General features: G+C 37.7%; 3 protein-coding genes across 3 annotated transcripts; 1 reads left to right on the forward strand and 2 right to left on the reverse strand.

Moving 5' to 3' along the window:
- The first annotated feature begins 17,759 nt into the window (after positions 1–17,759).
- Positions 17,760–38,098, forward strand: LOC306872527 (patatin-like phospholipase domain-containing protein 4). Its single transcript, XM_079421132.1, has 7 exons — positions 17,760–17,840; positions 18,115–18,296; positions 18,763–18,857; positions 21,581–21,716; positions 22,846–22,911; positions 24,332–24,484; positions 37,240–38,098. The coding sequence occupies exons 2-7, from the start codon at positions 18,117–18,119 to the stop codon at positions 37,369–37,371; spliced, it is 762 nt and encodes a 253-aa protein (XP_079277258.1). The 5' UTR covers positions 17,760–17,840; positions 18,115–18,116; the 3' UTR covers positions 37,372–38,098.
- On the reverse strand, positions 26,831–31,321 carry LOC306872528 (uncharacterized protein). The gene is made up of 4 exons (XM_079421133.1): positions 30,688–31,321; positions 30,081–30,222; positions 29,794–29,918; positions 26,831–28,451 (listed from the first exon to the last, which is right to left on the reverse strand). Exons 1-4 carry the CDS (start codon positions 30,850–30,852, stop codon positions 28,122–28,124), a joined length of 762 nt encoding a protein of 253 aa, XP_079277259.1. The 5' UTR covers positions 30,853–31,321; the 3' UTR covers positions 26,831–28,121.
- A 9,778-nt stretch (positions 38,099–47,876) lies between the features above and the next one.
- LOC306872393 (steryl-sulfatase-like) lies at positions 47,877–60,550 on the reverse strand. Its single transcript, XM_079420921.1, has 10 exons — positions 60,095–60,550; positions 59,321–59,480; positions 58,607–58,728; positions 58,118–58,240; positions 53,376–53,790; positions 51,830–51,966; positions 50,318–50,455; positions 50,007–50,166; positions 49,597–49,718; positions 47,877–49,358 (listed from the first exon to the last, which is right to left on the reverse strand). The coding sequence occupies exons 2-10, from the start codon at positions 59,470–59,472 to the stop codon at positions 48,970–48,972; spliced, it is 1,758 nt and encodes a 585-aa protein (XP_079277047.1). The 5' UTR covers positions 59,473–59,480; positions 60,095–60,550; the 3' UTR covers positions 47,877–48,969.
- Positions 60,551–60,948: the final 398 nt, after the last annotated feature.

Below are 60,948 nucleotides of genomic sequence, written 5' to 3' on the forward strand. Positions count from 1 at the left end.
CGACATCACTTATTTCCACAAAAAAATATAGCCTAATGGTTTTTTTGTTTTTGTTTTTTCTTGTAACATAGCACATAGGGCCAGATTTACTAACAGTTTCGCCAGTGCAAACCATCTTTTGGCTGTTTAGTAGGCTGATTTACTAAAGATGCGCAGTGAAGAATTAGCACTGAAAAGGTGTGGACAGCTATTTTTTGCACCTGACCTTATTGAATATGCAACGTTTGCGACCGTCAAATTACTGGTATTTGCACCATTATAATTATTTATTTATTTGTGACTATGCTAGTTTGCACTACGCTTTGTAGTGCATTTGTCAATGTGTAAATGAGATGTTGCGTCTGTGTTCTTTAATTTGCACATTGTCAATAAATCACCTGCAGAAATTCCCACACACAACGGCGCTGTTTTGGAATATTGCGTTCTTGCTCTAATTTGCCATGTTTAGTAGACCTAAATGTCACCCATAAGCTTCTGATATATTATAGGTAATGAAAGATAAATCTATGTTTAATAAAAAGGACATCTTAATAGATTTTATGTAAACACCACAATGAGCCATGCCATGAGGCCCTCTTTCCTATACAGTCTGAAAACAGAAAATTTTCAAGACTGTAGACTGAAACAATGTGTTCCAAATGGCACAAATTAAGCACAGCACTTAAGATGAGGAAGCAGCTATGATGAAGTGTTAAAGTCACCACAGGAGTCTTTCTTAAGGACGTATCCTTAAAATCTCTATCCTCCACTGGGCCCTATTCAACCTTATTCTTTGGACATGTCCATCCATGTCCAAAGATCCAATACATTTTATTATGTACAAATTATGCAGGTTTAAATTATTAATTTAGATAGCATTATGAAAAATAAATAAATGTAATTAAAAGGCAACAGCTACATATACTAGAAAACAATCATTGAAAAAAAATGCAGGCTACTGCTAAGCCACCCATGTTTCATACAAGCAAACTCTACTGCTCTTCATAAATCTGCATATGGTTTGCCAAGGCAAACAAATGAACTGCTACTGCAAACACACTCTGGCTCTGTAAACAGAAATTGTGAAAACCCTTCATCTATGGTTTTATAAAAGCTTTGTTCATTATTATGAAATTATAAAAACCTTCATAAATGCCTGGCTTCTTGCTGTTTTTGTAACTTTTACAGATGTATATTTTATTATTATTGTTGTTGTAAATCCGTTTGATCTTTTATTCCAAGGAGAAAACACTGTACTAAAGAATTATATATTTTATTTATTTAAGTGAAGTGAAGTGAAGTGACATTCAGCCAAGTATGGTGACCCATACTCGGAATTCGTGCTCTGCATTTAACCCATCCAACGTGCACACACACAGCAGTGAACACACACACACCGTGAACACACACCCGGAGCAGTGGGCAGCCATTTATGCTGCCCGGGGAGCAGTTGGGGGTTCGGTGCCTTGCTCAAGGGCACCTCAGTCATGGTATCGAGGGTGGAGAGAGCGCTGGACATTCACTCCCCCCACCTACAATTCCTGCCGGCCGGAGACTCGAACCCGCAACCTTTGGATCACGAGTCCAACTCTCTAACCATTAGGCCACGACTTCCCCACATAATAATATACATTAAACCTCTTTTGTAACTTCCTCATTTTGATTAACTAAACTAATATTAGCATAATAAATGAATAATTAATACATTATTATTCAAAAATAAAATTTAAAAGGTGAAAAAATTGAGCATTCAAAAATTATCATAAAGTTAGACATATGTATGTGTAATGGTTGTGGTTATAGATTATCGCACGGAGACAAAAGTAGACATAAAGGAGTATACACTATACCATTATAAACATTAAACCAAGACAAAGAAAAGGGGAGAACTGAGGACTTAAAAAGGGACTGGAACAAAGTAACAAACAAGATGATTAATATAAAACAGGTGAATGGAATAAACAATGATTAACTAATGACAGGAAACCGACCAAATAAGGACAAACAGGAACTAAACTGAAACCAACACGTGACAGATATTGTCCCCCTCCCGGAAGGGGGGCGGGCGCCCTGGAGGCTGGAGCAGGGCCAGGACAGGGAGGAGATAAGGGAAGCCTCCAGGGTGGATCAGGGGATTCCGGGAGCCATGGCGGATCAGGAGACTCGTGAGGCCATGGCCCCTGGCCCAGCCACACAGGCAGTGACTATATGCCCCCCAAAAAATTATTGGGGAAGTTCCCCTCTGGGAGCAGTTCAGGAGAAGAAGTCTTTCGTGGGCGCTGTGGAGGTGCGGACTCTTGGAGGCTCTCTGGAAGCGTGGACTCTTGGGGGCGCTCTAGAAGCATGGAGCTGGACGGAACCAGTGGAGACGACGGAGAGCTGGATGGGACCAGTGGAGACGTAGAAGACGATGGAGGGCTGGACGGCACCAGCGGAGACGTAGGAGACAAAGGAGGGCTGGACGGGACCAGCGGAGACGTAGGAGACAAAGGAGGGCTGGACAGGACCAGCGGAGATGAAGGAGGCGATGGAGGGCTGGACGGACTCAGCGGAGAGGAAGGAGGGCTGGACGGGACCAGCGGAGACGAAAGAGGGCTGGACGGGACCAGCGGATTCATAGGAGGGTTCATGCGAGGAGCAGGCACTGGAGGGCACTTGCGAGGAGTGGGGCCGACTTGGGGAACTCAGGAGACGAAGGGCTGGATGGAACCAGCAGAGGCGAAGGAGACAGAGAAAGGCTGGGCGAAACCAACGGAGAGGAAGGAGGGCTGGACGGGACCAGCGGAGACGAAAGAGGGCTGGACGGGACCAGCGGATTCATAGGAGGGTTCATGCGAGGAGCAGGCACTGGAGGGTACTTGCGAGGAGTGGGGCCGACTTGGGGAACTCAGGAGACGAAGGGCTGGATGGAACCAGCAGAGGCGAAGGAGACAGAGAAAGGCTGGGCTTGGGTTCGGCGTCTGGCTTGCGTGGGCCGTGAACGGCGGTGGATTTGGGAGAGCTGCGGACGGCGGCGGACTTGACTTCTGAGCCGCAGATGGCAGCGGATGAGGAAGAGTCGCGGACGGCGGGCTGGAGCAAGCTGTGGTCGGCAAGTTGGTTCTGGATCGGGGCAGGACACTCTCCAGACACCGGAGGATCCCTTCCCTCCAGCTGAGTCCGGTGGTGTCTGGGAGGTCCACGGGGCGATGGTAATTAGCCCCGATCCAGAACAAAGTTCAGCATGCCGTCGTCCAGCCCCGTCCAGGCGGCGATCCTGCTGAACTCTTTCGCAAATTCTGGCAATGGGAGATCTCGGCGGGCCAGGACGGCAAAGCGCTCTGCGATCTCCATCTTCGGTTTGGTCTTGGTTTCTGTAACGGTTGTGGTTGTAGATTATCGCACGGAAACAGGAGTAGACGTAAAGGAGTATTTAATAGGCTTCAACACACTATACCATTATAAACATTAAACCTATAGACAAAGATAAGGGGAGAACAGGGACTGGAACAAAGGAACAAACGAGATGATTAATATAAAACAGGTGAATGGAATAAACAATGATTGACTAATGACAGGAAACTGACCAAATAAGGACAAACATGAACTAAACTGAAACCAACACGTGGCAGTATGTTCCGAAAAAAAAAAAAACACTTTTCAGAGACATGCACCCTTCAAATGATTAGGACACAAGCATGATCGCTGCTGAATGTATCACACAGCCAGAGTTAGTCTAAGCAATTATATCTTCACATGGCACAGCAGAGAAGATGAGGTCAGAGGGTGAAAAAAAAAATAATGCACAGCTGCAAGCAATAAATGTCCATTTACCGTTCAGCCCCATGGTTGAGAATGCTGCCCTGTCTCTTGACCTGACCTGAAAACAGAGTTGGAAGAATGCGGACCTTTACTGAATAAATAATAAAAGAAAAGGTGGAACAATAACACATAGTTGTTTTGTGTGGCCTTGTGGCCGACCTTGTGATCGTGCTGCACATGTGAGACATGTAATTTCAAAAATAGCTGCTCAATTGCAGCACTGAAAGTGAAAGGATGCATGGGGAGTATAACCTTTTTTTGCTTTTATTGTGCATTAGGAATAGATTTCCAGCTGTTCTGTTCCAACATCATGTTCATTTGCATTTCCAGAAAGCCTGGCTGAATCGTCACTGATAAACTGAATGAATGAGTAATTCAAACAGCGCCACAGATGAATGTCATCATTTGTGTCCAGTGTTATATCTCTCGATGCATGGTACATAAAACAATTGTCAGACTCATTAATTTCTGGCTTTTGCAATGGACCTTTACTGATAACAAATCAGGAGCTTTTGTTTAAAAGACACTTTCAATGTGATCCTAATTTTTGTATGCACTATTTAAAGTATTGTAGCTGGATATCTACAGTATGACTCATATTTATGTCAGCTGTTTAACAAGCTTAAGGTATCTGTTTATGGACAATTGCAATTCACAGTGTAAAATCCATCTCAGATTCAAACATCAGATTTCCATAAAAGGGCCACTGCACAAAATATGGAAACACATGCACTAGTTTCTAAGTCACAACTTCTGATTTGCATTTCTTTTTCTGGCTCCACCAGACTTTATGGATCCTTTTCGCATTTCCAGGTTCTCAGAAGTGCAAGTCATCATAGTTGGGTAAACAGAAATTACAATAAATATCATATTTTTGGTGTTCTCGTTTGCCCTAATAGCAAAAGAAACAAAAAAAAAGACTTCCCAAATGAGAGGTGTGTGTGGGGGTGGGGTCATCTTTCTCTCTTCTGACAGTAAAATTTCCCATCACACCCTTAACTGAATTAGAAACACTCATGCAGTAGCATTAACTAGTTTTCAGGAATTTAATGAAAAGGTCATACAAATCAAAGTATAGTGTTATATGAGAAATATTACATGAGCAGAAGTGCATCGTGGCTGTATATCAGCATGGCTGTGATTCGATCATCTTTAAAAACTCTTTTTTGTGCAAACTGCTTTCTGCAAGCTTCCATTACTAATTCGAAAACATGACTTTAGAACTAGTACCGAAGGAACATTGAGTTGCTTAATTTAGGCCCGGTTTCACAGACGAGGCTTAGACTAAACCAGGATTAAGGACATAGTTCAATTAGGACAGTTAAGTAATTTTTTATAAACATGCTTAGAAAAAAACATTACTGGTGTGCATCTTGAGACAAAACAAAGGCACTGATATATTTTAAGATCAGTCAGTGCAAGTTTATTTCAGCTGAAACAGCTAAGACTTACATTTTAGTCTAGGACTAGGCTTAAGCCTTGTCTGTGAAACCAGGGGTTAATGTTTATTGTATTAAAAGCTCACTGTATTATGTACAATATTATGAGAGAGATTGACTTAGCAAGTGTGATTACCTGCATCTGATTAATTCTTCAGCTCAATCTCATATTCACAATAAATTTTGAATATCCACTGAGGAAAGCAATATCTTTGTCATATTATCTTTTCTTCTGGATATGTTCAATGACAGCGCTGCTCAGTGCATTTGCTGGCTGCTTCTTACAAGGTGTTGTTGAAAATAAAAATAACTTCCTTGTTTACTGTCACGTTACGTCGGAGGAAGGGAACGAGGAGACAAGGAGTTCTTCACAAAAGTTATCCTTTAATGACCAACTTCATGAAACGTGGCGCACAGGCAAGACAAACACTGAATGACAATTAGACCAGACACAGAGGCAGAGAAACACAGGGCTTATAAAGGACAGACAAAACTAGATAATTAACAACACACCTGGAACTAATGAACTGATAAATACATGGAACGAGGACAGGAACAGGAAGACCAAATATGGGCACGAGAGGAAGGGAAACACTGGACACAGAGACAAAGTCTGACATTTACAACCCTGTTTCAGTCTATTTCAATATAAAAGTCTTTACTGCTGACTCATTCACAAAAATAGTCTCTTGTCGCAATCTAATGGCAGAACAATGTAACTAAAATCATCATCACAAACGCACATGCATTTAGTATGTAGTATTGTTTCCCAATACTACATACTAATATTAAATACGGTTATTATTTATATAAAATATAATTTAATAATAATATTTAATAAACAACAAAAACTGTATTCAGAAAATTTGCTCGGCAATTCAGTCAAAAGTACAAAGGTAGCGCTCTGATATACAGCAATAAAGTTATAACATGATGAGATTTTGGCCTCAGCCAAAACTAGCCTATTTGCTCTGGAACAAATAATAGATTAATGAGACCAAAGACTGCCTGTTAGATTTACCCAAATGTGTAAAGAAATTTTCAGTGAGAAGGCAGTGAGAATTTATAAATATAAATGTGAATGTGTGATAGATAAGTGCCCAGTACTGCTCTAAATTGGCTACATTGCTTGTATATTCTTGGTTACATGGCTTAAATGTTCCTGTTTGATGTCAGATAAATGTTTCTCCTTAAATCTTTGTATATAAATTTGTTTTTGAAAGCCAACCCTCCTCTATCCCTGCTGTTCAGACTCGAAGAAAGCAGAACCATTTTTTCTTTGGTTTATCCCTTGCCAGACAAAGATTGAGTTTAGCCTTGACCCAGGCTTAAATTTGATACTGATTTCTCCACACGATCCACAGCATCCGCTATGAGACTCACAATTACGGTCTCTCCCTTCCTCTTTTTTTCTTTCCCACTTCTCGGAGATATCCAATTTTCCTCCCCTTAATGGTCCTTCCTCACTTTATCTTTTGTGACACACAGTGATCTCACAGATTGTTGGAGGCCTGCGGTACCTCTATGGCTGATGTCTGTGCAAGTAGATGCTTGAGATGACACATTGAACAATACCTTGCTTGTGTAATCTCACTAGGATGATGCCATTATATTCTACATTTCCTGGTTTTTGGTGGGATACTATCTGTAAGAAATGTTACTCTTTTTTTTCTTTCTTTCAATTTCTAATGTACAGGATATATGATCATGTAGCTCAAATGGTAGAGAAAGGAGTTCTGTTAGGGTTCTGTTAGCCATGATTGTGTGAAATTTAAAACTGGAATTTAAATTGGAAGCTGGCGGTTATTAAGCCTCTTATTAAGAAACCACAACTAGATTCTAATGAACTGGCAAATTACAGACCCATTTCAAATTTTTCGTTTATGTCTAAAATTTTAGAAAAAATTGTGTCTGCTCAATTGTGCTCCTTCTTGCAAAAAAATGATCTCTATGAAGAATTTCAGTCAGGTTTCAGGCCTCACCATAGTACAGAAACTGCACTTGTTAAAATTACAAATGACTTGCTTCTTGCTTCAGACCAAGGCTGCATCTCATTGCTAGTATTACTTGATCTTAGTGCTGCGTTCGACACTATATACCATGATATACGCATAGATCGATTACAAAAATATACTGGTATTCAAGGGCAGGCTTTAAGATGGTTTAGATCCTACCTGTCTGATCGCTACCACTTTGTTCATTTAAATGGAGAGTCATCACAATTATCAACAGTAAAGTATGGAGTACCACAAGGATCTGTCCTAGGTCCTCTGCTCTTTTCAATATACATGTTGCTTCTTGGTAATATTATTAGAAAATACGGGATTAGTTTTCATTGTTATGCTGATGATACTCAACTATATATCTCAACAAGACCAGATGAAACTTCTCAACTATCTAAGCTAATAGATTGTGTAAAAAATGTAAAAGATTGGATGACCAATAATTTCCTCCTATTAAATTCAGACAAGACAGATATATTACTTGATATGACCAAAAAACAGTACACATCATCTCTTGGATTACAATTTGCAACTAGACGGATGTACTGTTACGTCCTCTAAAGTCAAAAATCTGGGTGTTATATTAGACAGCAACTTGTCCTTTGAAAATCATATTTCCCATGTTACAAAAACAGCATTCTTCCATCTTAGAAACATTGCCAAGCTTCGAAACATGCTACCTGTTTCTGATGCAGAAAAGCTAGTTCATGTATTCATGACCTCTAGACTGGAATATTGTAATGCACTGCAAGGTGGTTGCCCTGCATCTTCAATAAACAAGCTACAGATAGTCCAAAATGCAGTGGCTAGAGTTCTTACCAGGTCAAGAAAATATGATCATATTACCCCAATTTTACAGTCTCTGCACTGGCTACCTATTAAGTTCTGTATAATTTACAAAATATTATTACTTGCCTATAAGGCCCTAAATGGTTTAGCTCCTGCTTACCTAACTTGTCGTCTACCACGCTACAATCCAACCCACTCCTTAAGGTTGCAAAACTCTGGACTTTTGGTAGTACCTAGGATATCAAAGTCCACTAAAGGAGGTAGAGCTTTTTCACATTTGGCTCCCAAACTCTGGAATAGCCTTCCTGATAACGTTCGGGGTTCAGACACACTCTCTCTGTTTAAATCTAGATTAAAGACACATCTCTTTAGCCAAGCATTCACATAATGCATTTTATAATCTTGTACTGCAGTTATATCTGATCAAATGTACATTATTATTATTCTTTAGCTTGGGTTGAACAAATACTTTTTGCTTAGATGGAACAGCAGCTACGCTAATTATGTCTCTATTTGTTTCTCTGTTTCTGCCACGGGCAGAAACCCTTAAATGATCTGAGATGACCGAACACCTGAGAAAAGATAATGCCAACCCCTCAGAGGACCTCAGAGGATGCCAATGCTTAGACAACATACAGAATTACCAAATTTTGCCATAAGTTAAATATATTAAGGTTCTGCAATATATAAATATATTGTGGAAACTTAATTTCCTGTAGAGCTGCTTTGCAACAATTTGTATCGTAAAAAGCACTATACAAATAAACTTGAATTGAATTGAATTTATTTCATTGTAATCCAAAATTATTATGAAGATGCTTGCTTTTAATAAATATGATAATATACACTGAATATGCTATTATTGCATACTGAATGTACTACAAAACACACACACATACAGAGAGAGGCCGCACTACAGTTAATTTATTAAATATGATGAAATATGTAAACTAATTAAAATATTCTATATGTGTAATTTTCAAGCATATCTACCCATCTATCCATCCATCCTTTCCTCTGTCTCCTAGGTTTTCAAATGTCTGATTCAATGTATTTTTTAAAACTGTTAAAAAGGGCTTTTTCAAGCAAACCATTCTCATAAAAAATGCACTTATGAGTTTGTTTGAATTAAAATTAAAATTAAAATGGATTCATGAGAAGTATACTTCCTTAGTATCCTCTTAGGATTTGAAATTCCGCATCCTGTTAGCTACCTCAATTGAAATTAATTCCAAATTTAACAAGTACACTTTAATTTAAAAGTCATTTCTCAGGGGAATGAATGAAAATACAAATTTTCGTTTTTGGCAAAAGCTCATAACAAATGCATACAAGTGTAATGTAAATGTATAGACGTACGTTCTATTTAAAAAAAAACATACCAAGGTTGTTATTGTCAAAAGGTGTGTTTTGTGAAAAGTAGAAATACAATTGTGCTACAAAACCTTTGAATCTGCTTAAGAATGTCAGAACAATCTATTAAGTGCAGCACTGCTTATTCCAAAATGTGTCAAAATGCATGAAATTAAAAAGGGACTTGTCTGCTGCTCACTGTGAACAAATCAGTGTATATCAGCCCTGGTCATACACTTTTGAAATATTACACGCTATGCATCACCTTCTCATCATCTTGTTCCTGTCACACACTATCGTCTCTTCTTTTTTCTTCTCTGCGGAGGCCCTTCACTCTTCTATTGGGTCCTCTCTCTCTCTCTCTCTCTATTCCCACTCCTCCATATTTCCTTTCATCCTCGCTGCCCCTTGAGTAGGTTTTCGGCTCTATCTAAAGGGGCCATTTGATCTTAGGGGCAGATTTTCACTATCTACAGTATGTGACCTTGCCCTGACTTTGTCAGTGACTGTGTGAAAACAAGCACCTTAAAACCCAGTTTATCCATCTGCTGGATGAGAATTAATCCCCCTATGATAGGTTTTAGCTAGGAAAGTTTAATTAGCTGTGATTAAGCATGACACGGAGTATTAAAAAAGTATCATTTTTATTGAGGCACAGGCAGAGACAGCTTATTTTCTGCAGACATATATCTCTGAGAAGCTTTTCATGATTAAGAATTTGTCCTTATTAACTTGATGCTGCCAAAAATGTATATTGCCTCTTGAGGAAGATACGGGACGATCGCAGAAGAGAAACTTTTACTTTAGGGACTCTGTTCATTCAAATCACCTCAAAGCAAAATCTACTGTCATATATATCAGTCTTATATTCTTGAATTACTTAAGAAAGATATTTAAAGAACCCCTGTTTTGAACAGCTGACAGTAATGACAGCTATGCAGATATTCAGACCAACATGCACAAATGTGAGTGTGATATTGTTTTTAGGTAACAGTGCAATAAATATATTACAATATTACAATTTTTTTCTATTTTTGTTTGCAAATGAAAATAGTTTTAAACAAAGCCACAGCAGAATTAACTTGTGTACCACATAACAACGCGCAATAATAATGATTTTTGAATAAAAGTTGGATTAGTCCATATCTGACCCAAAGTTGGATTGAAACAACCCAGCTTTTTTAATGGACACATTACCTTCCAGAGAAAAGATGAACTTACTTCCTTTGGACACAGCCATTCAATTGTTTCATTCTTGAATGAATCAGTGTTTTGAACAGATCAGCTGAGTAAGTGATTCAGTTGGTGTTTCTCAATCTGAAAATCTGCATCAGTCTTTCTACTGATTCTAAGCTAGAGTCCTCAACATTAAATGCTAGAATGAGATGGTCCAGGTCTAGGAAATCGACATGACAACGACGGTGTTTCTGCACCCTTGGACATGGCACAAAAACAATATTCAAAATTAATTTGTTAAATTAAAATTAATGTAATATGGTGAATAACAACCATCTGTGCTCTCCCAGTGGAGCACATTACAGATGGTTTAATGTTATGTGATTAATTTACAACAAATTAAAATATACCTTTTATACCATTAAATATACCATTTTGTATTGCATTTCATAATAAAATTGGACAAACTCAGTGCCGACTCATTTTCCGTCAGACTTTTCTTTTTTTGTCTTTTTTTTCTGTGAATTGAAATGTGTGCCAAGGATGGGTGATTGGAGGATGCAAAGGAGACACTAGATGCGTTCTTTAAAATACTCCAAATTAAGAATCCAAAATGAAGGCTGCCTTCCTGGGATCCTTCAGACTGAGTCTGCCTTCAATTGAACTTGGAGACCTGTCAGACAAGGTATGCAGCCTTAAGCAGGGCTCCAAACTGCGACTAAAATGGTCGCATTTGCGACCAAAAATATTAATTTGCGAGTAAAGATTTGCTGAGGTCGCCACTGGCGACTATATATAATTTGCATGAAAGGACTTTTTTCCCGATTGTTTTGCGCTCACATCTTTTGTTATGTTCACGTATTAAACTTACATAAGACGATGCGCATCAAAGTTTTACTGGAAAAGAGTTTCAAACAGTTCTCGTCTCTGCCGCACACAGTCTGCTGAACGCAGTGAGAGAGACCTGAAAGGGCCTGTTTACACCTGGTTACTTCATGCATTTTCTCTGATCGGATATCTATATGATTTGTTAAAACGTTTCCCCATTTACACTTGGCCACATAAATGTGTCTTCGCAAAACGGATATAAATCCGTTCTTCAATTCCCGCTTCATATGCAAATATAACGGAGTTCACGTCAATGAAAGCAATGGATAATTTTATTAATTATCAGCTAATTTCAATATCACAGACCGCGATAAGAGAGCGCGCGGCATCAGCACTGGAAAGATAGGCTAGTCTCGCTACTTTTAATGAAGAAGATTGTGTGTTGAGCGTCTGCGACTTACTTTCAGGTTCATTCAGTTTGCGCGTCGCTTGCTGAAGAAATACTCCGCTACTCATCCGCGGTGATGCTTGCGCTGTCATATCTGACTATAACATGCCATATAGCCTATAAAACGCTCTCACACGTCTATTATTTTAATATTATGGGAGGAGTAAAATTACCATATGTGGTTTCAACAACCAGATGCATTTACACTTGTCCGGTTTCGCCCAGACCACCTCCTGAAGTGGTTCGAGCGATTGGATTTATATCCGTCTCGAATGCGTTTCGGACAGCATTTACACCTGGTCTTTTCAGGATCAGATAGCTATCCGATCAGGAAAAAATGCATGAAGTGACCAGGTGTAAACAGCACCAAAAAAAAAACTGCACAAAGTGCAAGTGCAGAAAAGCCGTGTCTATTTCGTGCACAACTTGAACAAACTTCAACAGGTAAAGCTGTCAGCTCTGTGGATACTGGCAATATCGTCAACAATTCTCATTTATAATCATTACAAATATGGCTTCTTCTTATCGAGATCTTAGTCTATATGCTGTGTTCTGTTAATGCATGGATTTCCTATTATTTGAAGCGCACTTGCCATCCAGTAATCGCAAAAAGCTTTGTGCTGTTTTACTTTTTAATAAACAAAGTATCAGCTTTAAAATGCTACAAAATTCAAATTATGCGGTTTGGGTGCTCTTTAATGCGGACCACAAGCGCACACTTTCGGTAATATAAACACCAGTACCCCGCCTCCACACGGTCCGTGTATGCGTCGGGATCGCGCGAGCGGAGAGTATCGCACTTAATGCTCAGGCGCGATCTCTTTAGCACCTCAGTTAAAGCAGCAAGTGAACCCATTATATATTTCGATTTACTACTATAGTATGAAATGAACATGATCAAATGGTAGGCAATAAGAAAGCCTATAGTACAACTTACTGAAATGTTTTATGTAAAAGCTCATTCAGTGTTTCAAACTGAGGAAATGTATAAAGCTTGTAAACATTGCATTGTAATACATTTACCTCAGAATAACCACTCAGTGTCCATAAACTCATCAGTCAGCTAGAAAAATAACTATAAAGAGGAGCGTTTTGCTATATTTATGCGCTGTTGCATATTAATATTTTTACTTATTCTGTTGTACATGATTCAACTCCTCCTATAAAATTGCATTTTACTAATGAAGAAAAACAGACTGAATGTGTGAAAGACGTGACCACATTTATAGGATGCACTGCACTCAGTTGCCAAGTGATGCTTATAGTCCATGATATTGGTACAGATTCTGTGCAACGAACAATTCTTTGTGACTGTATATTTCAAGTTGTAAAAGACATTTAATTCACACTTTAAGTGAACCTTAGTCCCCCGGTCGACCTGATCATCTACAAGATGGATTAAAATGCTGATAAAGCCTAGAAAAGATAAGACAAACACATGACAAAATGATTGAAATGTTAAAATAGGGGGGAAAAATAAAATGATAATAAAATAAACCACTTTTATTCTGTGGCACCTAAAAAAATAATTTGGCGCCTAAGTTTTTCTTTTATAGGAGCCAATGGCTCCTTACTCGATTTTTTTGTCTGGAGCCCTGTTAAGGCCGGGACACACCCTGCTGACTTCAAAAAACTAGAAGTGACAAAAGCCGACGGTGTTGTCGCCTTGCGTCAGCAGTGTCTGAACCAAAAAACTATGATTGAACACACCACACAGACTAAGGCGGACTGCAAACTAACACTAGCATTCTGCGCCTGCGTAAAAGAAATTAGCTGTCTATATCAGCAGCTATCAGTAGTATATATTCATCATTTAAAAAGGGAAGCCGAAACAAGGATGTACAAGATATGCGCATATATATGAAATGTAAACAAAGCAGCGCTTGCGTGCCATTTTGAGTATCAAAAGTATTGGCAACTTGAGCACTGAATATTGAGTAATTGACAACATTCTTTATTTTAATCTGCTCACATTATAATGGAAATATTTACATATTGGGTAAAATCATACACATTAGAACAGCCTTCTGTCTGTGCTGCCTGCATTTACTTACTAGTTTTCATCACTTTCGCTTTAATTCTCAAGCACTGACTCATTCAGTAAACTTAACATCCAATCAGAGTTGGGGGAGTCACGTGACATGCTCATGAACCTAATCGCACTTGAGTACATACGTTTGGCCCCTTTTTGCACGTTTTCTTTCTTCATTTTATTTTAAGTTTTATTCATTAATAATATCGAGCCAACATGAGCTCGACGACGTGTAGAACATACCAAGCTCGACGACGAGTAGAACATACCAAACAAACTAGCCCCACAGACGCTCACTGACAGTTGACCGTCAGCTCAGTGTGTCCCGGGCTTTAGTAAGAGGCATCCTTTTTGTCGCCACCTACTGGTGTAACGATGCAAGAGTAGGTACACAAATGGACAGCCTATGAGCCTATGTAGAACAAAAACAAAACAAGAAGAGTGATACAACAGTGTAAACTCCCATTGCTGTTGGACTGTATATCAGTATTCTTCATACACAGCTCAACCAGTCAGATGAAAGGAATAGAATGTATTGTTTGAATTAAATGCAGTCTTACACATACTATTGTTACTATGAACAGAATTTCAAACACATGCAGTTCAGATTTCAAAGACCTTGAAATGTGATTGTCATTTAAATGAAAACATCAAGAAGTATTTTCTGTCCCTTTCTGTGACTACTCACACATTCATGCTCATCTGTGTTCTAAATCTGGAAAACACACATGAAGATATGCTAACAGGCACACATACTTGCCAGTTTTATTATTCTCTCCTGAGCCATAATTTGTCTTCAGCACATTATATGTAACCGTAAACTGAAGTAAAATTTGTGCTGACACCTCAAGAAACAGCCACAGCGATAGCAGAATGAGCATTGTTTTGGGTCTGTGAGAAATAGTGCTGACTTAAGAATGTACTGGAGGAATTACACTCCAGGGACTCAATATAAAAGACAAAAAGCAATATGACTACATATGGGGGAATGCCCACAAGCATTTAAAGTTTGAAAGACATTGTTACGGACAGATTTATGATACAGATCTGGTAATAGCTTATAGTAGTGTCTATATTTAGCAAACCATTTTAATTGTAACAGTAACCTCTAAACAGTTCCCCAGTGGTGTGTTGAAACTCAGATTGCTAAAAATTAAAACTATTGCAATGGCTGGATCTTCCTCAGAGTCTGCACAGTTAGGAATTAATTAAAAATTACAATGCTGTGGCTTAACTACATTTTTCAGAGGGGATAACGTCATCGGGTGTTGCCCAACTGCGCTGTCTAGGCTCCGCCTTGCCCGCATTCTCCACCAGTGTGCTGGGAGGAGCAAACGACAGACACAGTAGGTGTGGCGTCAGGCCTCGGAGAGGCTTTTATTAAACAAATAATAAAATAAAGTGTCCAAAAGGGGTTAAAGTGTCCAAAATAAACTGGGGATCTGGTGTCCTCGTCGAGCTGCGGGGTTTGTGAAGGAGGGCAGTGTTCTGAAAGGACGGGTCCAGGTAAGGGGCGGAGTCCGGCAGCTACACGCGTTTACCTCTCGGGTCCGTGGCACGAGGGGCGGCAGCTTCGTCCTCCTTTGGCCTGCGGCGGTGTGTAGTGTGTAGTCACACTACACACACAAACTCTAGCACCTTAAATTTGTGTAGTGGTTTTGAAAAATGAAGAGGTGATCTAGACAGGGCAGGAATAATTAAACCACAAAGGCCCACTCAATCTTAACCAAGGTTATGCTTCTTAATGAGATGTCTTTATCTCAGGGGCTTCACTACATAATACACTACATCTGTTTATTGCAAGGCTGCTGTAGTCATTTGAAATCATGAAGTGATGCTCAGTACATTTAGTCACTCAGTCTAAATGTACTGTGCTCTAATGTTGGTGAAGGCTGTTTAGATCTCACTTTTGTCAACATGGCATTTTATCCATTATGTGTGATATGCAATGAGCAGTGTTGGGGAAAGTTACTTTTAAAAGTAATGCATTACAATATTGCGTTACTCCCTAAAAAAGTAACTAATTACGTTACTTAGTTACTTTTTATGGAAAGTAATGCGTTACGTTACTTTTGCATTACTTTTGCATTACTTTTGCGTTACTTTTTAAATATGAGCAGGGCTTGATTGTTTTTAATACAAGAAATTACATTAATACAAATGTAAAAGCCCTGTATCTTGTGAAGGAAAAGTAAATTCACGTCTGTAAAGTAAAACTCAGGATAAGAAGGTTTAACACTCTTCGGCAATAAAAAAACAATGAAGCACAATGGTTAGTTTATCTAAAGTCATTTTTGCTTATTAGTATGGTTGAACTGGATCATCAAAGGTCAGCAGCAAAGACATTGGTTAATAAAATGGGATTAGATACATTTGTCTTGTTTAACATATTTAATTATTGCAGTTTGCGTCATATTCTGAGTTTGCACTGATTCACTGATTCTAGATTCACTGTTTTAATTCATTTTGATGAATACTAAATCTGTTTTTTTGCGAGTGGGATGAATTAATGCACATTCACATTTAGTCTAGAACTACAGTAACATGTTCACAGCGCACTGTCAGTCAATAAATTAGGAAAAAGTAACTGGCGTTACTTTTTTGAAAAAGTAACTCAGATATTTTCTTGTAAATGAAAAAGTAATGCGTTACTTTACTAGTTACTTGAAAAAAGTAATATTATTACGTAACTCGCGTTACTTGTAATGCGTTACCCCCAACACTGGTAATGAGATTGTCTTTAGGTTGACATGTAAGATCATGTTAGCCCACCTGGTTCCGTACATGTCAACCTAAAGGACGATCATATGGCATATCACACAGAATGGATAAAATGTCATACAAATATTCAATATTTTCAAATAGCTGTTAACTGACACATAATAAAAAGTAGATTTTTTAAATAAATAAATAAATAATTTTATATAAATGCAATTCTTTTACATTTTTTAATCATCAAAGAATTATATAAACAATAACAGTTTTCACCAAAATATGTAGCACTACAACTCGTTTCAAAATAATTGTAGATAAAGTTGTACTTATTTAAATAGACAATTTATTACAGATAATTAAGTAGCTACTAAGCCCCTCTGTGAAACTTCCTAATATAAGTAGCTACAACCTTAACGGCCGGTGCACTCCGCACAAAACGACCTGCTGACTATGGCTGTGTCCAAATTCAGGGTCTGCATCCTTCGGAGTACTCATTTGAAGGATGTTACGTCACAGTGCCGCGACGAAGGCTGTCCAAATTCGTAGGATCCTTCAAATGCGGCCCACAAATACGTCCTCCTTTTCCCCGAATTGGAAGGATGGGTGTGGTGGATCCTTTCCCGTCCTACCTATCCCATAATTCTTTTCGGCAGAGCGTAATGGCGGACGAAGCGAGCGGTAGCGGAGTGGGAGAGGAGTTTCTCTGACAAAACAAGCTAAAGTTTATGCTTCGGCTCAATGAATTTGTAGGAGAAATTAGTAGAATACTTAAAAACAAATAAAAATAGGCTATAATGGCTTACCTGGATGTGACTGTCTTGTAGTCTGATATAAAAAACTCTCCGACAACGAGCAAAGAAAGTATTTAATTTATTTAATTGCTTTATTTCTTCCAAAAGAATTAAAATGAGGAGAATAACTCTTTGTTTGTCCATTTTCCCGCTTCTTGCTTGGCGCTGTCACGGTTGCTAGGCGACAGGATATGAGCAACGGGTAAGGGAGGGAACTGAAAGAAGGGTAGGCTGTCCAAATTCACAAACACCGACTTCCGGGTTTTGCGGACGTCGGAGGATCCCTCCTCCTTCAACCGGGTAGGAAGGATCCTAAGGAGGATGCAGACCCTGAATTTGGACACAGCCTATACATTATACTGTACTTAACAAATGACTTTTATTTTGAAACGTCTAAAAACGGATGTTGGTGCACATGTGCTTTCCTGTGTTGTCAAACAAAACTCGTGCCCTGAAAGCACAAACTAATGATGCCTCTTATGTGAAGTAAGTAACGTTAAACGATTTAAGGGGGAAGATAAATTATTACATACATACTTTGATACATTACGAAACAGCTTTATTTCACGAAATCTAACACTTAATGAATTATTTTAAACCGCAGGCGTACACTATTTGGTCGCACAAACAAACAATATCAAGGGCACACACGTAATAATGGACAGAACTGCGTGTGCCTCAAGATCTCTCCAAGACAAATAATTTAAATAATTTTTTAATCTTTAAACATGAAGTTAAAATATCTATCATCTGTTCACAGGTATGACGGTGGTGAATTTATCGTTTGCTGCGGCTGGGTTTTTAGGAGCATATCATCTGGGAGTAACAGAGGCGTTACTGAGACATGGAGATAAGCTGCTGTCCTCTTTAAAAGCCTGTGCTGGAGCTTCAGCTGGTGCTTTAGTGGCCACTGTGATTATCACTGCTCCTGATAAACTACAGGTAAAGCCATTCAGTTTGACCCCAGAACATGTGAAGAACTATACTTAAACGATATAGCCTAGGATCATATGTATATAGAGAGAGAGAGAGGAACATTTTCTTTTAATTAACTAACCTTGGCAGAATTTTACAAATACGTATTTGCATTTTTATTAAAATCATTGATATTTATTTAAATGTGGTATGTAAAACAGTACTTCCTTAAAAAAAAAAAAAATATATATATATATATATATATATATATATATATATATATATATATATATATATATTTTTTTAGAGCTTAAAAATTACTGCATAACAGCATGGCCCCTCATAGTGATTTAGAAAGAGACTGACCTGTTTAGACTCAAAATGAGATTGATTGATGTGTCAAGCCTACAGATTTCTCACAGTTACATCACCAAGGATCATGCCCATAAACTGACTGAGCTCCTTACCTGTATGGTTTTGTGTTTTCACGCAGGATTGTAAGGAATTCATCTACAGGTTTGCCAGTAATGTAAGGAGTCAGACGTTTGGAGCTGTGACACCAGGATATGACTTCATGCTTGAACTGAGGTAAACGCAGCTCTCAGACATCATTTTTGATCGAATGAAAAACAATTCAGTAGGTTGTTTAAATTAACCCCAGAGGGCTTTTTGAAACCCTTTTTTCTGTCATGCAGAGTTTTAATCAGTAAGGCTGTCTAGATAAGATATCCTACTCAGCTGTTTCTTTCACATAACTTTTATTCACCTCATTTCAAATCAAATTCAGTTTCAAAATGGTGTTAGAATATTGCAATAGATAGCACTGAGGCTGGATCAAAATTATCCTGCACTGAAACTCCTTATCACACACTTTAAGAAATTTCTGGGGGTTTTCTTGCTGTTTTTCATGCTTTTATACTTTTTTTCCCCTTTTGCCAGTGCAGTGAGTTTTAAATAAAATGCATTTGTAAAATAATTAAAGCTCACTGTGGGTGTCCAGTTTCTTTAGATTAACATCATGGAGGCTTTTTTAATTGCCATGGAAAATCAGTCTTAATTCATCATATTGTTTTTACAGTGGAAGAAGATTAAGTCAAGGGTTTTTATTTCTGAAGAGAGTGGGTGTTTTTTTCTGTCCTTTTTATTTTTATAGGAATTGATTTAATCTCACATTTATTATATAAACAAACCATATAAGCTAAGAAAGAAGGCAGAAATGAAAAAGGAAAACTACAATTTATTACAGATTCATTAACCAATTGTTTGCTTGAGTCTGTCCCTTCCAGTGAATCTGTTTATTTGGAACACAAAATCAGCCTAAATGATCCATTCACAAATCACACTTATTTGGTTTTTAAATGTCATCTTATTGACTGATTGAACTGATTGATTGTTCACTGAATTAAATAATCATATTTTTTTCATAGACAAAGCTATCAAAGGCTTGGATAACAGACCTGAAGTCATTTTATGATAGACTTTTATAGTACTTTTACATTTCCGCAACCTATTTGAAGCTTGAAAGCTCCAAGCTTTGTTCTGATCAGGGTCCCTACATAGTGTTCACTGCTCCCTGAGCACTGTTAAAGTTCGCTTGACAAAAAGTGTTTATTTGGAACAACCTACACCGTCATCAAACGTATAGTAGACACCTCTTGAGTTGTGCTTATTAGAGGAGTTTGAGATATGATAATGTGATACATATGTGAATAAATATAAATTATCTTTCATTTAATATACATATGTAATGCGAATGTATTTATAAAATATATATGAATTCTAAATTCATTTGTCAAATTTGAAGTTCTAAACTGAGTGATGCTTATATCCTTTGCAATATTTAAAATGAAAATAAATGTAATCGTAATAATGAACTGCATGTGTCATGCATTTATATCTATAAACAACAGCACATCTGTGGCTAATTAAATAAAAACACTGGAGCCTCAACATAAGTTCACTTTGGATCAATTTCACTTACCATTTCCTGTAATGTAACGATACCCTATGCCGTTTGCAGTGCCCTTCAAGCTGAATGTACTCCTTTTGGACTGGATTCTTGCTTGAGATCGCAGAATACCCTGTAAAGTTCACTTCCCAGGGCTCTTTCGGCAGAATGGAACACAACTCCTTTCTCCCATTATTTGTAATTGCATAGGGGAAAAAAACAGCAAATAATTTAAAATTTCTTATTTTCTGTTCCACAGAAAAAAATGTCAAGAGTTTGGAACAATTTAAGGTTGAGTAAATACTTCCTTGCCTAACTATTTCTTTAAAGATGCACTGATCTAGGTCTTGTGTCATTTGAAAGCTTCCAGTATGTTCACATTGGAATTCACTGTGTGACATCCTGCAAATGGCATCCAGTGTTGATTTAGAGTGAAAAGAGGAATTACCGTACCATTTAAAAGGTGCAGTCATGAATAGGGTACAACAAGACCATTTTAATCAGGTCATTAAATTAAAACTGCCATCCAGAAAACTGAGATGAAAGGATGGTGCCATAAAAATATTACACGGCCAAAGTGGGAACAAAATCTCTTTATAATAAATCAGTGCAGTGAAGCACAAACTCCATTGATAATTTCCTTCTTTATTGCAGTCGTTTTTGTAATAGAGTTGATTAGACAATGATGCGTTCTTGTTTAATTGGCCTCTGTGAGTATTAAGCACTCTTTCCGATATTAACTTGAAAATGTTTTTTAAAGAGAGGACGTGTGTATGGAGGTGTAAATTGATGTAAGACACCAACAGAGCTGAAGAAACACCTTGACCGTGAAGTAACTGCATGCATGCTTTCCAAAAGTCATTCGTTTCACACGTATATGAAATCATTTTTTCTTCATATTCAGCTGTGCACAGCTGCGGAGATCTATAATAAAGAACTGGCTCCAGTAGAATGAGGTTTGAATGGTCTGAAGATAGTGCCATTCTGATGCTATAATGTGTCACCTCCTCAGTGCTACTTGTGAAACCGCAGATACTGCTGGCATGATATGAAACGGTAGATGTTTTTTTTCTCTCTCTGTTGAAGGAAATAATATCTGTGATGTGCACAAACCTCTGAGGGCTTCTGATAATCTTGACACACCGCTTTGAGCGAATAGCAGACTTCATCCATTTTGATGAAATATCCTTGGAATGGAACGTTGAGTGGATTTTCCTTTTTTGTATTTTTCCTGCGTTACCTCAGTGGTTCGGCCAACAGATTGTGTAATTACGATATGATGTTGAGGGAAAAATGCTTTTCACTGAGGTTGTTAATTATGCAAACACAACAAATGAGCATCTGTCCTTTGGTTTTCCTCTAGGGAGGGTATCGAACAGATTCTCCCGCCCAATGCCCACCAGTTAGCCAATGAACGCCTCCATGTTTCAATGACACACTCAGAGACGCACAAGAACAGCATGGTTTTCAGCTTCACCTCAAGGGAAGATCTCATTAAGGTATTCAAGCCTGAGGTCAATGGACAATGATTTATCTCTCAACTAGCATAGTAATGCCCACAACCCAAAGGGAACTTGCCTATTCAATTAGACACATCGTAAGTGCCGTCACTGGACCGAGTTACTGCTGTGGAAAATTGCTGCTAAGTTCATTAATTCATTCCCATCTGAAATAAAGAACAAATTGCACTGGTGTTCAGTAGTCCATCTAACGAAATGATACAAACGGTCTTCTTTTTCTTTTTGTTTCCGTGTAAATTATCTTTTTTATTAAAAAATACATTAAAATGCAATTCATACAATTACTTGAATATACCTCTTGTATTGCAGTTTCCTTTTTAATTTTGTTTTTAAAAGTAAAAATCATTTTTAATGTCTGGGTGACATATTAAAGCATAGCCTTGTATTGATATTATTATCCATTAGAGAAAAATAAATGAACAAAACCGTTTTACTGCCAATTCATATTTGAAAAAGCTTTTGTTGTCAAATTAAAATTAAGTGATCCAAGTGTATCCAAGAAAATCATGTGTGACCATCATGTAGAAAAAAGGGGGAAAAATATAACAATAAATAATGTCAGGTCAATACATTTTAAAATATTAAATACTTTGACCCTTTATTTGCATGCATTTTGAAAAATTATTAAATAATACATTTGTGTTAATCAAAGAATTCTGAGAAAAACGAAATCCACAAAAATATTAATTATTTTTGAAGAACCATGTGACACTGAAGACTGGAGTAATGGTGCTGAAAATTCAGCTTTAACATCACAGGAATAACGTATATTTTAAATTTTAAATATTAATAAATTTAGTTAGTTTGTTTTTTTACTTTATTTTTAAATCAGTGAGCATAAGAGACATAAAAACTATTTAAAAAACTTACCTTCCTCATGTTTTTGAACAGTAGGATATATAAAACCTTTCTGGCAGTAAACACACTTGTGTATGGAAAATAGGTGTAAGAAAAATGTTCATTTTTACAGCAAAGTTTCCACATGAATTTCTTTTTCCTTTATCTGAAAAAAATATACAGACACTCTAATAAACCATGTACCCTTATAACCTACTAGTCCTCTGTCTGTCCATTCTCCTGATGTATTATGACTGTATTGTTTTTAAAGGTGCTCTTGGCCAGCTGCTTCGTGCCTGTCTATGCTGGATTGAAGCCAGTGGAGTTCCAAGGGCAGGTAATGATGTCTTGCGACCGACTCTCTTGGCTCCAGTACTTTATGTGGCTCTGCTGAGAGCTGCTGTTTAGTTTTGGACTGTTTGGATTTATTTAGATGAATGAGCAGACCAGCTCTTTGGTTCTGCTTGTCCTCTCCACTGACAGAGGCCCGATAAAACTACATTAGCAGCCAAATGCTGTGGTATTTTCAGCCAAAGCAATTTGTTGAAGTTCAAGCGTGTAGTCGTGGGAAAACATCAAGTTGTTCTATTCTCTTCATCAAATGATGAAGACTATTAGACTCGACAGAATTGATATTTTGCTCACACACTTAAATTAAAGGTTAAAAAAATTGATGTTTTGTAATGTTCTCTTTTAATTTAGTAAAAATTAAACACTGCTTTAAAATGTGTTTTAAACACATTTAACTCTCTGTTGCATGCATGGCAATTTGTATATAAGAAGAGAATATGCTCTTACCTACAACAATTGTTATGAACATATTAAATAAAAATACTAACATTAAGTATGGATTATTCCCAAGTGGACAGTCTTACAGATTGTATTAGAGTTAACAGGATCAGTGTGGTGCTCTAGAGAGAAAAGCTACATGTGCATATTAGGCAGCCTTTCTATTATCACAAACACAAGTGCACATCCTTGTCTGTCTCTAATGGACATACTTATCCTTCCTTTTTGCTTTATATCTACAAAATATATAGTGTGCTTTTTGACTGGATTTTAAGTTTATCTCCGTCAGACTGGCAGCTTCATTGTAAAACAGTTCGCTGAGGCTTGAAGACCAATTAAACAATATATTGACTATAAAGCTACTGTTTGCAATGTCTACCCAATTTCTCAAATGACAAAAATGTAATGTCTTAAAATTTAAAACTGAATTTTAGGGCTTTTCTCAGCAAATGTTGATATACAGTGTGTTATTAGCATGTGCAATTTGATTAAAATGTTTAATGAAATTCATAATGTTTTGACAAATAAGCTACTATTCAAAGGTTTGGCGTCAGTAAGATATATTTATTTATTAATTTTTTAAGAAATTACTACTTTTACTCCGCAAGAACACATAAAACAGATAAAGTGATGGTAAAAACATTTAGAATGTTACAAATAAATTATATTTATCAAATATATGAAGCAAATCAGTTGTTATTGGATCAATTATTATTATTATTATTGGAGTAATGGTTGTTGAAAATTCAGCTTTACCATTACAGCAATAAATAACATTTTACAATGCATAAAAATAGAATTCAGTAAATTGAAATATTTTTCAGTATTACTGTTTTAATGTATTTTTATCAAATAAATGCAGTCTTCGTGAGCATAAGATATATTCAAAAATTCTAAAAATCTTACTAACACCAAACTTTTTTTTAAATGGCAGTGTATATGCAATTAAAAAATTTTACTTTCCTCAGAAATGGATAGATGGGGGATTCACAGACAGTCTTCCTATTCTTCCTGTGGGACGCACAATCACAGTGTCACCATTTAGCGGCCCTCAGGATATTTCCCCGACTCATAAAGGCATTAGTAAGCTTCATCTCAGACTGGCCAACATGAGCATTATGGTAAGGTTTTAGCATAAAACCACCTTTATTTATTTCTAATATCTAAACAATTCAAACATTTTAAATAAACTGCTCAACACAATTAAAGGAACACTTTGAAAACACATCAGATCGCAATGGGGAAAAAACTGATGCAGCAGTCTGGTCCATTTTGCTGAAATGTCATTGCAGCAACTCAAATTGTTACTCAGTAGTTTGTATGGGCCCCACATGCCTGTATGCATGCTCCTAATGAGACGATGGATGGTGTCCTTGGGTATTTCCAGGGTTGCCAGGTTTTCACAATAAAACCTACCCAATTGCTACTCAAAACTAGCCCAAACGTGTTTCGAGGGGGGTCCCCCAGTAAAAACTGTGCTCCGGAGGGGTAAAATACGGGTTTCCCCTGGTAAAATTAGCTTTTCAGGGGCTAAATATGACATTTTTGGAGTCGCTTCAACCCGTAGACATGAAAACAACCCCGGTAACAGTGTTAAAGTAGCTCAATTCCACGGGAAAACCACAGACTTGGCAACACTGGGTATTTCCTCCCAGATCTGGATCAAGGCATCACTGAGCTCCTGGACAGTCTGAGGTGCAACCTGGCTGGCGGCGTTGGATGGATCGAAACATAATGTCCCAGAGGTGTTCTATTGGATTTAAATCAGGCGAGCATGGGGGCCATTTAATGGTATCAGTTCCTTCATTCTCCAGGAACTGTCTGCTTACTCTTGCCACATAAGGTCGGGCATTGTCGTGTACCAGGAGGAACCCTAACCCACTGCACCAGCATAGGGTCTAACAATGAGTCCAAGGATTTCATCCCGATACCTAATGGCAGTCAGGATTGTCATTGTCTAGCCTGTAGAGGGCTGTGCGTCCCTCCGTGGATATGCCTCCCCAGAACATCACTGACCCACCACCAAACCAGTCATGCTGAACGAATGTTACAGGCAGCATGTTCTCCACGGCTTCTCCAGACCGTTTCACGTCTGTCACATGTGCTCAGGGTGAATCTGCTCTCATCTGCAAAAGCACAGGGTGCCAGTGGTGGACCTGACAATTCTGGTGTTCGATGGCAAATGCTAATCGAGCTCCACGGTGCTGGAAAGTGAGCACAGTGCCCACTAGAGAGACATTTACACCAGTGGCCTGCTGGAGGTCATTTCGAAGGGCTCTGGTAGTGCTCATCCTATTCCTCCTTGCACAAAGGAGCAGATACCGGTTCTGCTGATGGGTTAAGGACCTTCTACGGCCCTGTGCAGATCTCCTATAGTAACTGCCTGTCTCCTGGAATCTCCTCCACGCTCTTGAGACTGTGCTGGGTAGTGATGCGTGGATGGCGGTTATATCCGCGGACACTGTGGATAGTCTGCGGGTGGGTGGGTCGGATAATAAAAAATTGCATTCTGATTATTTACGGTGGATACGATAAATCATTAATGATGCAAATATTAACATTAACATTTTCTGATATTTCAATATGAATGTGTTTTAAATAGGCTACAGAAATGGAATAAACTGTAAATTATCATTAAAGTTATTAAACAAAACTTTATTTAGTCAAGAGCAGTGAGGTATTTTTCTCTGCCTCTGTCTTTTGTTGTTTGATTAACATTAATGACAGGCGGCACAGCTTTATTAGGCTGCTGTCACAAGACCTGCTTATGAGGATACTCGCCAGGACAACCATTTTGACAGAATTTTGTGTGTATTTGGCCACTTAATTGCAACAAGCTTTGCTTGTTTGGTACTAAATTCAATTTGGTACTCGCAGCGCGCGCTTTGGATGTAACTGTGAGTGCACAGAAAAGCGTCTCTGGAGCATGCGAAAAGGCTTAAAAGGACGTGTTAATAATACAACAATGACCGATTAGGCAGTTGACAATTCTATCAACTGTATCGAAACGCAAGCTAAAGTATCGCAGCGTGCAGCTGCACTAGATGCGCCAATGTGAAGAGAAATTCGAAGAGAGAAGACGCAGTACAGCTGAATCACGCTGTTTTCAAATTACTGATTTGATCTGATGGTTTGTGTGAATTTATTTACTCATCTAACCTACACACTATATTGAATAAATGTTTTGCAGGAATTTCCCTCATTTTAAAGTTGAAAGATGTGCACTCTTAAAACAGATGTGTTAAAAACAACACAACCTGTGTTATATCTTAACACACCCGTGTGTCTAGTTAAGGACAACACATTTTGTGTTACTTTTAACTCAACCAGTGTGTTATTCTTCTTTACACATTCAGTGTGTTAAAATATTTAACACACTAATGTGTCATTGATAACACAATTTGTGTCATATGTGCTATTTTTTACCAGTTACAATGAATGCAATACAAAAAACAACTTTTTTCTTTCAAATATATACATATTTATTAAAACTTCACTTCTGAATTTTCACAAAGGCAATATTCACATGTCATTTGAATTTCATAAAGATTTTTAAACAATTTTATATCTTGGATTTACAAACAGGTTTTCTTTGTTAGAAATCATGTGAAGTGGTTTTACATCAGCAGCATTGCTTAAATTAATGACTTTATATTCATTTGTTCTTTGGACAGCATATGCATACAAGTGTGGGTGAAAATACAGTTGAGATAGAACTAAGAAAAACTACAACCCTTTCTTTTTCACATTGTGGAACTGTGTAAAACGTCACCAAAGAGACGCTCTTCTCTTAAGTCACGGTTTAAAGCAATTACACAACCAGTTTGAAAAGTCTGACCGAACGCATTAACAGAGTGAGAAACGAGAACAGTGCTACATGTGTCAAGTTCATAGCCAAAGCTTGAGGATATCTGCTGTACAATTTGTGATTTCTAAAATGTGAGCCATCACAGTAATCACGCAATTTGTCGTCACTTTCGGTTGAATCCACAAAGAGCTTTTGCATTTGTTCATTGTCAAAAAGAAACTTCAGAGTATCAATAATAGATATGTACTGACATGTATCTGCTATTAACACTTGAGTTAATGTACCTTGCTTTCTTGCAGTATCACCTCTGTTTCCAAGGAAGATTTCTATTGGCTTGATGAAAGAGTGGTTTGCTGCAAAATATTTGGTCATTTTGTAGGGGGTATCAACTTCCTCAAACATATGTCGTCCTCTTTCAAATTCATCCATCAAAGTCTGCAATTCATCACTGGGTATAGAGTAACGATTAAGCAGAGATGTGGTTTTCTCTTGCAAACAGTCCAGGGTTTCGCAGAGCAGTTCTTTTGTGCATGTGATGCTTCTTTGCACATCAGTCAGAGTACAATTTGAAGAGGAGTACATTTTTGCAACAAATGCTGCTGCACAGCTTTGGTAGTCAGAGGTGCTGCAAGTACTGGAGCCATCAAAATTATTTTCTGGAATATCAACAGCAGCAGAGCAAGATGGAGCTGGAAAGTCCTCACTCGTGCTGGTGTCACGGTCTTGTTCTAAATGTAATGGGTTTGCAACCTGAGCATGCTCTCTATTGAGATGTTTAGTATAAGAATTGAAGTTATGGTATGTTCGTTGGCAATTGTTTTGACTACAAACAATTGTATAATCCTGTCCATCAGAAAGTGCATGGACATGCCTAAGATGAATTATGAGTTTCCGGACGTCTTTTGAAGTTGATTTTTTACACCTTGGACATATGTACATGGTGGTACAATTTAGGATAGTGCTTGAAGCTTCGAAATAAGCTCCACAACTTTGGATCTCTTCCCACCAGAGAAAGGAATGTCATATACATTTTCAAGGAAATTAAAGACCGATGTAAGTTGGACAGGATATTGTACATTGCAAACCCAATACGTTTTGAACAGCTTGTCAATGGCACACGTCAGACTGTTATCGTTGAGTGGAATGGTGACTTTGTCATTCTCGGCCACAATGATGTATTGCGCTGTAGAACTGCGGGCTCCTAAACAGACAATGTGGGGTTGATGGTTTTCCACCATTGTCTGGGAATGATCCAGGAGGCTGGAGATGCTGGTTCCAGCCTGTAAACATAAAAGTACATTTTTTAAAAGCTATTATTAAAACAATTCAAGTGACTGAAGGTTTTCTTAAAGGGATAGTTCACCCAAAAATTTGAATTCTGTCAGTAATTACTCACCCTCATGTCGTTCCAAAACCGTAAGACCTTCTATTATCTTCGGAACACAAATTAAGATATTTTTGATGAAATCTGAGAACTGTCTGACTCTTCATAAACAGCAACAGAAACAAAACTGACACAAAACTGAAATGTTCCCAAATGCAGAAACGTAGAAAGGACATCAGTAAAATTGTCTGTGACATCAGTGATTCATCTGTAATTTGACAAATTCAACAACTTTTTCCTCCTCATTCCATCTGCTGCCTGTATGCCGCCATTGTGAAGAGAGTATCATGACGCATGTACTTGCTTCCGCTTGATGTAAACAAGGCATGCATTTGCTGTCCTCTGCTCATAAACAAAACACGACGAGTGCTTTGTTTACATGGACAGGAAAGCCTGTGCATACGTCGTGATACTCTCTCCAAAACTGCAGCACACCACGGCAGATGATAAAGAGAAGAGTTGTTGAATAAACCTGTTATTTTTGTTTTCTTTGAGCACAAATGTATCATAGCTTCATATCAGCACAACTGAACCCCTGATGTCACATGGACTCTTTTACCTATATCCTACATTTCTGTGCTTGGGAACATTTCAGGTGTGTTGCTGTTTATGGAGGGTCCGAAAGCTTTTGAATTTCATCAAAAATATCTTAATTTGTGTTTGCAAAGTTGAATGAAGGTGTTACGGGTTTGGAACGACATGAGGGTGAATAATTACTGACTAAGTAATAAAACTTTTTTGGATGAACCATCTCTTTAATTCATTTGCATTCATTGAACTGAAGGCCAGGGATATTTTCTTATTTATGTTCAAAAGAAAATAGGAATGCACAATATTATCACTTCACTGTTTTGTATCACTGCATTTCATTTGAGAATGCACATACAGAATGATGTGTTTAGTGTGATAGCGTGCAGTGACAACAGCAGCAACAGCCTCCCTTTGGTACTAATGTTCATTCGGTAAGGCGTTTTTTTTGTTTGTTTAGTGGCCGCTGTTGGTCTATTTATAACAAAATAAAAAGTAAAATGCACAAATAACCTTAAGATACTTAGCCAAAGTGAGCTAAAAAATACTGACAAAAACCTAATATTGTGCATCCCTAAAAGAAAACAAAATGAAAACAGTATAGTTTTATGTAAATTAGAGAGTCATGTAATTAAGTAACATCACAAAGTGCTTGCACAGAAAACTAACAAACTAAAACATAAACATATTAGGGCAATCAAGCTGCTTACCGGCTTAATGTCCAAGAGGTAAGAAAGGGCTGACTTTGTACTGCATTTGGCCCAACCTTTGCTCCTTCCGGACGCAGTGGGGGGCAGCAGTGTAGTAAGAATTTGAAGAGCTCTGTAACATGACTCTGTAGTATAATAAAAAAAAACACAAAATATAATGGCATTTTTCAAATGGCTGAAATAATGGCAGACTTTGATCTCCAACTTTGCCTTCAGAGAACTAGTAAAACTAATGGTGTCCACTGAAAGAAAAACAACGGTTTGACAGAACAAGCAAAGTAGCCTACCTTCACTCTCATTATCAGTTTGCATGACCAGAGGATCTTTCACTGTGGACATCTTTTGCAACTTCGGAACAATATTTCCTTCCCATTTTCGAAGAAAGAGGTCAGCCTTCCCAGGAAACATTTTTCCAAACTCAGTGTCAAGCTACAACATAGGATACAATACACAATTACAACACTACCGTGTTTTCTCAGTATGTTCACAAATGATCAAATCTAAGTTTATGCAATCATAACAGTAAAAAAAAAACTACTATACTTCAGTTTTATGATTTGAATTAAACTGATTGAAGTAAAATAAATGGTGGAGCTTGATTTCAGTGCACCTTACAATCTCTAGCTTGCAGCAGACTGATGGTTGGAGGGGAGTGGTTAAAGGATGTTTAAAGGACTTTATTTTATACTTTATTTTAATTAAATTGCATAGAATTTTTCATCACAAGATTAGTAATGTGCACTAACAAAGTATATAAAAAAAACATTTTGAATTCATTTGGACTTTAAATGTTAATATTTAGCAGCCTTGTCCCTGTACTGACAAGTCTATTTATACCTAGCTAGAAGGAAAAAAAACACAAAACACAAGATGCAAAACACAAGATGTTCTTACCAAGTATGGCATGTCTACAAATCGAGGATATTGTTCAAAAATCTCTTGCACTGTTGGGGACGTGTTTGCAATCCATAACCTGCGATTACTGTATGTTTTCTCCATGCCCAATTTGATGGTATTGAGGTTTTCTGGAGATGGTTTCATCCTTTTGATCACAGTCATCCACTCCTGAGTGGAGTCCTCCTCCCCTTCAGCATATGTTATATCCAAAGTAAAAAAGGCAAAGAAAAACACCAATCTGTTATATACATATACTGATTACACATACATTCATAATGTAAAATGTAGTTAACAAACAGTGTTATAATGAATATTTATTACAAAAACAGCTAACAAAAGCTAGATAAACCTTCAAGATATAAACCTAAACACATCCTTTTTGAGATAAAGACATGCGAATGTCGAAGTCAATCAAATGTTAAACGTTACAGTAATACATCATAGTATTATTTAAAGACATTTAACAAGACATCAATACATTATGTTGTTTAATGAAAGAAAGGCGACGGATAGCAGTGAAAGTGATAAGAGTTAGCTGCTAGCTGCTACCGCTTTGTCAAACTCATTAACGACAATCCTGCCATGGCCGCAGCGTTTTATCGGACGTCATATAATTGGCAACAAATCAAGCAAAGAAAAACATAAAACTCGTTAAAAATAAGTTCTCTCCAGAAAGCGAGGAACAAACGTACCAAAATGTAAAGAAATAAAAATGTGTGAAGCATTAACTATCTGACGCCGTTTTCGCCCTGTTCAACACTGCCTCTCGTGACTACCGAAAATACCCGTATGAATGACTAGAGGCTGCTAACTAAACGCACATTTGACCGTCTAAAAAATTCACATTAAACATATATATGACAGTTTCTAATAATTAAAAATAATAAATCCAAATACCTGACATGTGCATCCAAGTCACCCATGGATGGAGATAGAGGCGCGAAATTGCTTAACGGCTTGCGGAGTGACGTAGCAGCAATGTGATTGGATGATAGTTAACACATGCTGTGTTGGACACACTGTGTTGTTTCTCTCTTTCTCTCTCTCTCTCTCTTTTACACATGATCAACTTAAAATTACACAAAATGTGTTAAAATAGCCATAACACAAAAAATGTGTTATTAATTAACACATCCTTTTTGAGAGTGTGGGAATGAGTAGCCTAATGTGATATATGCGCAATCCTGCACCAAAATTCAGGACCTGATTAAACATAATTCTATTGTACAGAGAACTTTGAAACATGAATTTTCCAAAACTTTCTGGGTTTATTTATTTTTCCAAAAGTTTCCAGGCCTGGAAATTGCGGTTTTAAAATTCCATGACTTTTTGAGGTTTTTCATGACCGTATGAACCCTGAATGTGACGATCGGGTGTGGGTCGGATGCGGTTATCTAAATCGGACAAAAATATAGGCAGTTTGCAGGTGGATAATTTATTTGAAGCTGCGGATTCAGGTGACGTTTTAGCTCATCCACGCATCACTAGTGCTGGGAGACACAGCAAACATCTTCTGGCAATGGCATCTATTGATGTGCCATCCTGGAGGAGTTGGACTGCCTGTGCAACCTCTGTAGGGACCGGGTATCGCCTCATGCTTCCTGTAGTGACTAAAACTAATAAAAAAAACAGTCAGAAAAGATGAGTAGGGAAAAAAATGTGAGTGGCCTCCACCTGTAAAACCATTCCTGTTTTGGGGGTCATCTCATTGTTGCCCATCTAGTGCACCTGTTGTTAATTTCATTAACACTAAAGCAGGTGAAACTGATTAACAACCCTTAACTTAACTGACCTGGGCCCGTATTCTCAAAGATTCTAAGAATCCTCTCAGAGAGCTCCTAATTTAGCTTAAAAGCTTCTAAGCTTCTTAGCTTAAAGTGATTCTACTTTGAAGCCATGCTGTTGTAATAGCTACAGTATGTGGTTTTGCATTGTCCTGCTGAAATACACATAGAGCATAAGTTGCTCTAAAACCTTTACATACCTTTCAACTTTCATAGTCCAAAACATGCAAGTTGCCCATACCATATGCTCTTATGCACCCCATACCATCAAAGATGCTAGCTTTTGAACTGAATGCTGATAACACGCTGGTAGGTCTCCCTCCTCTTTAGCCCGGAGGACACTGCGTCCATGATTTCCAACAAGAAAGTCAAATTTGGACTCGTCTGACCATAGAACACTTTTCCACTTTGAAACAGTCCATTTTAAATGAGCTTTGGCCCACAGGACACAACGGCACTTCTGGACCATTTTCACATATGGCTTCCTTTTTGCATGATAGAGCTTTATTTGGCATCTGCAGATGGCACAGCAGATTGTGTACCAACAGTGGTTTCTGGAAGTATTCCTGGGCCCATTTAGTAATGTCAATGACCGAATCATGCCGATGAGTGATGCACTGTCGTCTGAGGCCCGAAGACCACAGGCATCCAACAAAGGTCTTCGGCCTTGTCCCTTACGCACAGAGATTTCTCCAGTTTCTCTGAATATTTTGATGATTTTATGCACTGTAGATGATGAGATTTGCAAAGCCTTTGCAATTTGACATTGAGGAACGTTGTTTTTAAAGTATTGCACAATCTGCCCATCTGTAATTTTGAGAGACTTTGCCTCTCTAAGACATTCCTTTTATAGCTAATAGGGGTGTGGGATATACAGGTCCTTTTCAAAAAATTAGCATATTGTGATAAAGTTCATTATTTTCTGTAATGTACTGATAAACATTAGACTTTCATATATTTTAGATTCATTACAACACAACTGAAGTAGTTCAAGCCTTTTATTGTTTTAATATTGATGATTTTGGCATACAGCTCATGAAAACCCAAAATTCCTATCTCAAAAAATTAGCATATCATGAAAAGGTTCTCTAAACGAGCTATTAACCTAATCATCTGAATCAACTAATTAACTCTAAACACCTGCAAAAGATTCCTGAGGCTTTTAAAAACTCCCAGCCTGGTTCATTACTCAAAACCGCAATCATGGGTAAGACTGCCGACCTGACTGCTGTCCAGAAGGCCATCATTGACACCCTCAAGCAAGAGGGTAAGACACCGAAAGAAATTTCTGAACGAATAGGCTGTTCCCAGAGTGCTGTATCAAGGCACCTCAGTGGGAAGTCTGTGGGAAGGAAAAAGTGTGGCAGAAAACGCAGCACAACGAGAAGAGGTGACCGGACCCTGAGGAAGATTGTGGAGAAGGACCGATTCCAGACCTTGGGGGACCTGCGGAAGCAGTGGACTGAGTCTGGAGTAGAAACATCCAGAGCCACCGTGTACAGGCGTGTGCAGGAAATGGGCTACAGGTGCCGCATTCCCCAGGTCAAGCCTACAGAGAAGCAGCACTGGACTGTTGCTCAGTGGTCCAAAGTACTTTTTTCGGATGAAAGCAAATTTTGCATGTCATTCGGAAATCTAGGTGCCAGAGCCTGGAGGAAGACTGGGGAGAGGGAAATGCCAAAATGCCTGAAGTCCAGTGTCAAGTACCCACAGTCAGTGATGGTCTGGGGTGCCATGTCAGCTGCTGGTGTTGGTCCACTGTGTTTTATCAAGGGCAGGGTCAATGCAGCTAGCTATCAGGAGATTTTGGAGCACTTCATGCTTCCATCTGCTGAAAAGCTTTATGGAGATGATTTCATTTTTCAGCACGACCTGACACCTGCTCACAGTGCCAAAACCACTGGTAAATGGTTTACTGACCATGGTATTACTGTGCTCAATTGGCCTGCCAACTCTCCTGACCTGAACCCCATAGAGAATCTGTGGGATATTGTGAAGAGAAAGTTGAGAGACGCAAGACCCAACACTCTGGATGAGCTTAAGGCCGCTATCGAAGCATCCTGGGCCTCCATAACACCTCAGCAGTGCCACAGGCTGATTGCCTCCATGCCACGCCGCATTGAAGCAGTCATTTCTGCAAAAGGATTCCCGACCAAGTATTGAGTGCATAACTGAACATAATTATTTGAAGGTTGACTTTTTTTGTATTAAAAACACTTTTCTTTTATTGGTCGGATGAAATATGCTAATTTTTTTAGAGGTTTTCATGAGCTGTATGCCAAAATCATCCATATTAAAACAATAAAAGGCTTGAACTACTTCAGTTGTGTTGTAATGAATCTAAAATATATAAAAGTCTAATGTTTATCAGTACATTACAGAAAATAATGAACTTTATCACAATATGCTATTTTTTTGAAAAGGACCTGTATATATCGTCTGCGATAATATCGTAATTGTTGTTTTAACGTGCAATTTGACAATACAGAGTATTTTGCAAACACCAAACAAAACACCTACGAAGTGCACGCATACATTAGCCTACGTGGTGATTAAGCGGTTTAAACAGTGCGTGCGCACATTTAGAATATGTTCTTTCACTGCATGAGTCTATTAAAATGCATTAAGAATGATCACAAAATTTAAGATATGGGGGCAGAAAATATTTACGTTTCATATAGTTAAAATCACACGACGAGTGCCGTTTTTTCTTCAAAAATAAGCATGATTACTAATGTGATGTACAACAGTTCAATAAACAATAAGTTAATATTAACAGACTTACGTTTTAGACACCATATTGCCTGTTGTTGAATCAACCATTAAATTATTCAGTTCAGTTGCAATGACTCACTTATTACCAGTGACTCTCTGCCACCTACTGGCGGTTTTCATTTCATATTTAAAGTCTATTTTCATTTTTAAAATAATTTTAAATATCAGTATTCAATGTTTTATGTTTAAAATTATGTATTTGTAACTGGTTAAAGCACTCCATGTCCCTCTGAGCTGCATTAAATAGTGTGTAAATACATCTAAATACCACTTCAGATGCAACTTCTGCAAAGATTAATTTTGATGATACTGGTTTCATTTCTTTGGTAACAGCCTAAATGTGTATTATCTTAATTGACTGATTAAATGTAACAATTTGACTCAAAATATGTACACTTTTAGAAAAAAAAAAATGCTTTATTAAAGGTAAAAATCAATTTGAGCTTAAATGAAAAGATTAATTAATCACTGATGTGAACTGACCACACAGAATATGAAGAATATCAAAAACTGCAGCTGTCCACGGTAATCAGATATCGGCACAATAACACATTCTGCAAAATATCGTAATTATCGTTATCGACAAAATCCAAAAAAATATTGAGATTATATTTATTTTCAATATCACACACCCCTAATAGCTAATCATGTTACAGACCTGATGTCAATTAACTTCATTAGTTGCTAGATGTTCTCCCAGCTGAATCTTTTCATAACTTCTTGCTTTTTCAGCCCTTTGTTGCCCCCCGTCAGTCCTGTGTTACTGCCTCTTGTATCCATATTTGGTTTGTTTCCTGTCCTTGTTAAGTGTGATTATTAGTTAATTCTCGTCCAGCTGTGTTTGTCTAATTATCTGGAATTATATGTTGTATTTAAGTCCTGTTTGTTCAGTTAGTGTTCGTCTGGTCTACTCGTTACTCCTGGTGTTCCTGTTTGTCTGCCCTGCCTTGTCTTGCCTTGTCTTGTTTATATTAAAGACTGTTATTTGAGTTTATCCTCGTCTCCGTGTTCCTCGTTCCTCCCCGCTGTGTTCACGGTGACACCCCCGTGCCAACTTTTTTGTGACCTTGTAGTAGGCATCAAATTTGAAATGAGCTCATATAGTAGATAAAACTGTAAAATTTCTCCATTTATGTTCTCTGTTCTATTGTGAATAAAATATTGGCTCATGTGATTTTAAATTCTTTGAGTTTTCATTTAATTCAAATTTAAAAAATGTCCCAATATTTCCGGAATTCAGATTGTATATTCTTTTCTTTTTTACCATGCTGTCATACTTAACATATTTTATAGGAAATGAACAATGACACAATAAGGTTCTGAAAGTGCTTTAATTGTTTGTGTGATCACTTTGCTTATAGAAGGTTGTGACAGACCCAAAACATCACTGCAGCGTAATTGCAGTTTTCCAGTTGCCAAATATGTTAATGCAATTAATGTAGTGATTACTTCCATTTCTGGTGCTATGGTACTTCTGCGCGGTGTCGGAGGTTTGCGTGTCTCTAAGATCAGTCACAAAAATGATCCCTGCATGATCTAATGTGTAGCGTCTTATTAACTCACTGTCATGCATTGTGTGCAACACATTTCTTCTCTGTCTTCATGTTTCGGCCATTTTTTCCATTGCTAAAGAAACTCTTAATCCTCTTAAAAGCCCTCGTCTGTACTCCTAAAAATTTTGGACCTTAAGACCTGTTTTAATGCATTCTGAATTACTTTTTTCTTTACTAGGATTTTTTCTTTAATTTTAAAAGGAAACACCCACATTTCTAAAAAATATTCTTAGAATTTTGTTATTAGGAGCAACTCTTAGCACTAAGATTTTTCATGAATACGGGCCCAGATCAATATCCCAGGAGTTTAATTTACTTGATGCTGTACTCTGATTAAAAAGTGTTCCTTGAATTTTTTTGAGCAGTGTATATCTCTTTCCAAACTGCTATGTCATAACCTGACATGTTTTGAAATTTCAACTGTTTTCCACCCTCAGTTCTCAAAAGACAACATCATAAGGCTGAACCAGGCTCTGTTTCCTCCCTCATTACCCAGACTCAAAGCACTGGAACAGGAGGGATACCAGGATGCTGTTAACTTTTTAAAGAAAGAAAGATGGATACAGTAACTGATTTTGTCATTTTTAGCTCTTTCAACACCTTGAATGTCTAAAATGTGGCATATTGACACCACTTTCCTCATAGAAGTTCCTCTGTGGCGAACAATATTTGCTGTGTTTAGTGTAATAATCATACTTTGATTCGGTGTCTAGTTTTGTTCTCCAGATAAAAAAGCACAGTAAAATGCATCATGTATTTTGGGAGACTGAATGATCAGTGTCATAAAGTCATTTTATATTGCTCAGCTTTAAAATAGCTCCTGTTCTCAGGGTGTTAACAATACACCGTGTTCCTTACGAATGACTAAATCAAGCGTTTAAATATTTCTGAAACTCCTTTTGTTGGAATCTGTTTATAATGGCATTTAAACCTCAGTCAATCCCAAGAACAACAACTCACCTTTTGCTAACACTTGCTGCACATATCAATGCAACATTTCTGTAGGTCCTTGAGGACAACCATGGAGAACAAGCCTTTGAAGTAAAGCCACAGGAGAGATCGTTTGAACTCCATGAGTCTCCTCACCTCACAGAACAATCGCTTTACCTGCACTTGATTCCGCAAGAGAGTTATAATTTTTCTGTCTGTGAGAATAACGTCTCCCTGGGGAAGGTTTGAGGATTAGCAAAGGCTTGTGATTATTTGTGATGTGGAGGCGTAGAGAGAAACAGCTTACACACACTCCCAACTGCGAGTTATCCACTCATATGGAATAAATTGTAAATTTTTTCAATCAAGTAGCAATTGTATTGATTTGGAGCAGTTCGAGTTGTCAAAAGATAAAAAGATGATGAGAATTGCTTGAGTGAAAATACATCAATTGTATTTGGTCTTCATTTGAAGGAAGAGGAATGCTATAAACTGAGCACCATTAGCTTGATAAAAATGGATTGTTTAGCAAATCGCTCAGCAGCAGCATGGGACATTTACATTAGTTTATGTATGATGCACACATTCATATGTGCTGGGTTGATCTATGAACAGCAGGCACATCTAATGGAAGTTATCACAGAGACAGACTTCTCATACCTCATATGCGTGATGTCATGTTCAATGTACATTTTCAGATAGGCTGCATAGTTTTTGTGCAGTGCAGCAATGTGCATAGAAGCTTTTTTGTCTTTTCTCTGTTTAAATGGATATACAGTAAGGATATACACTGGCCAAAATTATAAACGCAACACTTTTGTTTTTGCCCCCATTTTTCATGAGCTGAACTCAAAGATCTAAGACTTTTTGTCTTATGTACACAAAAGGCCTATTTCGCTCAAATATTGTTCACAAATCTGTCTAAATCTGTGTTAGTGAGCACTTCTCCTTTGCCAAGATAATCCATCCACCTCACAGGTGTGGCATATCAAGATGCTGATTAGACAGAATGATTATTGCCTTAGGCTGGCCACAATAAAAGGCCACTCTAAAATGTGCAGTTTAACTGTATTGTGGGGGTCCGAAAACCAGTCAGTATCTGGTGTGACCACCATTTGCCTCACGCAGTGCAACACATCTCCTTCGCATAGAGTTGATCAGGTTGTTGCTTGTGACCTGTGTTGCTGGATATTGGCAGGAACTGGAACACGCTGTCGTATACGCTGATCCAGAGCATCCCAAACATGCTCAAGGTGTGACGTCCAGTGAGTATGCTGGCCATGTAAGAACTGGGATGTTTTCAACTTCCAGGAATTGTGTACAGATCCTTGCAAAATGGGCCGTGCATTATCATGCTGTAACATGAGGTGATGGTCGTGGATGAATGGCACAACAATGGGCCTCAGGATCTCGTCACGGTATCTCTGTGCATTCAAAATGCCATCAATAAAATGCACCTGTATTCGTTGTCCATAACATATGCCTGCCCATACCATAACCCCACCGCTACCATGGGCCACTCAATCCACAAAGTTGACATCAGCAAACCGCTCACCCACAACGCCATACACGCTGTCTGCCATCTGCCCTGTACAGTGAAAACCGTGATTCATCCATGAAGAGAACACCTCTCCAAAGTGCCAGACGCCATCGAATGTGAGCATTTGCTCTCTCAAGTCGGTTACGTCGACGAACTGCAGTCAGGTCGAGACCCCGATGAGACCCCCAATTGAATGCTCCCTCAAAACTTGCGACATCTGTGACATTGCGCTGTGTGATAAAACTGCACATTTTAGAGTGGCCTTTTATTGTGGCCAGCCTAAGGCACACCTGTGCAATAATCATGCTGTCTAATCAGCATCTTGATATGCCACACCTGTGAGGTGGATGGATTATCTCGGCAAAGGAGAAGTGCTCACTAACACAGATTTAGACAGATTTGTGAACAATATTTGAGAGAAATAGGCCTTTTGTGTACATAGAAAAAGTCTTAGATCTTAGAGTTCAGCTCATGAAAAATGGGGGCAAAAACAAAAGTGTTGCGTTTATCATTTTGTATATGTATAATTATTATAACATGTATAATAAGAATATGTATAATATATTGTATAATTCTGTGTGTGTGTGTGTATAATAAATATATATATATATATATATATATGTATGTATGTGTATGTATATATATATATATATATATATATATATATATATATAATGTGCTGTCAAATCGCGTTCAAAAGTTTTTGTTTACATAATATATATTATATATATATATATATATATATATATATATATATATATAACCACAGAACCGATTTTCTGACACAGAATGAGATCTTATTAAATCACGAACATGATTATTTATTTTTGCTAATTATTATTTTTAGTTAGTGTTTCAGTTACTGTTGTTAGTTTTTAGTTTTAAATTTTAGAAATTTCAATTTTATTTCAGTTTACGAAAATGTTTTTTGACCAATAGTTTTAGTCTTAGTTTCAGTTTTCGTTTACAAAAATAACCTTGCTGTGTAGCATCTGTAATTCTATTTGTGTAGAGCTATAATTGACTTCCTCTTTTCTTTTAGCATCCAAATTGCTTGCTTTTCTGTCAAAGTCAGCTCCTTCATCTTCATCCTGGTTTTGTGTGTCATCATCGAATGCAGGATTCAGAATGCAGAAGTAATGGATATAACTGATACAACACATTCCCTGCTGATCTTCTTAGCTGGTGAAACATCTATGTGTTGAATCACCCAATAATAAAATGTGACATTCTGTAGTTTTGTCTCCTATTCATCTTTTAATCATATTTGTAAATGTCTTGACTCCACAGCCAACAGAGCAATTTTGTTTTTACTGTTCCAATACGTTTGGAGGGCACTGTATATACATATAGAATGCTGAACCAAACAAATTCATAAGGGGAAAATGTAAACAATAAACCAACTCCAATAGCGGACTCTTAACTGATCAAGGGCTTCGGACATTCCAGTTCAGCCCATTCCAAGGATTTCGCTGTAGTGGGGACTGCGTTCCAGTCCATGTTCTTATGCCCTTCACACGCAAACTTCCCTTCGTCTCATTTACTTGGATGTACGTCATTGATTACGTTGCATGAGTGCCCACTACGGCGGGACCCTTGGAAAGGGGCTGAACTGGAATGTCTTAAGATATATTATAGAGGTGTGAGGGGTGGTGATAAATTAAACGCCGTGATAAAAGACGTCATAACCGTGGTCTATGGAGCGACCTGAAGTGTGTCCCTCTGTCAAAATCGAGGGGTTGAGGGTCTGTTCATATAACTACCCTCTTCCACTTCATGAAGTGCACTGTAAAAAAAATTCCGTAAAATTTACGGTAAAAAAACTGGCAGCTGTGGTTACCAGAATTCTACCGTTAAAAATACGGTAGCAATGTTTTAGGTTTTAACTTAAATTTACAGTTAAATACCGTAATTTCTTTAACTGTTATAATCTTAATATACCAACCTATTAAAGTACTGAAATCTGTTTTGTTCCTTTGAAATACACTGATGACCACCAAATGCAGGTGATGATGAGAAAGTCACATGATGAACCAAAGCCCATCACAAGCAACTTTTGAACAATAGCATATACAGAAGGTGCACAGTGTCATTCACACAAGCACTAAACACCATCATGGTGAGACTCATTCAACTGAAATATGCTATAAACATTAATTTAACAACATTAGATGTAACATACAACCCTAATAAACATAACTGATAAGACAAAACTAAGAAGAAACATAGTTATTTCAAAGAAAAAACGTCAAATTCAAACAGAATTTGAAATGGTACGCAGAGAATTCTGGGAACGTCAGTTTACGGTTTTTCCCTGTACATTTTACAGGAACTTTCCGTTAACCATGTAACAGGTTTTTACCGTAGCATTTTCACAGTTTTTTACCGTTAAAATCACGATCATTTTTTACATTGTGGAACGCACTTCAAAATGGCAACGAGTGGAACGCAGCCCTTGTGATTGTTCAGGTGTGTTTGATTAGGGTTGGAACTAAACTCTGCAGGAAAGTGGTCCTCAAGGGACAGAGCTCAGAACCCCAGTTCTAGTGCAATGGGGTGGGGTTTGATTTGTTAATTGGGAATTGGATGGTTAGATTGTTGTTGTTAACTGCTGCAATTTGATGTTAGTGACAGGTTACTGGAGGGAAGGGAATTTTGCCAATCCCCTGCACAGATGCTTGCGACCCCATGAAAGAACAAACCGGGGAGTGAGGGCAAAGGAAAATAAGAGTTCTATATATATAAGATAACAAAGACATAGATGTATTGAAATAATTTATAATAAATAATAAAATATTGTAAACAATTGCAAATACAGCCAGTTTCATGGTGCCTTTAAATACTTCTCTGTCTTGATCTATTGTGCAAATTCAACAACTATATTTTGTTTATTGGATAAATCAGACATGACATGACTGCACTGGAAAACAAACAACAAGAATAATTTCGGTATTTTAAACATAGGTTAATTGCACTGGCACAACATGCAGCCGCAGGTAAAACAAATCTGCAATCAAACAAACTAGCAGAACAACCCTTAATTGTTAATTACGAAGAAAAACAAAATAACTGTGACTGTCAAAATAAGCCATTTTGAAATACAGCTTTCATTCAACAGTTATAAAAAGAGGAAATATGAAAAACTCCAATCTCAATTCATTTATGGAAGGAGATGGTTTCAGTGCGGAAACAGACAGTGCTTTATGGATGCAAAAGAGAATATGTTCTTAAATGGGAAATGAGATCAAAGTTTGTGCTCAAATATGCTATCACATCTGCCAGAGGAAATTATCAGAGTAAATCAGACAGCTGGACAACTTAACTGCCAACTGCCATAAGATTCTATTGTTAAAACGAGCTTGGAGTCCATTCCAGACACCCTATTATAATCTCTGCAATAATACATATTTACTTAATTTATGGACTCGATTTCAAATTCATAATTTTTTTATGTGCTACACAGAATGTCAAACCAAGTCTGTTTTATATGTCACCTTGCTATAAGCATAGTTTTGCCTGTTTCTCCTCATTCATATTCCTCTAATATGTTAATATCATTGGTCCCGTGTGACAACAACATACCTAGAATGAGCAGTAAAGGTTGTATGGTGCCAGACACGATGAATAAGGCGACTCTTTATGGTCCACGTGGGCATTGGCCTTATCAGACAGCATGGCGTTAATGATCATTTTGGGCTAAACTGCCAGAGACTGAAAGTGGTTACAGGAAAAACACATAAAAACAAAGGAGCCTCGCCAAAGCCTGACTCAAATTAACAGCAGTTAACGTCAAAGCAGAGGACAAAGCTGACTATATCTGCTTCACCGCTCACATAAACAGTGAATCTGAGTCTGAGTAATACACATTGGCAGTGTATAGCTGAAACACGTCAATGAGGATTCAAAGGTCAAAAACTAGAGGTGCTTCTTTACCCTTGTGAAAAACAAGTGTATTAAAAGCAGTGTTGAGAAGGTTTATTTGGAAATGTAATGGGTTACAGATTACAAGTTACGCTATTTAAAAATGTAATAATTAGTGTAATTATTTCAAGTGGGCTACTTTATTAATGTAACTGATTACTTTTTGAGTACTTTTCTAAATTTCTAATGAATGTTTTCAACTGTTAATCATTTTCAAACATTTAAACCAGGCAGTACCTTACAGTAGCACTGATACTGACTTTTAAAATCTTTCATCACTTTAATTAAGATTATAATACTTTAATTTTAAAGCACAGCAGCACAAAATCAGACTTTAGCACCTATTTTACTTTGAGATCATTCTGAGGTTAAAGGTGCAGTAGGAGATCTTGGAAAGTGCTAACTTTAGCTTGATAGTTCTGAAAGTGAACGTAACTCACCCTCACTGCAAATTGCCGTCCAGTGCCATGCCCCCTGAAGGCATGAACACGAATATATCAGACGACCAGAGACAACGTTACTAAATACATCATGTGTCATTCACTGGTGAGAAAACGTTATAGTACAGTAAGTAAAAGTACTACAATACCAGGAAGGAAGGTTGGGTTGTTGATGTTTGTGTGCCATTTTTGCTGTCTACTCTGCATATAGTTTAATATAATTTTTTTTTTTTTAACTGTCACCCGTCCCCTCAGCGGGACACCTAAATTTATTTCACTATTTTACAATTAAATCCTAATCTAATCAAACTATACAAACGATATATCATTGGAAAGGTCTAAGACTCCTAAATAGATATTTTTCCACCTTTTTTGTTAAAAAATTATGTAGGAAACTAATAGATTAATTTATGACAAGAGTGCACCTGAAAAATCTACATCATAACAGGAGTTCTGACATTTTTCCTAGTTGCCTTTTTCCCTATCACGCTTTAGAAATCATAAGAAATGATATAGTTGAAAACTTAAAATCTCAAAATTCATTCTTTGAAACCCATTTTAAAATCAGACATTGCATTACCATGGAAATGGTACATAAAAATCATGTTACAAAATGTTTTCGTTCATGAATTATAAACATTTAAGTTTGAATAGTGCTCTATAATCTCTATGTTCAAAACTGTGAGTGACAGTTAAGGGGTTAAATAAAATAAAAACACTGGCATACCAATGCCTTTGGAGGGAAATAAAATCGTAAAAAATAAACCCAAATAAGAAATAAAACAGTTGTCAAATAAGCATGTGCCCTAAACTACTGAAACATTGGTTGCTCATGTTTTAGAGCAGTCAATGCAGTTTGGTAAATAAATCAATTAAATCTATGTTAAAATATTCAGATGTAACTCCCTTTGTAATTGTAATTTAATTACACTTTTTTTCAATAACTGTAACAGATTAAGTTACATTTATTTTGTAATTAAATTATGCAATTGTTACATGTAACTAGTTACTCCAAAGTGCACTAGTAATGAAATTCAAATCTTAAAAGTATATTTAACAACAACAAAAAAACGCTTTCAGTAAGTTTATAGTACTTTACATTCAAGACAGACACCAATCTTCCCAGGAGTGGACGTCCCAAAAGTATGGCATTTCTGAAAGGGTTGCCAGAAGAAAGCCTCTTCTATCTAAAAAGAACATGGAAGGATAGCTTAGGTTTGCAAAGTTGCATCTGGGGACACTATACTGTAAAAAGCATCGTCCTTCAGATGAGACGTTAAACCGAGCTCTGTGGCCATTAAAAATCCCAATTTAAAAAAAAAAAAATGCCCATTGGCCTCTGACCATCATGGCCTCCTAATCATCCCCATACACTGATTGGCTTCATCACTCTGTCTCTTCTCCACCAGTAAGCTGGTGTGTGGTGGGCGTTCTGGCGCAATATGGCTGGCGTCGCATCATCCAGGTGGATGCTTCACATTGGTGGTGGTTGAGGAGACCTCAACTCTATGTAAAGCGCTTTGAGTACCCAGAAAAGCACTATATAAATGTATCACATTATTATTAATTATTAATATTATTATCTGAACAAACCATAAGACTTCTAAAACAATGTCCTTTGAACAGACGAGACCGAAGTGATGTTTGGCTTTACTGCACAGTGCCGTGTTTAGTAAAAGCACCATACCAAACGTCAGGCATGCTGGTGGAGGGGTGATGTTTTTTGGCTTGTTTTGTAGCCACAGGACCTGGGCACCTCACAGAAGTATTCTAGAGTCAAATGTGAGGCCATCCGTCCAAAATTGGGTCATGGAACAGGACAAAGATCCCAAGCACACAACAAATCTACAACAGAACAACTGAAAAGTAAATAAATAAGGTGTTGTGTTAGTGAGATAAGATTGTTGTGTTGTGATAGCCCAGTCCAAGTCCAGAGATCATCCTGACTGAAATGTTGTGATGAGAGCAGTGCATAAACAAATGGCCACAAACCTCAATAAACTGGAGCAACGCTGTAAAGAAGAGTGGGTCAAAATTCCACCAGAATGACGTGGGAGACTGATGAAGTCATACAGAATATGATTATTCAGGTTATTGCTGCTAAAAGTGGATCTACAGGCAGTTGAATCATGTGGCGCTTTTCCACTGCGTTGAACGACTCGGCGCTGTACGGTTCAGAATGGCACAGCACGGCATGGCTCAGTTCGGCTCGGTTTGCGTTTCCACTGCAGTTTAGTCCCGCTTTAGAGTGGGCGGGATTATTCACTTGTCGTTATAGTTACGCCGCCTCTACTGCCGTGACTCCTGAAAAACGCTTTAATTCCGTGTCGCTCCATCACGCTTTCGCTGGATCCACTCCTCGGCTATCAACGAGAGGACAGTCTACTTCTTCAACAGACAACGAAACATTTTTTGGTTGTTAAAAGAAAGGTGCGCTCATTCAAAACAGTTGCGTTCAATCCTTCTCTGGCTGTGCTGATTTAAATCTAGCGGGTCTGTTGTGTCTCGTGCCGCAAGTTCAATGAGGAGCGTCTCGCTGCAGAACACAAGATCCAGGGGGCGTGGTTGGATCCAGATCCAACTCCTCCCTCCTTACATATACCTAAACATACCCATTTCCACCCCCTGATCCCTAAACCCACCCATCTCCACCCCTAAACCTACCAATCTCCACCCCCAAGATGTGGATCCAACCACGCCCCTGGATCTTGTGGGCTGCAGCGAGCCCTATTTGAGATGACGCAGGCAGTGACGATTTTCTCTGGCCAATCGGTGATCAGTTTACATGAGTTGTAAACTGATCAGTTGATGAGTTTACACGTCACATTTTGGTAACAGTATGGCTCACTCGGAACCTCGACCGAGGTGGTACTAAAAAAAAGTACCAGGTACTGTACCCAGTGGAAAACCCCACAAAAGTGAGCTGTACTGAACCGTACCGTGCTGTGCCGTGCCGTACCATGCAGTGGAAAAGCACCAATAGGGTGTCCTGGGGAAGTCGTGGCCTAATGGTTAGAGAGTCAGACAATCCAAAGGTTGCGGGTTCGAGTCCCCGGCCGGCAGGAATTGTAGGTGGGGGGAGTGAATGTCCAGCGCTCTCTCCACCCTCAATACCACGACTGAGGTGCCCTTGAGCAAGGCACCGAACCCCCAACTGCTCCCCGGGCGCTGCAGCATAAAATGGCTGCCCACTGCTCCGGGTGTGTGTTCACGGTGTGTGTGTGTTCACTGCTGTGTGTGTGTTCACTGCTGTGTGTGTGCACGTTGGATGGGTTAAATGCAGAGCACAAATTCCGAGTATGGGTCACCATACTTGGCTGAATGTCACTTCACTTAGTTTGTCACCCATGGTTTTTCAATATTGGCATTAATTTTGCTAAATAAATAATGACCTATGATACATTTTTTCATCTGAGGTATTATTTTCCCAATTTTAAGACCTGCAAAGGTCCAGATGATTATTTATTTTGTCCTGATAAAGAAAACCATGCAAATACATTTTTTTTCCAAACCAAAAAAAAAAACAAGCTTTACATTTATGTTTTCCAACTTCTAAAGAGTTATTATAAATAAAGTTTCTATAGGTTTTAGAAACCTATCCTTAAGCAGAGCACATGTTCCCTTTTGGTGCCTTTGATAATTTAAGGCAAGCCAACCTCCCATAATGCAACTGACTGATCTCTCCCCTCTGCAAAAGTGCCCGGAAAATCAGAATGATTGAACTTGTCTATTTTGACATAGGTCTAGATCTTTTTCAGTTTGAGAAGCCCCATGGTTCAATCGCTTTCAAGGCTCCTCTGGGTACCACCATCTGCTCTTTTAGCTATCTTTAAAAGTCAGTATCTGTTCACATAAAAGTGATGCGGTTTTGTGTATATGTTGTAAAAGTGGTCAAAATGTTTTCAAATTCGATTCGGAAAGTTGCTAGTAAGAGATGCTTGATCATTTGTCAAGTAACACCCACTTTAAATAATTTTAAGAAGCTGGATTATTTTTTTTTTTTTTCAGGACTGTGGATAATCATGAAATCTTGAGGAAATTATGCGTGAAACTGTCAAATGGTAAACATTGGTTAAGGATGAAAAGCTCACATAGTTGACACTCTTAAATATGAAATTTACCTCATGCAAATGACTATCAATATCTGATTAGCAAATATATAAAATATTCCAGAAACTGTGATAAATAAATCAAGCCATTAAGTACATCATAATACCAATAAAGATCACATCTGGCTCTTAAAAAAAAATAGGCAAAACATGTTTTTATTTCCTGATACAGACCATTTTTAATGTGATGAGATTAGTGTAATGAACATGATGTGGAGAGCCTCTTATGGCTGGCAACAATTGTAAACCATTCAGTGCAGCCTGATTAGTCACAAAAATAAGCAAAACAGATTGGATACCAAAAATACCACAAAAAACCCTTAAGAGCACCAAAGCCTGTAAAAGGCATTGCAGGTATTGAGTCATTACCGGCTGCAGGCTAGATCAAAGCTTACGAGCATAAAGGTAGTAATTACTGCTTCACAAAATCCCTGACCTTACAATGTTCAATCAGGATGATGCATCTCCAGATTAGGAGGAATACAGAACCCAGAACAGAGAACCTGGCTGTGCTTACTAACTGTTGCAAATGACCTTAGATGTGTTATCTTGATACAAGTTTGACTAGAAAATGTTTTGTTTTTCCTTTCCTTTTCTTCGGTTCTTTATATTGTTTACAGTGAAATTGCATTACAAGTCAGTTAAATCAGCCAAATTTTGGTAACGTTTTTGCAGGCAAAAACTGACCATTGTCCATTGTCAACAGATTAGCGATGTATGAAGCACAGCTCACACAGAAGTCACTTTTAAACCAAGCAAATTTTGTGGCGAACGCACCGAATCTGAGTGAACCCATTTTCTTGCTCTCGCAAAATTGCCAATTCTGTAGAAATTACAGCATATCATCCACAAAATTCTCTGAACAGCATTGTGACCGGACTTTTAAATTACCTATCCAATTACCAAGCTAACGTTGTAGGGACAGTTCACCCAAAAATTATACTGTCATCTTTACTTACCCTCATTTCGATCTAAATCTGTAAGACTTTCTTTTTTCTGTTTGACATAAAAGAAGATATAGAACAGAAATCAATGAATAAGTCAAAACGGTTTGGTTACCAGTTTTCTTAAATACCTTCTTTTGTGTTCTACAGAGAAATTAAGTCATACGGGTTTGGGATGACATGAAGGTGTAATGATTTATTTATTATTATTATTTTTTTATATAAACGATAAGTATTACATGCCCTTCTTGTGCATTAAAGCCATAGGATTCTGAGTACCTGACTATTCTTTTTGAAGCTCATTTCGTAGCTTCTCTATCTGATGATCTCGTTCACACGTGCATAGCTGACTGAGAGAGGAGCAGCAGGGCTGGAGCCAAGGCTTCCATGCTATTTGCAGAGGTGAAACCTGTACTGGGACAGGCTTCAGACTCTCTGCATGACGGCTTACTGCTGCCCTTATGACCTCCAGAACTGAGTAGAACTGGGGCTCAGTGGCTGGACTCAGGGGGGTGCTTTCTGTCGGGTCTTTCGACAGGTCATAAAGCAGCGGAGGCTCATGGAACGTGACGTATGGCTTGATGCAGAGGCAGATATGAGTGTGGAAGCAGGTTGAGCTGTTCTCTGGGTAGAAGTAAGGGGTAAAGAAAAAGGCCTTCCAGATTGTGTTACCTGGAAAAACAGGAAATCTAGCTTTCAAAATTGAAACAATCGAAATATCTTCTTTTGTGTTCAGCATAAGAAAGAAACTCATACATGTTTGGAATGAAATGAGGGTGAGTTAATGATGACACAATTTTAATTTCTGGGTTAACTATTCCTTTAACTAACTAGGAAGTTTATTGTAAAGTGTTACCAAATAGTAATCGGTTACAACCCATCACAAGAGTGTATTAAAGTTAGGACTCACTGTTAGGTGGGTGCCATCTGACAGCATTCAGCTGGGCATTGCAGTAATGAAACATAAATTCATGTTCAGAACGCTCCACTTGCCCTTGCAATAGAGGCAAGAGATCATGACCATCAATGACTCTGTAATGGAAACAAGTGGTAATGCACTGCAATTACTAGCCTAGTTATTGAGTCTATTTAGCAGTACGAGTAGCCATAATACAAAACATCATTATTTTATACTAATGAGCTACCGGGGATATGTTCATCTTACAAAGTGCCTGAAAACAAATTCTAATCTACTGACTTTTGTTTATCCCAATATTTCACTCTACCTCCAGATTAGTTGCCTCTATTGTATCTGCATCTGTTGTCTCAGTAACCAAATCTTTGACTGGCAGATCTTGTTGCTAGGCGACAGGTTCTCACCTGTCACTGGGTATGGAAGCACCAGCTAAATTCAGCACCGTGGGGAAAATATCCATGTTGCTAGTGGGCTCATCAATGACCTTCCCTGCAGGTAAGACACCTGGCCAACGAAGAATCCCCGGTATCCGAATCCCACCTTCCCAGTTAGTTGACTTGCCAGCTGCTCGAGAGACAGCAAAGGATGTGAAACTGCATATTGTCATACTTCATATTTAAAACTGAAAATAATGCTGAAATGTGATGCTTTGTCCATGAGGGTTGGTATACTAGCTTTCAGGACTTTTCTAAGGACAAATCCTCAGACAGAATACCTTTGTATATGCCGCTATAACCCCCATGCATCTCTCCATGGATGGAAATCTCTTCCAGGTGAGGCCCTTGATCTGAAGTCATGTACACCAGTGTGTTTTCCTTCAAGTTTAAGCGCTCCAAAGTCTGCATGATCTGACCTAGGAACAGCAAAAACATTGTGAGAAGTCAGATTGACAATTAGATCAATATTAAAATACTAAAACCAACCTGGTGCAACATTTAGCTATAACTACTGGAAAAGTTACATCTTCTAGTGCAGTACTGTATTGATTTTTACAAAAATGCTCATTTGGGATTTGTTTAAATTCATAACACTACGGTAGAAACTTCTGCAGTTCGTTTACATGAAACACACACTTTTACATAAACAACTTACAACTGAGTAACACCACAAGCATTTTAAGGTCCAACAAGCAGAAATATAGAGAAATAAAGAGTGTTCTGATTACACTTGATAACACTGTCTTTAGTTGTGACTGTCTGCAGATCTAGTGGCTTATTCTCTTCTTTAATTAAAATAGGCATTTGTTTCAGTATTTAAAGGGACAGTTCACCCCAAAAAGGCATTTCTGTCATAATTTACCCTCATGTCATTCCAAACCTGTATGACTTACTTTCTTCTGCACAACAGAAGAGATCACATTTTGGTAACCATTTTATTAAATTTCTCATAAAATATAGATTTTTTTATGTTCCACAGAAGACATTCAGGTTTGGAATGACACGAGGATGAGTAAATGATGACAGAATTGTCATATCTGGGTGAAGTTGGTGAACTATTATTTTGTTTCCTTTAGGAAATGCAAATCTAGTTTATCATGTTACACTAATTAGTTTCTGCAAGGCACCTGTGTCACAAACCAACATTTACCAGTCAAATGTTTTAACGCACTTGACTTGATTATTAGTCATGATCCTAAAAAAACATTAGATTTAAAAGCTTATGCTTTAATGCTTGAATAATGCAAGACAAATCAGTTGTGCCTAAACATGAATTTCTTTAAAATATCTTGTTACCTCCAAAACTTAAAATACACAATCCAATCATCTGGTTACCAGCTTGCGGTTTGCAACAGACAGAAAAATCTATTCATTCCTTCTGCTTATTCTCCCGAACACTCAAGTATGACTAAGAGAAGTAGCCTTTGCTTTAAAAAAGTGATGACAGTATGCATTCAGTGATATAAACAATGTCACTTTTGCATTTATATGGTAACTATACTCATTTGTTATCATAGATATTTTTAGAAACCATTCATTGTGCCCTTTTAAGAGACACACTCATTGGTTTATGATTAATTCTTTCTGGACTCAGCTGCCTCAGAAGATAAATTTGGAAAATATGATAAGTATACCTTAATTAAAGGCAAAAACAGCAGAAACAAGTAGTCCATTTTGAGATAATAGCTTATTAATAAGACTTTCCCTGTAAAACCAAAGCGCCATTTATTGTACTCCCTTTTAATTATCAGCAAATTTTGATTATTGACGTGACAAAAGTCATTCAGTACCTACACTCCAGTCTACCTCCATGACAGCATCACCATAGAGGCCATGCTGACTTCTTCCCCTGAAGAGAGGAGAGGCAAATAGTCCAGTGTGGACTTGGAGGAATGAGAAGAAGAGCAAGAATGGCCTCTCTGAATTCCTGTAAAAAAAAAAAAAACTTCAATGTTCAATCTTTACATTACCATTGGACAAACACGAATCAGATCATTTCAGGGCTGTGTTATGCCATCAGATCAGGGATTAGAGCCTGGCTGTAAGGGATTTGCTTTTATGTGCTTTTATTTGATCTTTTCACAAGGCTTTGTTTTACATTAAGGCAATGTCTTACAGTGCCTTACAATCCATTTAATACTGCACGGAGAGACTTGGTCATTACTATATGAATCTTTTATTGGTCCGTTAGCTGAAAACTGCAATTTTTCAATAAATGGACTCTCTGTGATACAGGTAAGAGCTGAGGCTCAGTGTTCACATAAAATGATTTACTCGCTCTTATGTGTTCAATCTCGTAAGACTTTCTTTCTTCCGTGAAACATAAAATGACAAATTTAAAAGAACTGTACTCGTCATTCTTTTCCACACAATGAATTTGGTTCAAAACTTCAAAAAAGGACACAAAAGCACCATAATATTATTATAAAAGTGGTCCATATGATTTCAAATCTTCTGAAGCCATGCAATAAAGAATGATCATTATTCTGAAAATTACACTTTTATGCCTTTGTGTCCTTTTTGAAGCTTGAAAGCCTTAAGGCTGGAATACACAACATGACTTTTGCCTATATGTTTGCGGCGATTTACAGCTTGAAGTCAGCAACCACTCTGCAGATATTGGTCAATCATAGTAGACAGACTTCACAGAAAATCGCATGGTGTATAATGTGAACAGACTGTTTTTGTTTTTAGCTACAGACGATGATTCCATTCAGTCAGAGGAATCAAACATATTTTAAGCAGATATTTTGATATTTTAGAACAAATAGTGCATCTAGTACCCAGGTGCACATTTCTGCCCGAGTTTGTTTTTCGAAACCGCGTAAAATTCCGCTAATGTGTGATCCTCAGTCGATTAGTGCAATTTTTCCCTATAACCACTTCCCAGTGTATGATTTAGAGTGTTTTAAAATCTGTTTCCATTTTAGTTTTGTAGTGAATTCCAGAATTTAGTTGAGTGATCTGTACTTTGTTCAAAATGTCTCCTTATACACTGAAAAAAAGAGAGTAATACAGGTTTGGAATGAAAAGGAGAGCATCATTTCATTTTTGGGTGAACTCTACCTATTGAGGGAATAACAGGAACTGTTACTATTTTAATATAGGTAGGTCATTTTCAGCTGTAAGGCCCAAAATGGGGGGTGCTGGCTAACAGGTTAATCAAATTAATAATGCAGAGGCTTAAGCAAGACCTTCATTTTCAATACAGACCTTTCAAAATGGATTGACAATTTCCCTTAATATTAATTCAGTCGCTGCGTGTGTTAAGCTCAAAGCAAGTCCCTAAAAAAAGCTTTTTGCACTTTAATATTACGATAAAATATGGACACATACCTTTCCAGAAACTCTATGGCTTCACTGGTCATCCTTTGTGTGAGGTTCTCTGATGTATATGGTTGCTCCACAATCTCTGACCCTCTCATGACAAAGCAATTTAGATTGGGGAATGTGTACACCAACACACTAAAGAGACTCACCACTACCCCTACCAGGACCAGAAAACCAAAAACTACCCTCCTGGTTACAGTTATCATCCCTTTAATATGGAGTAACACCACGGAGACTAGACCAATACTAAGGGCATTGTATGGGATGTAACCACGGACAAAATATAGGACAGAGCCATGTCCAGGCTGGCAGTCCCGAAGGTGCGTCATAATGGTGCCGTAGAAGTAGTCAAAGCCATGAGAGGTAGGATGGTGGCAGTGGTCGGCACTGTCTTCACAGTTGAGACCCAAATGCCATTTACCTAAAAAAAAAAAATATTTTATGAAAATTAGCAATTGATGTGATGACTGGTACAACATTATATTAAGAAAAAAAGAAGGAATTGGAGCTGAATGTTTCTCTTTGTAATATTTGTTCAATATCGGCATGGAAAATGTTCAGTGCAGTCTGAACCTCAGTGTGCTTATCAAATCACAATCAAAAGCTGCAATATAAATAAAGTCTGTTACTCTGCATTTTAGAACAAAGCATGGCACTATGTTAATTTACACTGATGCAGTTCATGATCCGGTGTCTTCAGCATTTCCATTGCGAACTTCATCTCTGCATGTGCTATGAGTTGCAACATGCACCAGGTTCACTTTCTCCTCCAAGTCATAAAATTTCTAACATTTTTGTGAACAGACGTGTACAGCATTTCACTGAATTTATAAACCTATTGTCACAGGAACTGTAAAGGTCTCTCTGCAGTTTTCTGCTAAAGGCTTGAGGGTTTACCTCTTGCAAGTGAATAAATTAATACATATGTGTATTAATTTTATTTTTACTATATAGTATTTTATACTACGACAAAAACATATATTTTTATTACTATAAGTACACTGTACAACAAGGTTTATTTGTTAACATGAATTACATTAAGTAACATTAACAATGGGCAATACATTTGTTACTGTATTTATTAATCTTTATTAACATTACTTAATAAAAATACAACTCTTTGTTGTTAATTCATGTTAGTTCAGGTCCATTAAATGATATTAACATACACAACATTTGATTGTAATACTGCATTAGTAAATGCTGAAATTAACATTAACTAAGATTAATAAATGCTTTAGAAATATTTTTCATTGTTAGTTTATGTTAACTAATGTAGTTAACTCATGTTAACAAATGAAACCTTATTGAAAAGTGTTAACATACTTTTTCATTTTACAGTACAGTTGTATTACAACGTAATATATTTATCTTATACAATAATAATAATAATAATAATAATAGTACTCAAATCATTTGACTTCTTAGAAATACAGAAAGAGTCAAAAATAATATAAACTGAGACATTATCAGTTTATATTAGCAGCCATATCACCCTGTAGCCCGAGACTGGTTGGCCACTGAAGCTAAGCAGGGTTGAGCCTGGTCAGTACCTGGATGGGAGACCTCCTGGAAAAACTAGGTTGCTTTTGGAAGAGGGGTTAGTGAGGCCAGCAGGGAGTGCTCCCAGTTAGTGACGGGGACACTATACTGTAAAAAGCACCGTCCTTCAGATGAGACGTTAAACCGAGGTCCTGACTCTCTGTGGTCATAAAAAATCCTAGAATGTCCTTCGAAGAAAAAAAAAAAAAGAGTAGGGGTGTGGCCCGGCATCCTGGCCAAATTTGCCCATTGACCTCTGACCATCATGGCCTCCTAACAATCCCCATATCTACTGATTGGCTTCATCACTGTCTCCTCTCCACCAATAAGCTGGTGTGTGGTGGGCGTTCTGGCGCAATATGGCTGCCGTTGCATCATCCAGGTGGATGCTGCACACTGGTGGTGGATGAGGAGATACCCCCCTTACTATGTAAAGCGCTTTGAGTGTCTAGAAAAGCGCTATATGTAACTAATTATTATTATCACAACAGCCCACAAAACAGACCACTTTAAACTCAATGCAAATTGTATTTATTTACTGTCAAATTGGTAACTGATAACTGAAAATTACCTATTAATTTTGCTCTTAAAGTGCACTAGATTGATGCAAGGAACTCTATATATTTCACCAAATCTGTAAATTATTGTCTTGCTTTATTTGTCTCACCAATTGGTTCACATTTTTTTCACATAGACATTTACCTGCAAACAACAAATTTTCTAGGTTTGCCTGAGACACAGGACTCACAAATATCAAACAATAGCTTTCGCCTCTCACTTTCCCCTCGGGTGTTACAGGAGGCTTTGAGAAATGTCGGTTTTAGAGTGTCTGCTTATTTAGAAAATCTGCTTCTCTGCACTCCCTCTCAGAACGAGGATGGGACAAGATTCCTTCAGGATGTGCCTTCGTCTGTTGGACCTAATGGATTCAACATGGGCTGTTATTCTCCTGGGGTTTTTGCAAAACCTCGGTTTGGACAGCGACACAGCATTGCCCACCCTCACATCAACTGGCAGTTGATTCTTCAGCTTGCCTCATTTCTAATAACTGTAACCTAGTTAGGTCCTGTTTCACTGAGAAAACTTGATAAACATGAACACTAATTCACTGAGGTGCTGAGTTTGAGGGCAGAGGAGCAAAGGGCTTACAGCCACCATAATTTCAAGGGACACATAAATTCTTCTATCTTGAATTATTCTTGTTGTTTCTCGGTTTTAAGATTCTGCACACTTTCTCTGAAAACACTGCATTTTGGTCAGATCAGACAACACCACAGTGGTGGCATGCATAAATCAGCAGGAGGACACTCACTCATCACAGCTGCACAGTTTGGCAGCTGAGTGGAGGAGTGCATGTTCCCATTCATTATCTGCAACTCTAGTCAACTAGTGAATTAAATGTGCGAGAGACACGGATATGTCATTTTATGAAGGATGCAAATTGTCTAAAAACCACTAAACCCATTCTCGGATCTAACTGTGATTTTGAACACACTCTTTCAGGCCCCTTTTGAACCAAACAGTGATTTCCTACAAAAGATGAAAAGCATTATACTGTTTCCTGCAAAGTGAGTCAGCAAGCTGCATACTCTGTCACTCTACCCCAGTTGCATCATGCATTTTGAACTTAATTTTTTTTAAAGGAGTCCCTCAAGCCAAATTCACATTTTTACCTGAGGTGAGCCAGTCATTTCATTATTTTCTCATCTGTACAGATGCTAGCTTTTCATCCAGTGGTATATCATGCAATATCAATCATTTATTAGGACACAGGACATCATAAACTACAGAAGTGAATATAAACAAACAAATAAATCAATCAATTAGTCACTCAATCATGGAATTATTTTGGATTATTCAGTTAAACATGTTCAGAGGTTTTGGTGAAACCTCCTGCTTATTCCCTTGTCTCACAAAATGTGCTTTCCTTCCTTCCTTTTTCAAATATGTCAACATAAACAAAATGTTTATTATAAATATTGACAAAACTAGCATATAAATGAGCAAATTAATTTGTAAAAAGAACTAATCAAAAGTGACAGTTAAGAATTTTATAAATAAAATAAATACTGTTCTTTTGAACATTCTATTCATTGCAGAATCACAGTTTCCACAAAAATATAAAGCAACACAACTGTTTTCAACATTGATAATAATAAGAAATGCATATTAGAATTATTTCTGATTTCTTGTGTGATGCTGAATACTGGAGTAGTGGGTGCTGAAAATTCAGTTTTGCATCACAGGAATAAAGTACATTATAAAATATATTCAAACAGAAAACTGTTATTTAAAATTGCAATAATATTTTAAAATTTTACTGAAGTTTTGAGCAAGTAAATGAAGCCTTAGTGAATAAGATAAGAGATTATATTAAACAAGCTTATAGTCCCCAAAGTTTTTAAAAGTACGTTTCATAAATATTTACAGTATGCATCTCTATATTTATATTGGTCTTGACAATCTTTGTCTACAGGAAGTATAAATTATGGTCTGAGAACAGTGGTAATAATTTTGATTAACAAAATAATACAATAAAATGGTGTATATGTGTGTGTGATAAGAGTATGCAATTACTAATCTTGGATTATCTTCCAAGGGGAAATGTTGCTATTCTCAAATCCAGTGCCAAGTAAAATTTATTTACATCTTTTGTCCCATGTCCCAAGAATCAGTGATACAAAATTATAATAGGGTGAGATTGCAACCCCAGGAGAGCTAAAGCAATCAATCTACATTCTAGATGCTGTTTAAGTGCATATCTCTCCAAAGATATAAGTGCAAAGTCAGCTTGGACATCACTGCAATCAATCAAGAGATTTTATAGGTTATGTAAATACTACACTGCTCTGAGTAAATCCAAAATTTAAAAATAAATGCTTGATTTTATTCATACAAGCTATGAAGCATTGCCCAATTAGTCATAAACATGCAATATGGAGTTGTGTACATTCCTAATGGGATATCAAGGTTAAATGCTAACTCGCATTCTCTGTTAATAGTGAGCTCGACACACTTCCCTCCTTGCAATCAGAACAAAGAAGAGATGTTACGAATTGTGCAATGACAGACGACCCTTGTCATTCCCGTGACCTGTCGTTCAACCACCACATGTATTGTCACTGGTCACGCCTGAGGCATTTCCCACAGTGACATACTTTTCAGGACCCTATTACCGTTTAACCAGAGTTATGTAAGTAACATACCGAGTACAGCAGTAGAATAGCCTTGCCCTTTGACAGCCTTGGCAAAGGTGATTTCTTCTTGTGGAAGGCCTCCTGACGATGCAGAAAAGAGAAAAACTCCCATACGCCCATGTGATGCCATACCTATGGCATCCAAAATAAAAAAGGCAATGTGCACATGAACTGAGAAACCTAAACCAATGTTAAAAAGACAAACTGACCAATGTTATGAAAGTGCTGCATAAATGTGACTTACAAAAATAAACAATGACTCCACTGAAGTGTATAAATATTAATTCAAACCTCTATGTGCCCCTATTACTACTACTACGCCTACTACTACTAATATTGTAATTACATTGTAATAAAAATAATACTGCTAATTATCAGCAATCTCTCATGCAAAGAATAGTGTTTTAACCCTTTAACACTAAGTCTCAGCAATGCTGTAAAAACAGCACATATTGCTTATTACAGCAGAGCTCCATGTGCAGTAACTCCAGCACTGACCTGACCGAATCGGGTATCTGCCTGTGAGGAAGGCCGCCCTGCTGGGAGTGCAGAGTGGTGCCGCAGCTATGTGTTGGGTCAGTTTCACTCCTTCCAGGGCCAGTCTATCAATGTTAGGCGTCCTGCGGGCCAGGACAACAACAAGTCTCGTTATGTCTGTGAGAGAGATGTCTATTCACCTGGGTTCCAAATTTATGGAAGCCTGCTTACTTTATGGTATAAAAAATACTGATTTATTTCTCTGAATTCTGAGATTACATCTCACGATTCTTTTTTTTTTTTATCACGAAATGTAATTTTGATTTTTAATCTAACTATTCTGCAAGTTTATTATACGTCACAATTCAGACTTTTTTTCCCTCAGAATTGCGAGGGAAAAAAAGTGTCGTAAGAACTGAGAGATAAAAATATGCAATTATCTTTTTTTTTTTAATCCAGTGGCAGAAATGAACTTTCAAACAAATGTATTCATCTTTGACACATTGTATATGAACCCATCAAAAAGAAAATCCTGTGCAAGTCAAATTTACTGATCTTGAGTCGTTCTTCTTACACAGCATCATCTGACATTGCTGGCCTAACAGTACATTATTTTACATGCAGAGTACATATATGTAACAACTAAAATGATCCACAAGTCATAAGTGTACAGTTAGGATGGATTTCCTGGAAGAACTCTAAATAAAAGCATTAAACTCAGTTATATGAACAAACCTCAGTGTTGTGTTTCCGTAGCATCCAAGGTCTCCAATTCCTAAATCGTCCACCATCATAAAGACAAAATTAGGTTTTCTACCACTGTCTGCATCAGCAGTACAGAGAAGCAGCAGGCCAAGGGTGCAACGGATCCATGGAAGGGATTTCATTGTATACCCTGAAAGAGAAGTGTTCTTCAAAATGACAAATGACTTCAAAACACTGTGTACTTCAAAATGTTTAACTTATAAATATATACATGTGTGTGTAAGAATATATATTAGATTTTTTTATATATATTTTTAAGTTTACTTCATATGTTTTATTTTTATTTTATTTATTATTGTATTTTAGAACTTCAGCTCATACTTGTTTTGTTTCAGTTAACGTTATTTGCCAACAAGGCAGCATATCCAATTTTCGTTTTTTTTTTTTTAAGTTTTATTATTTAGCCTGTATTATACGGGGGGGGGGGGGTTATACACTTATAGTTTCAGTAGATAATCACAATACTGCTGGAAGCTTTGAAAACTTAATGTGAGCTGAATGGTAGTCAATATAACATTATGAGAGTCTATCAAATAATATATAACTCAACATTACTGAGTGCAATGGCCGAGCGTGGAACCTATATATATAGTATACTATATATATAATCCAATATTAAATATATATAATCCATTTTTTGCATTTCTAAACAGACTATTGAAATGCTAAACTAGCCTATTCAATACGCATTGAGTACAGACTAAATACATTTTCTCCTAAAACGGTCGGTCTTCCGTGGCCTACCTGCTGCATCCAGGACGAGAGATAAATCATCTGACTGCTGCCAGAAACATTCACATCGCTGCAGATGCTAGTTAATGCGTAACGTGCTTTAGTTTAGTGTAAACAAACATTACGCTCAAGATATAAGGAAGTTGAGTGCAGAAGATCACGTGCTTCACGCATGTTAGATCGATTGGTCAACTGATACAGCGGAAATATCTTTTTATAATCAGCAGCTTTGACCTTTAATCTTCTGGATGTCTCCACAACACAGCGCTTTTCATTTTCAGCTTGATTTAAATGAAGCGCTAAAATAAAATGTCCACGAAGAACCGGGAAATGTCGTGTAGCGCACGTGCAGCAGTAACTTTCAGGAACCCTGATGTCTCCGACGAAACGGTCTTTGGCCCCAGAGTGTGCTAAGTAACTTGTTGGGAGATTTTCGCTTGTGTTTTGTCTATTTGTCCTCCGCAACATTCTTAGAGATTAGAATGATATGTTTTCAGTGAAACAGCGCCACCTCTCGTTCATTTAAATATACAAGGAAGCCAATCTGCCACCTTCTGTATTAGGATTTCTGTGGTCTTGTTTTCATGACAGGCAAGAGATCATACTATGACAAGCTTGTCAAAACACCGTTTGCAACCGATAATCCCGCTGCGTATTAGCATAATATTTAAATTTTAACTTTTAAAGCTCACACATCAGAGACTGACAGAAAATGCTCTGAAATGAGCTCTTTATATTTGGGATCATGTGCGTTGATGGAAAATGAACTCCCTCAGTGAAAGTGTGTTTTGGTTTTTTTCTCTTTTATATTAGGCTAAGCATGCGACAGATCCCACAGATTTATTTTATACAAACACCAGCAGTCT

This window comes from Barbus barbus (assembly GCF_936440315.1).
Source record: "Barbus barbus genome assembly, chromosome: 7".
In the NCBI taxonomy this organism is placed as follows: Eukaryota; Metazoa; Chordata; class Actinopteri; order Cypriniformes; family Cyprinidae; genus Barbus; species Barbus barbus.

Excerpts from the sequence above, each read along its gene's own strand:
- LOC306872527 (XM_079421132.1), top strand. The coding sequence starts at position 18,117 with ATGACGGTGGTGAATTTATCGTTTGCTGCGGCTGGGTTTTTAGGAGCA. Across the intron at positions 18,297-18,762 it reads CTGCTCCTGATAAACTACAG|GATTGTAAGGAATTCATCTA; the intron begins GTAAAGCCATTC and ends GTTTTCACGCAG. Across the intron at positions 21,717-22,845 it reads CAAGGGAAGATCTCATTAAG|GTGCTCTTGGCCAGCTGCTT; the intron begins GTATTCAAGCCT and ends TTGTTTTTAAAG.
- LOC306872528 (XM_079421133.1), bottom strand. The coding sequence starts at position 30,852 with ATGACTGTGATCAAAAGGATGAAACCATCTCCAGAAAACCTCAATACC. Across the intron at positions 29,919-30,080 it reads AACTGATAATGAGAGTGAAG|AGTCATGTTACAGAGCTCTT; the intron begins GTAGGCTACTTT and ends ATTATACTACAG. Across the intron at positions 28,452-29,793 it reads ACCTCTTGGACATTAAGCCG|GCTGGAACCAGCATCTCCAG; the intron begins GTAAGCAGCTTG and ends TTATGTTTACAG.
- LOC306872393 (XM_079420921.1), bottom strand. The coding sequence starts at position 59,472 with ATGAAATCCCTTCCATGGATCCGTTGCACCCTTGGCCTGCTGCTTCTC. Across the intron at positions 58,241-58,606 it reads CAGATACCCGATTCGGTCAG|GTATGGCATCACATGGGCGT; the intron begins GTCAGTGCTGGA and ends TGGATGCCATAG. Across the intron at positions 51,967-53,375 it reads GCCATAGAGTTTCTGGAAAG|GAATTCAGAGAGGCCATTCT; the intron begins GTATGTGTCCAT and ends TTTTTTTTACAG.